The sequence below is a fragment of the Pleuronectes platessa genome, chromosome 1 (genome assembly GCF_947347685.1).
Source record: "Pleuronectes platessa chromosome 1, fPlePla1.1, whole genome shotgun sequence".
NCBI classification, from domain to species: domain Eukaryota; kingdom Metazoa; phylum Chordata; class Actinopteri; order Pleuronectiformes; family Pleuronectidae; genus Pleuronectes; species Pleuronectes platessa.
The window spans coordinates 12,193,279-12,265,367 of NC_070626.1; the positions used below are offsets into that span (position 1 = coordinate 12,193,279).

Sequence of the window (72,089 nt, forward strand, 5' to 3'; positions counted from 1 at the left end):
ACCTGCTAGCAGAAATTGCCTTGGCGGTGATTCTGCGCTCCTCTGCGTTTGCTCAGCCATGCCACGTTTTGAGTTCATATTGGGAGATATTGCAATTATCAGTCAGGTGATGTGATGAATATGTTACCCTTAGCCCGGGTATATGCTGATCAGTTCTTCCCCAGTGTACTGCGTCATGAAATTATACCCAACCGTTGGCTTATGTCTTTTTTATTGGATGTAGATATGGTATGATTTTCTTCTGTTACTCATTGACTCTTAATTGATGGCTGGACTGACAGTGGATGATGGCCAAGCAGGCCAAGCAGAATTAGTTACTACAGTTTTTAACCTGTCATAGGGGACAAAGAGGTCAACTTGGCATTCAAGTCAGTGCAGTGAAATTTGAAGCACAGGAAAGTAGTCAAACTTGTGGACTTTTTTGTGATCATTAGCTGAACTGCATTAATATCACTCTTCCCCCAACCAAGGTCCAAGTCCATGAAAATGATTTGGGATCTTTATTTGATCAATGCCTTTTGCTCGCCTTCTCTTTGACCTATCATGGAATAATTATTACCTCCTATTACCTTTCTTTGTTTTGCTTGACACGGTGTTCAATCCCAATGCCACGGTGTATGTGAAACTGACAGGGTTCTCATTAACTTTAATTACTGTGTGCTAAAGCCGTCTGAAGGCAGCGTTTTGTCCCAGGAACCGCCCAGCCCCCCACTCGCAGCCACAGGCCCTGTCCTTCATCACCTGTGAAGGTCTAATCTTATCTGCGGCCATTGCAAGACTCTTCATTAATCACTCCCTCGGCCCAATCAAATGGTGACTGATGGTTGACGTGGCCTTGTCCGGCCATACCTCAGGTGCTGGGGGCTGCTCTTGGGTTGGCCAGGTCACAATGTGCAATAGACCCCGTGGCTGATTTGCACTGGTGGCTGTGTGTGCATAAACACGATGATGTCCTCTACGTGGGACACACGGTGCCATGCAACTTTGTGGCAAATGTTCAATGCACCTGCAGCTCAACAGATTGTTTTTCTGTCTATGACCTTGTCCCATCAGGTGATATTAGCTCTAAGCTTGACTTTGTTTTGTTGAGTTCAAGCTGTGGTACAGTTTCCATTCAATTCTCTGCTCCACAACTCAATCCTTAAAATTCAGACACTACATTTTTGCCCAATCCCTTGGTGGGATCAGTAGAAGATGTGAGGTACATTACAAGCAATGTGCTGAATGGAAAGGGGTGTGTTCAGGGAAACATCCGGGAGGTAGTACAAGGTGGAGGGGAGGTGGAGAATAAATAGTTTGTTCTTGTCGCTCCAGGATACAAATGGCACAAAGATGAAACAAATAAACCTTTGGGTAGCCGCGGCCTTTAGCCAATCCATAGTAATCAGTGAGACTGCACAGAACTCTACCTTCACGGACCCTCACCAATCAGCAGAGAAAACAGAGAGCTGTCATTTCTTTCCCTCTGCTCACTGATGGAGGCAGAAGGCGGTGAGAGCGAGGTGCGGTAATTATATATGAAAGGTGGGTAAGGAAGGGGCTTGGGGCATACGTGTCTGTGTTTTAGAGAAACTTGGTTTAATCCAGTCTTATGGACAAGTCTGGACAAATTACGTTTTTATATTCATTAATTGCTGTGACAGTGAAATAGGAAAATCAACACTTGTAGAATATACCTGTGATCTCCTTGCACAGTGTGGCCGTCGACGTACAGACAAGACACACGTACGTTGCTCACTTTAACAGACACACAACATCTGTTACGCCGTGATATCACAAAACGATCTTCCCAGTAGCCGGATGACCCCCCCCCCCCCCATCAGTATGCTCACGTTTTCATAACCTTTGGATGCCTCCCATCCTTGTCCTACAGAGCACAGAGGACAAAGCCCTACCTTAGTAGATGAATAATAAGCAAGTTGGCAAAAGAGACGTTGCTAATATTTTGTCCAAATACATCAAATCTGACCCCGAGGATAATGTATCCTGCGCAGGTGCAAAACTGCGGTATATGCGAAGAGCTGATTTCATTTGCAGATGTGATTTATAAAATCTTTTGACTGGAAAACGAAGTGAGAAAAACAACCTCTCATATTGAAATGTCCGGCGGGTGTCTCGGCATCACAATAAGGGCTTAGTTTGTTTGTCTGTGCTTGATGATTTTCCTGTGTGGCAGCATAGCTTTGTTTGTTTATGTTAATGGATGTGATGACCTGCTGGTCCCCAATCTTGCAGGGAAATGGCAGCCAATGCTTTGGGGAGTGAGCCATTGATCTCTCTTCAGTGGCTCTTTCTTCACAGGTACTTGGGATTAACCGAGCCGGGCACAACACAAAGGCAAATGTTACAAAACCTGCAGAAATAACAAAAAATAAATTCACTGTATTATATTTTGTATATGCATATGTTGCACAGCAGCTCCAGGCTAATTGATGCTTGTGTGGCTTCTACCAAGCTGCCTGCTGTGGAGAAGTGCTCACTCGGCTTCCCTTACATCGGGCTCTGGAGGCTTGATGCTTCCTAAACACACAGCTGTAATTCCCTTGTTTGAATGAACACGCAAACAAAAGCTGTTAATGGATTAGCGTCTCTGGACCACCTCATAATTTGAAGAGTTGCAGTGGACAGTGATAGAGGACCTAGCACATTCCAAGACACGACTGAGGCTACGTCCATGCTACTACCTTGATATTGCGTTTTGCTTCCATATAAATTTGAATCCCTGTTGATAATAACACATCTTAAAATGCATATCGCTTGAGCACTCATGTACACTGGGAATGCGCGTGTAGGTGTTAACAGGAAGCAGGTTTTTTGTTGCAGATTGTACAAATAATTGCTCATCTCCGATGCATGTAAGCAGTTGTAGCTTTGAAAAAAAAAAAACACTGTTGGCAACACCTATAATTGATTAACCATGTTGTATTCTACATGTTCCTTCCTCAGGAGGTGATGGCATGACCATAAAGACCTAATCCCAATTTTCAGTTGTTATGTAATCTTGTAAAAAATGATAAAATTCATACTATTTTGTGTTTTTCTGTGGGATTTGAATCATCTAAAACGTGTTTACCTTTATTCCGCTTTAAGCAAATATCCACACTGCTTTACAGAAGCATGATCATTTGATTCATACTTTATAGCTGAATTTAAATGTATTGCTTTGACCTGTTGTAGATTATTTGAGAACATTAATTACTGACTGTAATCTTATCTATGTGAATTTGGTTTAAATATTTTAATGACAATTTGACTTCTCAGATATAGTGTACTGCACATAATGATTCAGACAGTAGGTTCAACCATCTTCATTACTACAAACTCTAATTCACCTAACAAATTTGACAAAAAGTGGAACAATTGATTCAAAACGAGTGTCTTTCAGTGTGACTAAATAAGATGCCTTGACTGTTTCTCCACACCACGAAAGGTTAAGCCCACATTAGGTGATCAGAGGCACAAAGGTCAGCTTCACAGGAGTCACTTCTCCTCTTTGAGACTATACTGCATTTTACTTTTCAAACTGAAAACACAACATTGGGAAAGTAGGGCTGAGTGCACCAGGGGAGAAGGCTCACAAAGCTGTCCCCCAGGGAACATTATTGCTCGGTTAAAAAAAATAAAAAGAGAAGAAAAATCTTTGAACAGAAACACTCTTTTCACTATATGCTCTCGCTCCTGGACGCACATTTATTGAAATGTCAGTTCTTTAGGGGCCCAGTTCTAATTTCTGTTCCACTCAGTGTCAGTAAATAGGTCTGACTGTGAGTTTTTGTTCGCAGATCCCAGGAGAGTGGCATGCACGCTCAGCAGAGAGACCTCTCACTGCAGCCTCCCTCTAACATATTGATCAGGAATGGCTATTGGCTTTAGCCCTGTGAATAAAATGCTGCTCTACCAAGTTCACTTCCCCGCTGGGCGATTGCACGGACAGACAAAACGTTCAACAATCTTTTAGTGGACTGCCATTTAGCTGAGATCCTAAGCCTTATGACGTCAATGGCTGGCACGGAGGAGGGAGGAGGGGAAGGAAAGAAAATGGGAAATGTCACTTTTGTGTACCGCATATCTTCAAATTACTTTATGTATCTATTTTCTCTGCTTGCCACTCGTGTGTTCCACCACCTGCTGCAAGCCAAGAAGCGATCGCATTGAGATGAATTATAAAACCAAGGGCAGGTAAATAGAGTTGTTTTCTGGCTCTTCACTCAAAGTTGTTTGTCGACATCAAAAAGAGGAACGAGGGTTGACATGTGCATCTCGATACATTTACCTGCTGAAAGCAATGATCCCCTTGACATTTGAAAAAACGTGAACATGGAAAAAAAGACATTTATACAGATTCAGAGTACAGAATGTGCAGTGTTTTGTTTCCACATTATGGGAACATGGCATATTTTTCTAATTTATTGTGACTGGAATGAGGAAGGAGAGGGACCTCTTCATACGCCAATCCCAATTTTGAACTATTAGCTATGATTGCTTTTGTAATTTCTGCCTGGAATCCAGTCTTTAAACCTATGAACGTTTGGTCCATCAATAACTGTCATCAAAATCATTTAACTTCATTTCATTGTTTTCCCTGAGCCTCAGAATGACATTAGGTAGTCGAGTGTTTTCCCATATATCATTTATTTATTTAGTAATTAATTAATTTGTGTATTAATCTATGAGCTATGAATTTAATATTAAATAATGCACAGTCCTCTTCATGAGATTTAAGATAAAATCGGGGCTCTCTCAGTGGTCCTTTGTTTTCTGTTTGGCTGGAACATAGGGCAGTACAGTTTGGGTGCTCTTGTCAGAGACAGTTTGTGTGCTGCTATTTCGTAACAGTTTTTTGCGGCAGCTGGGGTTTAAGAGACTTTTCCTGGGTAGTGTGTGAGCTCCTGTCATCCCCTTCACTGATGAGGAGACGTAGGAAGGGTCCAGAAAGTTATGGTGGAGTGAGTGCTCAGAGGAAGAACGTTTGGGGGCCATTGAGCTGGCCAGGGGACCGGGCTCAGTATCACTCTCTGGTGTCGCACAACCACTCTTGTCCTCCTCTAACCCGTCTTGCTCCTCCTCCTCCTCTTCGTCATCGTCGCAGCACAAGGCGTGGTACAGAATTTTGTCACTGAAACGCACTCGTTCTCTTGTGCCAGAGGTGCGAGAAGTCTTGTGGCTGTGCGTGGAGCTGCTGGCCTCCTCGCTGGAGGAGTCCGGAGTAATGATGCGGGGCCCGTTGGGTATGGGCAGCCCGCCATTCATCTGGGAGTACACAGAGGCAGTGGTGGGGGGTGGGGTCGGGGTCTGTGTCTGGGTGGGGATGGTCCCATGGCCCAGCTCCGGTCGTAGATCCCCTGGTTGCTCACCGGGTCTGCGTGTGGTGCCTCCAGCAGCCTCCAGGTAGCTGCAAAACTCCCAGCTATCTGAAAGCACATCTGAATTGAGGAAGTCGAGCCTGAAGGCCTCTCCCAAGCCTCGCTCACTGCTGGACGTGCTGCTGGCTGTCGCCACCGTCCAGTCATCTGGCTCCAGGTCAAAGTCAAAGTCGGACGTAAGTTTATCGATCTGACCCACCACCTGAAACAGGGAAGACAGAGAACTCATGAGAGGTTGTAGAAAAGCACATTTTTGGGAAAAAGTTAAAAAAGAAAGCTTTCTGAATTCAGATTCATATCTTTTTACATATGTTAGTGGCATCTGTCCAGACTAAAATATCTGAGCAACTACAACCCACTGTGACAGTGGGGCCGGTAATGTTTTCACCTTATTAATCGTTGTGAGTCTGTGAAGGAGTGTGTATGTATTTGCACATGTCTGTGTGTGTAAGCATGTGTACACATATACACACAAATGTGACCATTTTGAGCACATACCCCTCAGAGTGGGCCCAGAATGGTGGTCAGGGTAAGGATTAGGGTTAGGCTTTTTCTTAAAGATTAAGGATAGGGTAAGGGGCTAGGGAACACATCATAACCACGAGTTTCCTCACTAAGGGAATGTATTTGTGTTTGTGTGTGTCTGTGCTGTACTGCACTACTTTAATGGAAGCTACCACAGAGGCAGTCCTCAGCACCATTAGCCAGGTGTCAGTCTGTGTCTGTCTGTCTGTGGACAGACCTTGTCACTGCAATAAATCACAACCCCACAAAACTTTACAGGTGTGTAGTTGAGATCAAAATGAAGGTCAAGTTATAAGATATGTTTGATCTGACAAGTACTTGTGAGTATGTAGTAAAGACTGGCGAGTACTCATCATCGTCAGCATGTCAACAAGTTGACAGGCGTCATGACCGGTCTGATCCCATGATGGTCTCCACGTCTAAATGGATTTCCTATACCCTGCTCTGATCCATTTTTTTCATGTGTTGACATCATAAGAGGGCTTTTAGCACCACAACTCCATTACTTTTGTAATATAGTATAATGTACACAGGGGGTTCATAATTATATTACAAACAATAGTGCTGATCTTCATTTGAACAGATACATGACATAGACATGACACAGACATACATAGACTTAATTCAAAGAAAAAACTATAAAAGTAACTCTATGAAAAGCATTAAAACCCACTTCGATATTGATATCGCTTACAGCTTACACAATATTTTATTGCAGATTTATGTCCAGATGTTTTACATCCCACTGATTACACCCCCCGGCCCCCGAAAAGGCAGGTTTAACAAAAAGTAAGATTTATTCCCAGCTGCTAATAGATCTGTGTTTTCCTTTACAGCTTCTCATTACACTACGTTTCTACAATAAATCTTTAATTGTTTGTTCGTGTTTTTAAAATGGCCCTTGCTTCTGCCACGGCCTCCCGTGGACAGGTGTTGTAAAATACCTTTATGCTGCATTAAAGACTAAATTAAACTTGCACTGAAATGAGGTTGTATCATTGAAGACGGGTCGCAACTCATCAAAGAGGCTTCTTCAGCTCGGAGAGAGAGGGAGAAAACAGGATGAAGAAGAATTGAAGAAGCCTCTTAGATGAGCGGTGAAAGCTGCACGCACACATAGTCCAGTGGCTCATTCGCTTTGTCTTGATGTTTGACTTGTATAGCGACAGCACCAGGATGAATGAGATGAGCCCACGCAGACATATAGCTTTATGGTAAAAACACTAAACCGCAGTGCCTCTCGATGGTTCCGTGCTTATGCATTTTTTAATTCCAGTGCTATTGTAATGTCAGTATCTAACTAAATGAAGCCAAATGTTCACTCAGTCACTTCATTTATTGTTACCTCAAATATAACCTACAGTGTGGAGTGTTTGGTGAATAGAAAACACTTCAGCTGGAATCACACTAGTTTGTTGAAAACACTTAAAGCCCATGCCCTCTATACTCGACATTTTAGTATCTTCAATCAGCAGGTTCTGCTCTCAACAACAAGCTATTGTAAAATGGAAACACTCAGCACGTATGTACTGTAGCTTTTAGCTTGTAGCTTTTCCCCCAACCCATTCAACAAATAAGCCAGGTGGGTTCGAACTCCTCAAAAGTTTATATATTTATTGTATATATGGGTCTGCAATATAATTGCAGCTGAATAGCAGAGAAACTGTGGTTTTACCTTGAGATTCTTAGAAAGATGATCTTTAGTTTTTTGTTTTCTCTATAATTATATGCAGTGCTGGCTTGTTTCTGCCTTTTATGAGTACAAATGAGCGCGGTTGTATCAACAACACAATGTCTTATCCCTGCATGTAGAATTTAATTTTTTTTAATTCTTTGTCCTACTTTAAAAAAGAGAAATTATGAGCCTGAAGAGGTTGAAACTCCAAACCCGCTGATAGAGGAGGAGGGGGTACGCCGCTGCGCTCGCTGAAAAGCCCCAGTGATCTGCAATGCAAACGTTGCAGCTGACATTCATGAGCTCAATGATCTTATGCAAATATCCCGAGATTATGGTCTGAATCTAACGTAAATTTGCTCGCTAACTCCTTGAATAAAACATTACAACACTGTCTTGTATTAGGAGCAACAAACATAAGATACAATAAACCTTCACCTTAAAAAAGAGTGTGAAGGATGATTAGATGCTGCTTCTTTTCTTTCTCACTTCATTTAACGTATGCAGCCTCTCAGTCCTCAGCTTTTAACAGTGATGTTTTGTGCTGTTAAGTACAAACAATTGCATTCAAATCAGGCTTTGTACGTCGGCATGCATAGCATTGGCTCATCTGTCAATGAGCCTCTCTGCAGATCCTGTCAATTTTGGCGTCGCACGCCTCGTGAGTACTTGGACGGTGCCTCCCTATTGGCCGAATGCCCAGAGGGAATTGGGCCGTGTGAGTGCTCTAATACTGGAATTACTTAACCTGTTTGTGTTGTGATTTGCAGACTTTTAACTCACAGATTTGTTAATGTAAGATGTTTCTCAGACCCACAGGAGGCGGAATAGCTTTGTTTACATGTTTACACAACTTGGGACGAGGGACTCGATTTAATCAACGAGTTAGATGTGTTTCACGAGACGCTGAACTTTGATATGTTAAAAGAAGGGTGAAAAGAAATGCAAATATAGAGTTTTCTGATCACCCAAACATTGCTTTTTCTCTGCAGCGGTTCATCATCATCAGTGTTAACAGTAACAGCGCCCAACGTCGGCTGGTCTGACCCCTGCCTGCAGTATGTGGGGTAATTTAACTTGATAACTGTCTCAGCTCCGAGGGTCTGCTGAATCTTTCTAGGTCACAATGCAGCACATGCTCAATGAAGCAACAAGGAACACTAGCCTCTGCTTTTTCTTCCAGTCCGAGGATGTGCGATGAGGGAGCTCCGGAGTGAACTGGAGGAGCAGATTGCTTTAGCTCATAGGATGAATGAACACATCAGGACAATGTGCACGATGTGTTTGGAACAGAAAACGCATTATGAGAATTTGCAAGAATCTAAATTAAAGGGTAAAGTAATTATAACGTTTGCAATGTAACCCCACCATATATGTACATTGGTAAAGAAAATAGATCTATTAGAGTTTTCCTGTCGAAGGTGCCATGTGTGAGTTCTAAAATAAACAAACATTTTGGGAGTAAACACAATTGCTCACGCTATATGGAACAACCACCTCTAATTTACTTTGTCAGCACACAGTTATCCTGTTCCCATAAGTCACATCAGTCAGAATCCTTCTAAACACTTGAGTGGGTGGACAAAGCACATAGTTACATGTCGGATATGCAGCCCTTATTTTGACATCTCCTTAGTTTTGATTACCTCAAATGTAAAATTCAGGATATGCAGCTTGAAGCTGTGATAAACCTCTGGAGTCGGCTGTGTATCCCCCATGGACTTTATGGCGCCATCACTCTACAAAGTTTATGATGCAGTGATGGCCCATCCTTGTGACTGAAAAGACTCCATTTGCAACCCAGTTAAGCTGTAATGTATAGTGTAAGTGTGCATATAAGTGCTGGGGATTTGAGTTTGACTCAAGTCTTTAATTTGATCTCAGTGTCTCTGCTGACGACTTCACTCATTTTCTTAACTGCAAATGGAAGCTACGGGAAACTATGTTGATGGCTTCATCAATATGTTATGAGCAGCACACAATTTTTTTTTTTTTCAAAGTAATATTTTAGGATATTATTACTGTAAGGCAGAAACATTGAGGATTGTAATAGCAATAATAATACAAATAATAATAATGAACAACTTCATAGACCATGTTTCAACACAAAGGACAAATTTCTGCAAACCTAGAAAACATAAAGCTAAAACTTATAAACGAAAGTTTATACAGAATCATGGAAATAATATTAGTTTCCATTGCACTTAACTTCCAACTATTGCTTTGACAAATAAAGACTAGAATGGCACTCAGTAGAACACAAACCTCCACCAAAGCCCAACAGTCTCCTTAAATCATTTCTTTATCTAGATCCATAGGTGAAAAAGATTGGGTTCTTCCCTGACTAATAGCACATCCTTCCACCAAAGTGTAGTGGTAATCCATACAGTAGTGTTTGTGCTATCCTGCTAAATAGACAAACAATCAAACACTGATGAAACCATAACCAACTTCGGGCAGGAAATACATTTCCTATTTTTTCTATCTTATGGTGACCAGTCATTTAAAAAAAATAAAAGGTTTTCATATCCTAAATATTTGGACAAGATTTCCACTTCAATCAATCATCACATATTATTTTGTAGAGCCTATATTGACAAATGTATATTTTGTCTCATAGGGCTTAACAAGGTGCGACATCCTCTGTCCTTAAACCTCAACCTCAACCAGAGTCGGGAAAAGCTACCAACAAAAAACGTATTAACAGGGGAAAGAAGAACGTAGAAACCTCAGAGAGCCACATGTGAGGGCTCCCTCTCTCAGGACTCACAGAAGTGCAATAGATGCCACATGTAGCCAAACAAAATTAAAATATTAACAACATTGATTAGCATTGGCAGCGACAATGTGGCCCATCCGTTGTAGAAGCAGGGTTGCTGAGCACACACATCTGATTGTGTTTATATAATCCATGCAGACCAATCACTGATGAAATTACCATTTTTATCTTCTTCACTGCACACTATCAGCCGGCAGCCACGAGTCAACTGTAGGTGACAGCACCTGATCAACCTCCCGGTCCAGTCATTTCAGAGTTCTTATAGGTGCTTTAAAAGACAGGCTGCCTGGGCAGCATCAGGCGAGGGTTTATTACTGTACCTCAACACCTGTCTGAAATGATTGGGCTGGGTAATTGAGGGTCAGAGTGAAAGAGGGCACTTGGAGTCTCGTCTGTGACAGAAGGGTACAGTGATGGAAAAGACAGGCAAGGGTAATCTAGGACAGAGTGGTGGTCAGTAATGTAAAAACTCTCCGAAGAGCCTCTTCTCAGGCTGAGTGGTGATTTGGGAAATAGATTTAGTACAGTCCACTATCATTACAAGAGTCCTTCTCTCTAATATTCATCTCCACCTGGTATCATGATTTATTTATTGTGAGTGGGGGCCGTGCCAGTTTCTTTTCCCCAAAGTGAGCGCCTGTCCTCTGTTAATGCTAATTGAAAATATACTGGAGCATTAGTAGAGGAATAAGTTATTCCACTACGGATGTTTAATGTGTTGTTGAAAAATGCAGATTGAGGTCAAAATCGGGGAATGTGAAAATCTGGGTGTAAAATTGCTTCTGATGAGCAGGGGTATATTTACCACATGCTCTAATCACTGTGTTGATCTTTCAACAGATGTTTAATGTGAAAAGCTTGTTTTGATGTGCATTGATTTCTCTCTGTAAGAAAAATATTTTGTAAACTTTAGTAAACAGATGGGGATTTATAAATCATATATATATGTTTTAGAACATGACGTTTCTAATCATCCTAATGGAAAGGCTATCATGTTTTCCAAGCTGTTGTACATATTGTATTATTTATCCGAAAATGAAAACCGCTCTTCAACGTGGCATCTGTAGACATGCAGTTTGTACATGTGTAAAAAAAAATCAGGTGTTAGTTAACAAAAATAAATAAGACATAACACCCTCACTGGATTCATTTGAAATACACACTGTTTGAGTGAATTTTCAGTGGATTGCCTCATTAAGCCGTGTTCAAGTGGCCTCTCTCCATCTGTTCCTGTGCCACCCGTTCTTCCAGGAGTCATTTTCAGAGTAGACTGAGAGATGTTTGCAGAGCTGGTTTGTTAATTATGCAGCATCCAGCATCTAGCATGGCTTCTCTTTTTTTCTTCATGGTAAAGATCTGAAACGTGTTCAGCGGAGCCATTTAAACACATCTAAGGGTTATTTCTTTCTCAACATGTCACAATAGATTTCCAGCCTGCCCCTGTGCAGCACTTCTAGCACTGTGATTGTGTGTGCCAGTTACGAAGACTCAGCAATTATCAGAATGGCTTTGCATGCTGTTTCGCAAATATTGTTTTAATGCAGTTAGCTCCTGCAGCTTTATCCTCCTCACATGCTTATTTCCCCTCTGCTTAATTCTCCTCGAGATGTGAGGAGGGGATCATCCAAGTCACTCACATTGTGGTGATATGGTTTATCTTATCCCCCAGAAGCAATTGTATCATCCCCGACTTGCTCTGAAAGAACATAATTAGTGGATTCACTAGAAAATTGTCCAGTCTGCAGTTTCCTCCTGGGATCCTATTCACAATGGGATGAAACCGCAATTTGGGAACACTTTGTATTTTTGGATATGTGCGTAATATAACCCAGCTGTATGTGAACACAGTGCAGACTGTTCCATATCTGCACAGCACTGTTGCCTTGAAAGCTCGGGCCATATGATGTAAGAGCTCGGGGCAGATTTGTGGAGCAGAAGGCTGGTGCCCTGAGTGAGGCGCACAAAATCAGACACATGTTTCCCTGCAATCTTGAGAAGGTTGTGTATAAACAACGCCAAAAACATATTCAGTCTCACAAAGCATCAAATAAAAGAAAAAATTTGGCAGAATATGTGTTATCTGTAACGTGTTTAATGTATTTATAAATTCCTGGTGTGTTAGAGAAACGATTCAATGCTTGAATGAGGCAGGTTAAGTATTCATGTGTTTGCATGTTTCGATGCTTGTAGAGTTCACACTCCAACTGTATCTTTCTCTCTCTTCATTAACACTGCATGTGACATCCTGCTACATACTATGGGAATTACTTGTCAATATGTTTTTGCAGCAAAGTCAACAAGAGTAAACCTGTATGTTCATTGCACTGGTATATTGAGTGTATTCTAATGCAGATGACTCTGCAGAGAGAGGTCCAGTGAGTCTGTGGGCGGGCATTATCACAAGCCAGGAGGACTCTGGATTTAGGTCAGGCCATCTTGATTGGTGAGATGCGTTGCTCCGTGCTGGCACAGGGATGAAGTGTCTTTTTGAAGTGTTCGCTGGAGGCATTTGGTGTAATTATCCTGTCATGAGAGGGGCTATAAGCCCGAGACTTCATTAGGCACATGCCTCCTGCTTTTTCATCTTTTCTCCCCCCCCCAAAAAAAAGAAGTCTCTTTATGGAGGTCTTAAAGTGCTAAACAACGCTGTGATGTGCAGAGGGCCAAAACCCCCTGACAGCTCACTAATCAGACGCATCATTTCAAACTCCGACACATAATGGGCTTCGTATATCCCTCTGGGGCTTTGGACGAGGTGGGCTTCTGAAGTCCTTAAGGCCTACGAAATCAACCACTTCTTTAGCCAAATTGAGGTCATTAGCCTGGACAGATTCATTCTCCAACTGCAGGTTTATACTAATATCCTGGCGAGGGTTATTGGATGTTCAACCATTAAGGGGATAATATGGGAGCAGCAACAGGAAGGCAGCAGATGCAGCGTGCATTGGTGCTGGCAGAGCACACTGATCATTTATTGAGGTTCTCCTTCATTGCTTCTATCTGTGTTGAGGAGCCTAGGGCCGGTAATGAGCAGAAAAAGATGGTAGTGCCACGCTACAGGGCTCCTCAGTCTGTCTGCTTCCCTGAGATAGCACTGGGATTAGGCCCGAGTACTCCCAGGTCACGCTGTTCACATTCAAGGCAAAAAAAGGTGTGCATGTGAGCGCAGCCAGGCCACACTGACCGGTTTTAATGACTCAGTAGTAGAGTTTTCATTAACAACATGTCTTGGTGTAGCGGGCCAGTGAAGGTGTAAAGTGATTGTAGTTTGTCAGAGCGCAGCAAACGTGTGTGACCTGTGCTGAAAATAGGAGAGAATCTCTCTGGCTGGGAGAACACAACTCTACAGGAACTGGGTCAGCCCAATCCAGCAGTAAATCCCTCACTCTGACACATCACATACGCATTGCCAGTTTATCTACACAGGCTGAAACAGTAGATAGATAAGCATTAAGTCTGCCCTTCAAAAAGCAGCACACACAAAAAAAACTAAAACTTATTAAGGTTTTTACTGTCGTTAAAGTAGATTTGTCGCAGTAAAAATGGCTCACATAAATAAATGTATACTAGAAACTGCTGTGTGTTAGTACATCAAAATATAATGTGGTAACAATTTATTTTCTAAAGCATCACACCAGTTTATGTCTGTTGCTACGTGCAGTAAGGCAAACTAAAAGGTGAGTTAGACTAAAAATACGTATTGTTGCACAATGGATGTCTAATTGCAACTCTTGTTAAGTTGGGGCCTGCCCTATGGATCCTTGGTTCTCTATTGACCCTGTAGAATCCAACTACATCGTAGTACTACTTCAGTTAATGGTAAAGAGTTAGAAATCTCATTATTATCAGCCATAATCTTGTAACTATCCAATGTAGTTTTTACAACAAGTTACGAGATTGTGAAACAATGTTATATGTCCCTGTAGAGGCCACACGTTTGTGTGATATCAACTGCGTTTCAGGAAAAATGTGTTTTTTCGCTATGTTGAGGATGATTCATCTCGCTTCTTTTCGTCCTGATTTCAGGCTTAGACCTCTGTTTATAAGGAGTTTCATGGGAAATGTACTTTAAGAACCAGAGCCATTCTAAAACAGGTTGGTCACTGTTGCCCTCTATTTGGGCACATGTAACTGTTGTGACGCACGCACAAAAAGATTTACGTGTATGTCTTCATATTAGTCATGCATTGTGCAGAGCTTTATAGGGCCTCATTGTCAGCTTTGTCCCTCTCTTGTATGAATGATGAACATATTCTGTGCAGATTATAGCAACAATAAAACAATGGCCCTGATCCGACCAGATGTATCTTGTCTGATCCGATAACAAATGGACAGCTCTATAAGTACAGGTATGAATGATCCGAGACACATTGAGGACTCGTTGAGATCTGATCACTGAGAACACGTTCGGAGGTTGTCTGGGCCACATTCCTTTAAGCAGTGTCTGAATGTGTCCTGGGCCAAGCTGCCTGCTCAGCTGACGTCCTCGGTATGATAGGAGTACTATCTATTCAAACCGTGTTAGTCGGCTTTTTCCATGATGTCTTTTCAGAAAGCCCACAGAAAGATGATACGAGTGTGTCAAACGCACCAAGGAATAGACCCAGTCTGTATTGTTTTCCTTTCTTCTTCTTTTAATATCCGGCAGACCTGGCACAAGAAGTGCATTGCTACCTTCCACCAATTAAAAATCATTATGCGTTTGGTCTTTTGAAAACCCTAATGCCTGTTGTGAACTGATATACTTCCATGTGCCAACTTGCGATCAAATCCCCTATACGCCCCTACACGCCAGGTATGAATGGTAGTCCAAAATCACACTGTCACACATACACACAGCTAACAATGATTATTAAATGTAGGGATGAAACCTGAAAACGACCCACTGAACAAAATATTTTTGCGGTAGCCGTCCCCTTCAGCCAAACGATTTCTATTTAGGTTTGTGTTAGAAACGATCCATGCCTGGTTACAATGCAGAAGATGCACCTGCTCTCCTTTTCTAATTAAAAATCCCCCTGTCCAGATTTGTGTTATGGCTCCTATCACGTTCTGTCTTCCTAGGCTGGGGATAGATGCTACTGCCTAATGACAGTTTTCATGCAGCAGTACTGGATGGTATTACACAATTTAGCGTGTGTAAATCGATTTACGCTTCCCCCGTAAAAAAGCTTCAATAACACGGCAAGTTGCCAAATCTACCCCAAACCATTTTTTTGCACAAGAGAACATGCACTCACTGTTTCCTTGTCAGGTTTATCCCCTCTATTGGTTGTGAAGGAAATCTGGCAAATATACCGGTTATTTGTGGAGGATCTGATATATTGATGTGCAAAACTGGGCAACCCTTCTGTTTAGCTTTGTGTTAATAACTCAGCCTCCTGTCTTCAGGTGTTGATTAGTGTAGACTCAAGTCAACATGTCACAGTTCCTGCAACATTGAAAGCATTTTAGAACTTGAAATGTAGGGGAGATTGGGACTGGTCATTTTCCCAAACGTGCCCTTCACATATGAAGGAGAGTGTTTGGATCAGACATATTCTGAACAGGAAAAGGTTGAAAACATCCAGGCAAGGGGTGGTGTCTGGGTAGAGCTTGCAGGAGGAGGGACATGACGTATTTGCTACCTAAATTACATGGTTTTGTTCCCATATCTTCAAAAGTTCTCGAAACTAATTTTTCTAAATTGACGCTTATTCAATGTCTTCCATGTGCGTGGCCTCCTTAAATACTTCAATGCAATTTTCTTCTTGCGAGTTTTGCCACCGTCACATGTTAGAAAGTCATAAACACGTCCACTCGCTGTGAATTTTCTTACTCAATTCTCATATGGGCTCCCTCTGATATTTTGCTGACATTTAACCAGGGCGCTAGCAGGAAAAGTTCTAGAAAAATGTCTGAGGCAACTGAGTGAGTGCATATTTGAAAGCAGCTTTCGACACAAGCAAATTCAGATGATGTTTTTTGCTTTGTTTATAACATTACAGATTTCCTTATTGACACAAGTTTAGTCAAGGTCAGTTTCAGCTTGACACTATAATTACTACTAATAATGTTTTTCTTGAGCAAGCAGCAACTGCAATTTCTACATATAGTGCAGGATGTACTTTAAGGCTTTAAGGCCCCTGAGCGGCAAGTTGTTAACTGCAAGAAAACTCTGGCTTTTCTGAACACAAGAGTAAAACCCAGAAGTCAGTAGAAGTGAGTTAAATCTTCTTTTCCTTAAGAATTTAGTTTCTCAAAAGGCCCCAACGGGGCTGGGTTTTGCATTAAAGTCCCCCTTTCTAAGCAACAAAATAGGTAATTTGTCTGTGGCACCTACAAGTAATATGGCGATTCAAAAAATGTATTATACTGTTTCTTGTTCTAACACCCTCATGGCTTAATCTGGCAAAAACGTAGGACCTTAAAAGTTACAAATATTCTGTTGTGTGTGTATGAACAACTACAGCTCAGTGCTGTTGCACCAACGGTAGTGTGGCACAGTGGATTCATAGCATTGGAATCTGAGGCGGGACATGCTTGCGTAATTCATAATACTGATATGTTATGCATTATGACATATGGAGCAGAGCTGCATATCTCACAGTCATAGTATCAGAGTCATATACTTTGTCAACTCTCCATCCCCAACTGCTTCCTTAGACCTTTTGTAATGGTATAACTCGGCTTTAAGCTTTGCACCTTTTACCTTCACACAACCTCAAAAGGTCACTTGTCAGGAAAACATAGACTGAGGATTTTTTCGGTGTTTTGAACAACTAGGGCTTTTCGGTTTCAGTGTTTATGTTTTGTATTTTGTTTTAAAATCTTATGTATATACATAGTGTGGATTACAGTTTTATAGTTATTACTCCAGTTGACCTTCCATGACAATTTACCAAAATTATGAACTATTCAAGCAACATCTGCATCTCTGCTCTATTTACCACATCAGCATTATGAATTATTTGAGCACATCCCCTTTTTCATTCAAGCTTCAGCTTGTGTGCCTGACTGTAACACTTTTCTTCAGGAGCGCTGGGCTGACTGTGCAGCATCTGTACATGTTCGCAACCAGATGTCATACACCCTGATGAAGTAAAACATATCCGCCATCAAGGTGACAACAGCAGAAACATTTAATCCTGCACTCAAATGTAAATGAACGAAAACAAGAGAGAATTCCTGTTCTGACTTATACTAGAAACGGACAGTAACAACGGGCTGCTGTTTTTATAGTTATTGATGCTAGTTGGTTTCCTATTCAGGGCTACGATTCCATGTTAAAATGATTATGCATCTAGATGCATCAAATAATATTATTTCTGTGCATGATTAATTTTTTGTACAAATAAAAAATATTACATACTGTTAAAATGAACATAGCTTAAAACATTGATTGATTATGTTTTGTCTTTGCATCGATGCAGAGTTGTCCACGTCCAAATCACGATTAGGGATGCACCGATATGGAAATTCTTGGCCGATACCGATATTTAAAATAACAATCTGGCCGATAGCCGATACCGATACCGATATTTGTTTATTTTCTTTTTGTTGTTATTTATTCACCCTTTTGTGCCAGAAAAATAATTAAATAATTATTTAGAAAGCACTATTTAAAAAAATGTCAGCCCTTCATCACTCTTATCTTTTAATGAGCACAGATTGAATCAAATTTATGAAACAATCTTTGATTTAACTAAACTTTATTTAACAGAGACATATTATGCCCATTTTACCGCAAGTTGAAATGGTTCCTTGGGATCTTAATGAAATGTCTGTAACATATTTTGGTCAAAATACCACAAGGGTAATTTAAAACAGCACCTTTTTACCCTGTCTAAAACAGCCCTGTTAAAGTGTCATTATAGAGAACGCTCTTCTCATTGATTTACGGTAGCAGTATTGCCCGTTTATTAGATGTGTTACGGCTTCTGTGTGTATGACGTATGTTGTCAATTCCCTTGTTACCTGTGCATGAGACGGATGAATAGAGCCGATGCACATGAGAATAAAGTACTTAAACAGACGCTACGCTCATACTTTTTACGCCAAGTTACACTGCGTGAGTCAAGATAACTTAACAAGCCCTCCTCAGTTTGACCTGTTTTGAGTGTCGGGCAGAAATCACATCGCGTCAACACCCACCGTGGCCCTTCGCGATGCTTGTTTTAATTAAACAGTCGGATTCCCCTGGTCCGCACCAGTTCTCAGTCAGCTGCTAGGCATCAGCCGGAGGGTTCCCCCAGCGGTCGCCGTAGCTGAGGTGATCCTTGAGAAGGGCCCGACACGCGTCCAGAGTGGCCGCCGCTGACCGCGTACCTGGTCCCCTCCAACGGCCCGCCTTCCGTGCCGGCGATGGACACCGCCCCGCGGTACAAGAGAAAGAAAGCACCCCCACCAGTGACGCCGTGAGGTGCCACCGGATGAGGACCTCCCGGTGCCGCACACTGAGCCTCCGGCGGCGCGGAGAGGTGCACAGCGGTTTTACCACAAATATGAACATCGGCCAATGATATCGGTGAAAGTCAAGTTTATTACCAATAAGCCGATATCAGTAAACGAGGCGAATATCGGCCGCTACCGATGTTCGGCCGATAAATCGGTGCATCCCTAATCACGATGCATCGAAAGAACAATCAATTTCCCTCTATTATTAATCATCTATCTTTACCAACGAGTTTGAACTTAGTCATTGGAAATAATCATCTCATAATATCATAACACCCTCCCTCATATAACAGTCTCTTTATTAGAAACAGTCATTATTGTTTTTCCTTTATCAGACAACGATAGCCACATAGCTTTTTTAAGGAATTCAACAGGCACTGACTTACACCATTAGACCTTGAACATTGGCTGAAATAGCTTAAAACAAAAAATTGCACTGTCGACTTTGCTGTGCTTTGCATTCCACTGCACTACACTTGTCTTATTCAGCTTCACAGCAGTTTTTTTCTTTTTTCATTATGGTTAAACTCAGGGTTACTTTTCATCGCTGCTCATTGTTCTCAGGCCACGGATTCGGATGAAATGTCCGGGCGCAGAGAGCAGAGGCTAACCCCACTATTAATACAGGGCATGCAATCAATATGCCACTGGCATTTCTAGGTTTCCTTGGCCTGCAGTGCTTATCTTAATGGGAGTGTGCTCCCATTTTCTTTTATTGTGTGAACCCATATATCATTACCCACCAAATATAGCTGGATCTACCATGAAGCAAAAACATTCAGGCTCAGTGGAGGTAAAAACATAAATGCAACTTGTTTTTTCTGCTGATTTATGGTGGTGGCAGTAAATCTAAGGAATTCATTTACAGATACTTAATTTCTGCTCCGTCGTCTTTGTCTTTGGGTCTCTGTTGTGATTATCAGCCTGCCAAATGTTTAAAGCAGCATTATTCCTCATTGGCTAAGAAACCACGTCAGTACAGGATGATGTGCTGTAAGTCAAGGACTTGATATATGGACAGAAATAGACTTGTGTGGACATATACAGTCAGTCCCCCTCCATTTTGCTCACCTGGAATAAACTGGAAATGATGCATGCTTAGTCACATGGTGTATAATTACTCTATTATTCCGCAGAAATTGGTGTATTGAAGAGACCTTGAGATCTCTGTTGTTCCACTATTTAACAGTTTGCAGCCTGTTCATACGGTTACGTATTATGAGTTGGACTTGGCATGATTTACTAATACCATTGTACTTCCACGGCTCGATGAGGTGTTTATTCTTAGAAGCCTCTTTTCACACTGTTGTTGCACTAAGCTCTTCCTTGTGGCGACTGTGTTATCTCCAACAGGTTTCCTCTGACCTCTCTTCAACAAAGCTTTTTCGCCCTCAGGCCTGTGACGATGACTCACTGTCTGGAGGTGTGTGCTGTTTAAAATAAGCTCTCTTATTTTACCTTGACGTGGTAATGGGTGCACTGTGATAGGGTCTTATTTGCAATGACGCATTATATACCGAGGTGTTATCAACTTTTTAACGCGTACTTGACAATTCCAGAAATACAACAAAAAACAAAGATAGTGCCTCATGAAGACGCCCCTCTTCAGGAAATATAAACTACATAAGTTGTGATCCATATATCTTTGTGCTGTGGTAGAGGGAGAACAAAAGAACTGTTGTAGTGAAGACTTCAAGAGATAAAAAAAAAACTTTAGCTGCTCTATTAAAAGATAATTGGAGATTGAATTTGTGTACTCATAAAATGTTTGTTTGAGTTTTTACACCCAAATGAGCTTTATCTGGTGCAGTGCTAGCAGTTACGAACCAGAAAATGTGCCCATATCTCCGTGAAATCACCCTGGCTTCTGTTACTGTGTTCACAGTGTTGTTTTTGCGCTCGTTCAGCGGAGCAGATCAAGGATTGTTCTCTTAATGACATAGCAAGAGTCTTGACATCTTTTTTTTTTTTATAGTACAATTGTTCTTGTGCACGTAAATCAAACTGTAACTATCTAAGATAATCAAATCATCAGGAGGGAAGATTATCCACTTCTGTGTGAGTATTTAGCAACAGAAAATGCATCCTACAATATGTAATGTACTGTACAGGTAGTTAAGTTTAAGTCACATCTGTCTCCAGGGAGAATCCCATTTACGAAAGGGTCACGACACCCACATGTACGACAATTGGAAGTGAAAACAGATATCTGGAGTGATGGCTCTCTCCCCTCTTTCCCCACCACTGCGCTGAAGTAGGTCACAGATATTGGCATGACTCGCTCTCCTGCTTCTTTCTCTCAAAACAATTTGTCATTGCTTCCAGGGTTCTGCCATTTCTATCTGTGACAATCTGTAGGGCGGTCGCCTCAGAGAGTGACAAAACCTGTCGGAGTGCGTCACTTTCACTCTCTCTCCGCCAAGCGGCAGGACACCTTTGAGTCTGCGGCACCTTTATCAGATGTGGCAGTTCCTAAAGCTCCGCCGCAGCAGGCAAGTTGGAGGAGAGGAGCCGGCGACTTTACAGAGACCTATTTGCAAACAAAATCACTGGGAGACATTCCCCCACGAGGCACCATCTGGCTGCCGCACATACCTGCCTCCATCACTCCCTCACCAGCCTCTCTATTTATAGACGTTCTCCTGTCCACCCACCCACACTTTGCAGCTCGTAAAAACAGCAACCAAAATCTAGCAAATTGAAGATTTGCCTCCGGGCGATCAATCATCAGGGTGACAGATGTCAACACATTTCACTGTAATGTGTGGATAACATCTTCCTAACAGTCTGCAGCTGCTAACAATAGAAATGAACAATCAGCCGGCTCCTTGCCAGACCTTGCGGAGATAGCGAGGCCGACAATGACCTTCTTTGTCATCATCTAAACTCTTCTCCTATTTTTAGCTCGGCTGTGTTCAGGTAAATAGTGAGATGAGCTATGAGGTAGAAAGACTCACCTAGGTGTGAGGTTAAAAACTTACCCCGGCGGCGTCTGGCGGGGGCAGATAGTGAGAGGACTGCCCGTGATCTAATCTTTGTATTCCAGGTTGAATAGAGCAGAATTTGTGATGATGTGATATGTCAGATGTCAACCAGCAGTGCGCTATCAGTTATCAATAAAGCAATTAGTGTGTCATCTCTGAAGAGAGGAGGCTGAATTCTCATCATCGGTATTATGTTATCGAACAAGCGTTCCCCAGCGAGTGAATGATACTGAGAGACCCGACACGGAGCACAGATGTGCACTTGTAAGCTAGTCAGGCATTTGCTGAATTTTTATAAAGTCCACAGTGAATATATTTTTACAGCTATAAAAAACATTTCTCTAGCAACACACATATTGTTCTAACCTATATTTTTTAACACTATAAGAACCATAGTAAAATGACATTAAACTGAAGCAAGGACTGCAAAACTCGGCGTCAGTAAAACATGCTCTCTCAACCCAAATTCTCCTGTAGGGGAGAGCGGGGTAATGTTGGACATCGGGTGATGTGAAACACCCCCTGTATCTAGGCAAAGGAACACATTTGTGGTCATGTGACTATTATGTTTAAAAGCCCCTCCCATTCCCCCCTCGCCATGAAGGTGAAGTTGGTGAACTTCCAACATATAAAACCATGTGATTGATGCTAGCTGAAGATTAGCCTGAATTGATAAAAGATGTTGTTTTTCTAAAATTGTGGCTTCGAGGTAAAGTGGGACAAATGCTGTGGGGTAAAGTGGGAGAGTGTCTCACTTTACCCCACCATGAAGCACAAGTTAAGTTTAGTCTTAAATATATTTTAGTGTTATAATACATTATATATGTTTTATTTTTAATGTCATAAACATTGTAGAATAGCCATCATGCCAATAAACTAAACCAGGAAGACAACCTGGGGCCAAACACCCCTCGCAGAGATGGAGAGTGCAGCCGCTGAGGTCATGCAAGGAAAGAAATCCTTAAGAAAAGCTGGAAGGGATAGAAATATTGACAAGACAACCCTCAAAAGATTCATAAAGAAAAAAGAGAAAGGGAAAGTAAAATCAGTAGCCTGGGGTGCAGTAGCTGAGGCAAAGAGAATATTCACAGATGAGATGGAGGAGGAGCTTGCCAAACACTTGAAACAACTAGCTGACCAGTTCCATGGCCTTGCTCCAGTTAAGTGCCGTGAACTGGCATTTGAATACGCAGAGAAAAACAATATCCCTGTCCCTGCCAATTGGACAGAGAAACAATGTGCAGGTAAGCTAGGGTGTGCAAGAGATTACATGAATCATAATAATCATAAATGTGCTTAATTGACCCATCCCCATGATTCTGTTACTAGTCCGATATTAGTGGTTGTCAATCTAGCTGTCAGGATTTTAACTATTACAACATGTGTTGTTATAGTAGTTTTAAAGTGGAAAAAGTAAGTGTCCCACTTTACCCCGTAGCTGGGGTAAAGTGAGACACAAGACCACTTTTTTTAAAACAATCATATTTTCACTATCCTTTGTCCTGAAGACATTCTGATCATTTCCATTGCTAGAAAACATCCTGAATTAATGGGAAATGTGTCAATTTTACTGATGTATCAGTTTAACTCGCCTAGAGGGGAGCAAATGTAAAAAATGTTACACATTACCCCGCTCTCCCCTATTTATTTGTGCATCAATCCAAGGTTGTATCCGCTCAGATAGAGACTGAACTTTTCATATAAAATCAAGCCAGTGAAAGCAGCAGTAGCCTCATCAAAATCCAGATGCGCACATTTGGCTCTCCATTAAGAAACTGCAACAAACCCTTTCTCTCTCTCTCTCGCTCTCTCTCATCTTGCTTTTGCCAGCCCTTTCATTGTGAGACCAATCAGCCAATGTGCATGGATCAGCTCCTTTAATAACATATTCAAATATTACTCATAAAATCCAAAACATATTGATTATGTGCCTGGAATGTGCAGAGAATACATATATGTTCCCCTCAGAGCGATACCACAGCATAATCTCCTCCCAAACAATTCTCTTGATTTGTGTTGTAATGTGTGTGTTCGTGTGTGTGTGAGTGTCTCTTGATAATTATAGGTCGCAGAGTTGGCAGGGAAGCATGGTGGTGCGTGGAGAAGCACTAGCTCACTCACACAAGCCCTCCCGGCAAAACAAAACTCACCAAATTGAGGGGAAAAAATGGTTTAGCAAGGGCAGAATTTTCTTGTACTATTAATATTCTCTTGCTTTTTACTGGTCGTCATTTTTGATCATTCTTCCTCCACTGTAGAAAAAGGGGTTGTGACTGTCCAGATGAATAAGAAATGGAGGCATGCCGTCTCCTGTCTCCTCTTCAATGCGCATTCAAAAAATTAAGCAGCTCACTCAGGTCACTTGCATTTTCAAATGTCCACACAATGACAAGAGAATAAGCTCAATTTTTCAGAATGGATGAATCTGGATCGTGAGGTTCTCATACGGTTTAGCTAATGTAAATAAGAAATCCATCGTAATATGCATCATCCATCCATCAGCTTTTCTCCCATCTGCCAATGTTTGCACTGCTAACTTGTGAGAGAAAAACACATAAAGCACTGGGGTTTATTACCTGCATTCTCAGGGAACATTAAAATGCCCAATTACCACAGACAAATAAGCGATGTACAGTGAAGGTGAAGGACAGGTGAGACAATTTCCCATCCTTTTCGCTTCTCTCGTCATCTTTTGCTTTCATGCTTTTAAATTGCCCGTCCATAAATAGTGGGCCCATTGTACTGTGCTGTTGACACAAATTGGAAGGCGTGAAGAATGGAGATGTATTGTTCCACGTAAGGCATATTCATCTTTTCCATAAAGTTGGCATCGGTCGGAGAGAGAAAGTGTGAAGTCAGGCGCGGTGTGTAATTAGCAGGTAGTGGTAGCGTGCGGACGCTCCTTCGAGCCATCTGTGGGGAACATTAGTGAGAATCCTGCAATGGTCTTCCCTCGCTTCTTTCTCTTCCCTCTGCGTTTCTCTGTGACCTCGCCTCTATATGCTGAGCCTGCCTGCCAACCACCTCCTCCAGGCGTACTATAGCGCCTGTTTGCAAGTCTGCATGATGCAATAACCAGTGGGTTCGCCGAGGCACCTTCTGATGCAAACTCCTTGCTTTTCACACACCCTTCTACAATGTTCCTGGAAACATTTGAAAAAAGGGGTCTATTAATAAGCCATGGAATAGGCGTACCCGAGTAAATGCCGCACCATTCTGCGATTGCAAGTCCTCATTTGGCCACTGTTTTGACAACTTTCAGGGTTTCTCCCTCTCTGTCGCTGTGGCACCCGAGCCTTATATGATGATACCAATCTGAGTGGTGAAATCTGAGGGCTGGATGGAGAGATAACGGCTAGTTGAGAGTGACTCACTTCTGTAGCAGAGAGTCCGTCTGCTGCAGGGAGAAGAGAGTGAGAGGGAGTGGGGAAGGGAGAACCTATCACAGGGTAATTTAGGCCTCGCAGTTTGGTAGCGCACACTGCTTCATCATCCACGGCTCTTGTTTGGGAGGCAAACATGATTAGGTAAATTTTACTTTATTTAAGGGGAGAAGCATCGCTGACAGTCGGAGTGAGGTGACTCAACACACAGCAGGGCCTTGCCAACAGCTTTCAGTCTAATCAATCTACTGTGGGAGGACAGAAAACTCACTGGAGTCTAGCAAGAACACACATCCAGAATAGGTACCCCAAAACTACAGTATGTGCACACACACACACACACACTCCCATGCACACAGCCAATCTCGTTCCTTTTGGCAGATACTCATACACCCACGCAAACACATGCATCAATCACTAGCTCTTTTTTCCCCCTCTCGAATAAAAACAGATTCCCATACAAACACTTAAGTGATACGAATACGCCACAAGCCACATCAGCCTGACTGCCGGGCTGGCTCATGCTACTTTGATCCAAATGGGAAAACGGTGATTATTGTGATGGCAGCTTGTGGAGTTTAATTCGTGGGCCGACAATAACCCTTTAAGATGTGTACCGCGGCTCTGACTGCATCTCTGACGTCATCAGGCAAATTCCCTCCTGGGTGACCTTGGCTTTTACGGGACGAATCTGCACAGATGCAGAGAACGTGCAACGTGATCGAGTCAGTCACGGCAGAGGATAAAAAGCCCCGGCCTCCCCACCCTCTTTGTGTGCCATCAATTAATGCTTCATATTTTTTTGTCACGACGTGATGGCTGCCAATGATGCGAATGTGGTGGTGGATGCAGTGTGGACACTGGCGTCGGGGGCTTTGGCGTGCTCTCCCTCTTTAAATAGCCCCAGATCTAATCTGCAGACAGCAGAAGAGTTCTGACAGATCCTGCCTTGGTGCCTCCTCCCACTAGGTGACACATTCTTTATTTATTTTTCCTCTCCTCCGCTCTGGTATTCACTCCATGGAGCACTGGCCCCTCAAGCTATTGTCAGTTCCGTTCTCCTTCCATGTCTGAAAAACCAAATGGATTTACAGGGTTTACTGTCAACCCCTCCCTTTTTCTGAGCTTATGAATGTGGCAGTCTTCTAGCTCCAGTGTTTTATCTTCACACTCTCCATCCCCTATATAATGACTTGACCTCTCCTTACATAATGGCACCCTGCTGTTGTGGCCCTAGCAACATTTTATGAATGTCTTTCACAGGTGATGTCAACATACATCTTGACCTGTGCACACACAGTTGGTCTTCTATTCTGCAAGTTTATGAAGAGGTCCCAACCGTTTCAAAGAAAAGCTGTATTGTTTGAACCTTTAACCCACACTGCTGTTCCAATACAGAGAGCATATTATAGCATGAGACTGCCGTCGCAAGAAAAACGACTTGGTTTCACTTACCCAAGTGTCACATAATGAAATATGTTTACGTTCAAGCACACAAGCAACTATAGTAATATAGCAAAGGATGAAGTCAGGCGACAATGGTATTGACTTCAAAGCCTTCATAGGGTCAAGATCAAGGTTGGTGGGGGAGGGACAACTGATGTTTCCTGTATACTGCTTGAGCAGGTTTTTGTAGCCCACAGGGGCTGAATCGCCGATGGACTCCGAGATAGTAGTGAACTCATAGTAACAGGACTTTTGACCAGCACCTAATGCTTTTTTCAACCTAAGCCCGTGGCTTTCCTTAACCCTACCCAAATCCTTAAGTACCTAAGCCTGACCGAACCTAAAACATGGCCTTGTACGATCACAAATCTATTTATCTCTTTGGAGAGGAGGTACAAACTATGACATCCGGTTGACAGGGGCATCGAAACAGAAAACACTTGTACGTGTTGTTCTGAAGGGGGATGCGTTTCTCATCATGCTTGGAGGACTTGCATGGTTGAAAGCAATCTAGAGGTTCTGCTACCTCAAGCTTTAACACCAAAAGTGCTGTACAACATTAAACATTGTCGTTCTTATAAAACTGCTTCTTTGACATCTCACTAAGGTCCTCAAAGACATCACTGGCCAACAAGACATACTGACACATCATACTGCACACAGCTGCTAATATGTGAATACCATACATGCTTATGAGAATTGCATCTTCCCGCTAAGGTTACAAAGCTGTATTATTTCAAAGCAATATGTTATTTGTCTTATAAACTGTGTTAAGCCATAGTTCATGTCAGCTTTAGTACCATAATCATGTCCCGGAGATGCACTACATCTCTGCTGGCTCCATCACACTGGACCTTACTCTTTCATTGAAGACGTGAAGCTTTAATTATGTGACACTAAATGAGGTTAACTAAAAGAATTAGGCAATTTATCAAAATAGGGTGATAATAATTATTCACACTGAGACACTGAGGAGTATTTCAAAGAATTTGTTGAAGGAGTCAGACTAGAATGATGAATCCAGGGAAGAGGTTCTTTATGCTATAGAAACATATGAGATGGCATTGAGGACCAGCTTATTTTCCGGCCTAATCTGGCATTCATCACAAAAAGCTTTGTAACATCTCCTCCGAAACCTACACGAGTAACATCCCAGACTCCATATCCAAATGTTTTCACAAAGCTTTCACCTTGATTCTGTTTGTGAGAATGTGGAGTATTCACTTTTCACAATCCATTAAAAACCGTTAGACCTCCACTTTTAATTCCTGTCAAGTTTCACCTTGTGACTTAAGTGTTTAGGCACAAGTAACCAGTGTGCGAACAGAGAACTTCAAAGCCACGGGATAATCCTCAGGCGTTAGTCTCATCATATGTTGGCTCGCTGAGCTATTTCAACGTAAATGCCAGACAAATACTCCACTCTGCACGCCATGCTGACGGACCAGCTAATACGTGACGCCGCGCTGTATCTCTGCATGGTTAAGCAGCTGCTGTGTGGAGTTAGCTGGGATGAAGGAGAAGAGTACAAGGAATGCATTTTTCCTTTAATGCAATTGCACGATGGACATGGTGAAATCCAATTCTATGAGATGCTCTCCCGACCCTCCTCACTCCATGTGCAATTAATCCTGATACAAGCTTGAAGCATAAATCCTAGATGATTATGCTGTGTTCAGGACAACAGCAATTTCATCTTCTCAGGAGACAGGTTCATTAGTTTTGTTGTACTATCGTGGAGATGCTGGTGCATTCTCTGTGTAGGTGTGTTTTAGGTGGGTCAAGGATATTAAAGTTTAAAAAGGCTATTTTTACACGTATTTGTTTAAAAAATGTGTTTATGTTTCTTCTGACATCCTGACGACAGCAGCTTTAAGCCGCGCGGTGGCCGTCATACTTTTAAACAACGATCCCGAGAGGCAGGGATGTAATGATCAAAATGTATATGCAGAGGAAATGAACGCACCCAACCCCCCAGGACGCAATTAAAAGCACAGTCGTTCAAGCTGGAAAGTGGCCAGCTGTTCTGGGTTAATAGATGGTCTTGGCCAGACGTCTGCGAGGTGACCGCGAGCTGGCAGCCGGCTGGATAAAGCTGCAGATTGTAAGTGGACATGTACTCTGCTTCCCTCTGTGTGCAGTTGTCAGTGGAGATGATGAAGCACCCTGAATCTCCGTCTTTAGTTCCCTCGTCTCGCCCTAATTCTAACCTTCACAACCCTTCTCTCTCTCTCTCTCTCTCTCTCTCTCTCTCTCTCTCTCTCTCTCTCTCTCTCTCTCACAAGGCCAAAGCGATTCTACTGCTGACACGTGGGTACTGTCTCCCTGGCCCCATGACTTTAGATCCCCCGAGCGGAGTGTCTCTATTCACTCAGGGGAGTTCAAGGAGAGAGCATGATAAAGAGAAAGAAAGATGCAGGGAGCTCATTCCCTGTCTCTGAGAAACAACACACGTTCATCATCACGAGTGCTTACTTGGCACTCCACTACTGTACTTTTACATTAGCTTGCCCTCCAACCAGCAGTGAAATCCGTGCAGCGACAGACGTGATCCGCTTTGACCTGGAATGACATTAAACGGCATGCTAAAATATGTATATTGCTCTAAATATTCACCCACTGTGTCCTGGTTACAGCTATTTCTTATTTCAGTGCTGCTCTGCTTAGTGGTTTCATTTGGCATCTGCTCTCATTTCTACTGAAGAAAAATAGCAAGAAGGAGAGAGAGCGAGAGAGAGAGCGAGAGAGAGAGAGAGCAAGGTGGTGGTCGGTCGCAGCCACAAATGTTGGTCAGAAACGAGCAGTAAAAGGCCCACGGACAAGTTGCCCCATAAAAAGCCAGGAAAGCTTCCTGTGCCAGCACTTGCGGTTGCATGAATTATCCATGTGCAAATGTACGTTATTAAAAATAAAAAAGATTGCAACATGTAATATTTGACTGACGAGTTGTTTTAATGCCACGGCAACCATTAGACCACAAGGAAAGTTTGTTTTACGATGTAGTGAAATTGTGTACATCAGCAGTGTTGTCGTAGCACAACCTCTCATCTGAAATATGATCGATTGAAAAACATAAAACGCTGATTTTTCCCTTCTACAACTCAAACTCCTAAATTATGTATGCGAATATATACTGTACCTACTCAATAATTTATACCGTCAAACAAATGACAAAAAGTATTCATTTTCTCCAATGCAAAATGGAGGATGGATCAGAGGATGTGAGCAGGGGCAATAAATTACAGGTCATATTTGCGGAGTCTCTGACAGCTCCCATCAAACCGCACATGAAATATTCATTTAATGGATCACACTTTATTTGGATGGTCCAGCGGTGAAAATAAGCGCTAAGTGACTTCAATGTGTTCCTGTAATGCATTGAGTGTTTCATATAACAGTGTGAGAGGTAGTTGGTATATATCTCTGGTTTACAGTCTCGTCATTGGGCTTACTTCAGGAGTACGGTGTCCTCAAAGCCTGAAAGCTTTAATGCAGTAGAAACAGAGGAGGGATACAGAAGTGGAGTCTCTTGCAGCTCCGTCTTTCGCACTGGCCTGATTAGTATTCTATCTGCAGCTAAGGACACTGTTCTAAATTTAACCCAAAAAGAAGGAGCTGGACTCACCCCTCCAGCTCAGAGAGAACACACCTGACCAGACCTGAACTGCTCCTGTTTGCTGCTGGAGGGCCGATGTTCGTGTGGGTTGTCTTTCTCCTTTTTTTGCTTCTGGCCACAGCACTTGAGTAACACACATGCTTTTGGCCATGATAGGTTGCTTCTAATGACATGGCATTTTGCTGCAGACAGGGTGCTTTAGGCACACACTTAAACCAGCACTGCCCTGCCACTGTAATGATGGGATCCACCTCAGAGAAATAATAAATACTTATTCTCTTAAGTTGCATCACATGGAAATGGAGGGACAATGGGTCAAAACCAGCTTTTCAGACGTATTGTTATATCCGTTTATTTGACAATTAGTGCTGATCGGAAAATTTGTTTTACAGAATAAAAAAGGCTTCCGTGCAGTGGTTTGCTCTGTTGCCTCAAAGCCAGACGGTTCTTGGTTCGGATTCTGTTTCTGCCAGGGCCTTACTTGCATCATCTGCCTGTGACTCTAAATCGATGTGAATGCTTGTTTGTCTCTGTGATACGCTGGTGACCTGTCCAGGGTGTACTCCGTCTCTCGCCCAGTGTCAGCTGGGATTGGCTCCAGCTCCCAGTCAGTGTCAGATGACCGTCAAAGCATCAGCAGTGAAGATGGATATTTGGTTTTAGTTGTCTTTTCTTTTTATTGAAGGAGCTCATGGTTTAACTGTAAAATGATAAGCCTCAATTACATTTCTTTTTACCGAAGTTTCATTGCCGTTTTGTTTTAAAACATATTTCAGCCGATATATCTGAAATCTATTTCTTCCTTATATCTGCCTCGGTCCCTAAAATCCATATTGCCTTAAAGTATTAAGAATAAATATGTTAACCAGCAAAATCTTCAAGACAGCTCATATGTAGAGTTGGCCGGTAGTGAAGGAATAAATGGGGAATAAAAAAGACTAATGTGGCCTGTATGTAATATGTAAATGTGGCTGTGGCTTTTAGTCCCTTGTATCTCCTTCGTCACTCTGAACACACCACATCAGGGTCCTCAGATAGCAAAGGCTGATGCACAGGCAATCAGTGAGGTCCACCCAATTCATTAGCCGCCAGATACCCGGCACTGATGTCAAAAACTCACCGTTCTGCTCCGAGTAATGAAAGTGGCAATAAATGAATAGCTTTGTGGGGAGCAGGAGAGAGGGGGAAAAGAAAGAGTGCGCATCTATTAATGAAATGACAGGGGCAGAGTGTGTGCTGTGAATTAAGAGAATCCGATGGCCTATTTCTTTCCCTCTCTCATTGGAAATCATCAACACTAAATACTGCAATAGCGGATAAAGGAAGTAAATCCAATAGGGTATAAAATGGAAGGAAAATACAGCCACTGGCTGTCAGAGAAGTTTACTGCGGGTTCGTCGTCAGAATTCTCCGCTGCTCTAAAATGAAGTGTACAGTTAAGAGCTTGCTGTGGCTCACCTTTCATCAAATACATTAAACTGCTATGACAGATTGCTTTTTCTCTATATTGTCCTCAACATTGTGAGCGTACAGCACCTCCCCCAAGTCCAACATTTTCTCCAGCAGTTCAGAGGCATGAAACTCTTGTGACAGTTATTCTGACCCTGTGGTGTGAAAGGAGGATAAGAAGTGTGTGTGTGCTGAGTGACAATGTTGTGCCGGCGTTTTCCTTTTTCCTGTCTTCATTGTTGCTTGTGTTCGCATTTAATGGCTCAGTGCCCCTCAAATAAATGATACCCGAGGCAACCTGCAATTGTTTGTTTTCTGTCTGTCACTTTTCTTTTTTTTTAATGATCAGGCTGTAATTATCTTACATTGGTTTACTCGCCACTCCTAGATGAAGGACGTGCATATTGAGAGATGTACACGAGTTGAAAATAAAATCCAAATGAAGCACTTCATGGATCAGAGGTTTTAGTATCGGGGGCATTTGAAGGCAGTCTCTCTGAAATAATGTGCTGGTATGCTCTGCACACCTCATTGTAATGCTAAACTGTTGACATAGCAGCGCTCAAGCATTATTTATTTCTTTTTTTGTTGTTTGTTCTGGGATTTAAGGCTTGGTTGCATCAGATCTCGATGTGCAAAACCAGAGGTACAACAGTGTTTGTTCATACACTTCATGTTCACCAAAGTTTCAACAAACTGCAACAAAGTGTGTTATTCCTCAGGGATATTTACTTGTGTCCTCAAGTCAGAGATCAATAATCCTCTGCCTTCACTAGGCTCAATGCTGTAAACACAAAAGAAGAAAAAACATATTTGTGAAGTTATATTTATTGATCATTGTTATTCCCTTTTTCTGGGTTTAAGTGCATTGAAAGTCATCATTCATTATTTAGACTGCAGACTATTGGCCTCAGGATCTAAAGGTTTGTGCAAAAAAATGGTAAGAGAACCAGGTAATTCAACCATAAGGACAAAAAACTCCCAATAATAACTATTGATATGATACAATATAGTAATAAAACACATCTGTAACATGAAACACGAGGTGTATCCATGAAGACAGCCTGCATTTAAAAATAAACGTAGTCATAGCTTATGTGTGGTTTGCTCCTGCTGCCGTCTCCCTGAGCTTACGCTCATACATATAGTGCTGAGGCAGACAGGCAGGAGTAGGTTTAGAACAGCATGAGGCTGTGCTTTTGCTCTGTGTTTATCTAATTGCCTGACCACCGACAGTTAAAGCCAGATTCAAATCCAGCAACTAAAGGTTTCCTGAGCTGTTCTCACCGCTTCCTAACCTCCTCTGAGCCCTGTGCGGCAAGCAGGGGCCACAGTCAACACTTATCAATCTGTCATTCAGGCAGGGACTGTCCAAATGAGTTTCAGGGCATCAAGCCCCCGCCACCTCTCTGCAGAGTTTGGCTTATGGACAGTTACATAACTGCCCATGTTATGTATCTGTAATTAGACTAGGGGAGTGTAATGGGGCCCTGCTTAATTATCAATAAGCACATGGTGCTAGTGCATCAGGTGTGTCCAAATCCATTTCTGCCAGTTAAACAGCAACAGTTTTAAAGAAATATACCATCTTTTAAAGCTAGGGTTGGTAATTCAGGAAAAAAATTTGCAAGAGTAGGTCACAATAACCAACCAGAACATCCCACCCCCTCCCCTCAGCCGTGATGGGAGGGGCTGAAGACGTGAACAGTCACTCGCTATCTTCTGGCTATTGTCTCTGCTTCAGCGGTCTATGTCTCCCGGCCTCTACGGCTTATGGACTCTCTGGTCATGCACAGCCTAAGCACGAACAGGGATTGTGCTGGCAGGCTAGGTTAGTGACAGAGAGTCGCGTCAGCCAATCATTTCATTTGGTCTAGGACAGTCCTGCGAGGGACCCGGTTTTTCCACACATCTTTATATATACTGATGACTTTCTGGACGCGAAGAGAATTTGAAGAAATAAGTGTTTCAGAAGCATCTTAACAACTCTGCTCATCAACCAATCAGGGTGCCACCTCCAATTCACTCCGTGCCGATTGCACTTTGGTGTTTTGCAAATGGCGGATTTTCCAAGAAAGATAGAGAGCACTTTCCTGCTGAGGAGATAGTGTCACTCTTCACATTGCGCCTGACCACACCTCATTTTAAGACCAACACGCCCACGGGCACTCAAATGGGTGCAGGTGCATTCAGGTCTGACAGTAGCAAAGGCACTTGTGTCAGGCTAGGTGTAAAATAGGGCACATGATGTCACTCTCCTCCGGGTGTCCAGATGGGCTGCATCTGGTCAAGCTGAGGAGCGGGGGTAGTCAGAGGCCGTGTTCAGACCTGACATCAGCGTCTGTCATGGGTGATCCGATCAAAGGTGGACAGCTCCAAGTACGTCTGTTCACACCTTGTAATATATTGTGTCTCCAGTGACCAGTACTGTTCGTCATATCTGTTCATTTGTTAATGTCAGTCCGACTATACCGATCAGTCCATTGTGTTTGAGTGTTTGTGTGTGTGTGTGTGTATGTGTGTCTGTGAGAAACAGTATGAAAGAACAGGAGGGGCTGAAAGATTTGATGTGTTGTGTGTAGTCGTACTATGAAATAATTTATTATTATATCGTGAAAAATAAATAAATAGTAAATCAATATGTGCAAGGTCATATTGTGGTGGTGCCCCCCTAGTAATCATTATATAGGTAATAGTGTAAACATATTTTCTGTTGCAGATCAGAGAATGTCTACTGAGGAGGTGGTGGTCCATATATGGGCCCGGACATATTTGTGTTCACAGCTAGTCAATGAGACCACAAGTGTCCCAGACCACCTCCGAATGTGCTCAGACTGATCGCCTGTCAAAGACTCCTGAGAGCCTCTTGGGTGCGTTCACACCTGTGCTTATATACATCTAGAGTTTTGAACTGAAGATCAGCTCACCAGAGACGGATGTTTACATGTGTGAGTCTTCACATGTAGGCCTCAAAGCACCTTGTTGTGTTGCTACAGGCAGGAGTTTGAGAGCTTTGTGTGGGATTTACATTTGCTCTATTTTCTGCAACGGTCACAACGTCAGCGCCCTGTGTCAGAGTAGAAGACTAAGAAAAGGTTTTCAAACTAGAATTCTTTGCACTGCTCTGTAGCTCATTTATTTCCATTCCTTTTGAGATGCACAACTGATGAGGACACTATTTTCCTGTGCTTCAATGACTAAAAAGTAGCACTAGATGTGAAATGAGTTTTATCTTAACTTATTGAGTTTCTATTCATCACATTGTGTGAACTTATAAAAGAAAAGTCAATAGGGACAGCATTGACTAACAACAAAGCTCTGAAAAGTCTTGATTTCTTTTTTGGAAGAATCAAATTGGGGCATCATAACTGCAACTTAGCTGCAGATACAAAGAATTGTGGGACTTTCTCCCAAGTTGAAAGAAACAATACTGATCTGAGTAAAGACGTGTGATAAGTAGAAAGATGAGGTTTTCATAAACATAGAAAATTGAGGAGATATTTTTCTTTTACTCACAAAAATGCCAAAGGTTCCCTTTAATCAGCTGGACTGCTACATGGTCAAGTTGTCCTGCGAATCCATTTTTCTTTAATTAAGTTATTTTAAAGGTATGTGTTTTCATTAGTAAGGAATTTGACTTAAAAAAAACTACTGTCAGTGATAATAATCTCATTCCAACCTCTGTATTCAAAGACGTTTTAAGTTGGTTTCTGTCATTGCTTTGATTTACTTTCTAACATGCTATGGATTCAACAACATACACCATGCGTTAATAGGTATTTAGTTATGTTTAGACACTCAAAAATATGATGATGTTTTTGTCACAAAACAGACACAACATGATCTGATTCAAAGTCTTTCCTTTCTTTTTTTATTTATAAATATATATACGGCAACTATGTGTTTTTTTATGCTTTAATCCAATTTCTCAGTGGATGTTCTTAATTCAGCACTCCTGGAAAAATTATTTTATTTCCCCATGTAAAAACATTATCATTGGATTAAATGACCCACCTCCCAAAATGTGCCCTTTAAAAATAGTCTTGTAGTTTTAAATCAAAATCCAATTTGAATACTAATTTAGTTCTTTTACTTTCTGGAAAAATCGGGTCCTCATCCTGTGCTGCACCTTTAGCCCTCCATCACATAAAAATCAGTTTCTCCTCCGAACTGATGTTACATTAGATTACATTTCTGAATGATTTCTCCACAGTATGCTCCGTTATATAATATTCTCTATAAACTGAAAATACATGATACCATCTGAAGGAAGCAGGAGGCTTTTGGTGTTTCTGACTTTAAAGGCACTTTCTCTTTCCTTGTTCTATGATTTGCCCTTGTTTTTCTTGCCTGTCTTTATAATTTATAATTAAAGCTGCACTAAAAACATACACTCATTTTAAAAAGGTGTGCGCCACAACAAATTTAGCTTCTCGCAGCCGATTTATTATCACCTACATTTAGATTATAGCACTTGTCATTGACTAAATGGAGACCAAAGCCGTGTTTGGTTGTCACAAAAGACTCTGCAAAACAAAGGAGCTGATGTTTGTTCAGAGCAAAGGACTTGGGAAATTCTAACATCACTTAAAACTAAATTAGTTCTGAGAAAGAAAAAAAAAATAAAACATAAGGGCACAGATGGATGAAATATTTCCATTTCAAATATGCTTCAGCTAACAATCGCACTCGTCAGCTCCCAGTAAAGACGCAGGATTGACAGGGTTTGAATAGCTGGATCCGTTTTTTGTTTCCTTTTCATTGTTGTGTATCTCCAACAGACTTTCATTCGTGGAATTATGGGGTGAACTGTTGACCCTCTGGCTCATGCACCGCGAAGAGGAACAACACTCCCCCTCCCGGCCCTGGGCGCGCTGCTCCAGCTCTGAAAAAGAACTGTTGTCTGCAGGCCAAGAGATAAGCCTTCTCTCTCTTTTCTTTCTCTGGCTCCTCCTTTCTCACAATGCCTCCATCTTCTCTTTCTCTCCATCATCTCTTGATTCCCGGCCTCGAAATATTTCCCCCACACACACGCAGACACCTACACAGGCTGCGACATGGCATCAGATGCCCTCCTGTGCTTATACCCTTGTCCTACTTGTTTTGTGCTGACAAAAATCTCCCCACTCAAAACCCAACAATGGATGACCTGTGTGTCTTCACCCTCACCTGACTGAAAGTCCTGAGTGTGCACGGGCAACCCACTCCATCACGCTGCCCTCTTTGCCACCACGAACAGCTGATTCTAGGAGTTATAATTCCAGCTATGACCTTAAAACGTGGAGGTCGTCATCATCCTCGCAGCCTCGCGATATTTCAACTCTCGTCCCCTCCTTCGTCTGAATCAATGTCAGTGGCTGTTAAGCCCGACAAGGACACACTCTAAACATTGGGTCAATTAGTTAAATAGTTTGGCTTTTTGGCAAGTCACCCATGCACACAGCAATGGTGATAAACTTCGAGCTGCACACTTGGCTGGTATGATTGATGTGGTCGTGCCAGAGAGTTTAGCTTGTTGGGAGTCGTTGCAGTCACAGTTTACCTCATGGTCTTCGTCACACATAAATTGGATCACTTATTTCTTCACAGTTTAAAACACAGTGTGTTATTCACCACACTGTATTCATTGACCTTTAAAACCATAAATATTATGATACACAGATGATTAAACATTGTAAACACTGTTCTGTATAGCTTGTTTTAGTAACTGATTAAAAGATCTGTCCATTTCTTTTCCCTTCACAAATAAAAAGTCATTCTTAGTATCTCTACCAACAATCTCATGCCACTGAACAAGCTGTGCTCACTCACTGTGAGACACACAACTGTGAGTCATAGTTGAATTGAGGACAGAAGAGAGGCTTCACTTCTCTGACTCTTTATCTTTTTCATTCTTTTCTTACCACACACGGCATGCACATCAACTGTTTGCATGTGTAATATTTTCTGCAGTGAATGTGAGTCAGTATGGACCAACACGAGGACGTCGTGTGTAATAGATTCAGCAGAAACGACCATGGTTGGCGATTAGGAATGCGGAGTGTATTGAATATACTGCATAGTGTATTTTTGTATGCGAGCCAAGTAGCGTAATGGAAGCACAACTTACATTAAGTCAGTCAATCAAAGGACATTAACTCCAGTCGACCTTAATGCATGACCACACGGAGCGGCAAGCTTCAGTGGACAGGGTCGAGGTGTCCACTGCTAAAATCAATGGGATCTGTCACTGAAATAGCTTTTTTTCTGTTGATCTTTATCTTCAAATTAATAAAATTAATCAAGCAGTTGACCTCATAGTATTGTCATAATTAGAGGTTGAATTATTGCCCCTTTGATTACCCTTTGTTCCGTTATTTCTGATTTAAACCACAAGTCCTTTTGTTTTATGATTTATTTAAAGATTAATCTGTGGCTTCTTGTTATTTTGTGGACCATATCGTTTCAAATAAAACACCACATCAACACAATCAGTTTTGGGTACATCAGTCAAACATCAGTTCATTTTATTGTAAGACAAGAAAAAATGTATTGGACCCATTACATTTTTGATACTTTTGCTTGGATTAAAAATGTAAACTGTTAACTGATCATTAACATCATTTCAGTTGATTGAAATAACAACAATCTGTTCCCACTGTAATTGAGGAAAATTCACATATTAACTAATATCATTTTGCTTTACTTTATAAGGCCCAGCTTGTATTTATGAATTCCTTTAAAGTAAATGTTTTGTACATTGACTTTATATTAAGTAGTCTCAGTCAGATATCTATAGATCAGATGTGCTGTTGACACTTCTAACCATCACATATTTTTGTGATCATGTGCCCATATGTAACTCACAGTATCTTTACTTTACTCATGGATTTAAGTTTCTCTAAATCAAACAGCTGCAACATCGTACAGAATCTGGTTATATGAAGCTGCTAAAGATGCTAATGATACTTCGGGGCCTGTCAGAATTTTGAGACCCTCGATCAGCTCATTCTTTCAATGATCATTCTTTCAATGATCATTCCACCATGTGACGGCAGAGACAGCCTCTCAAGGGCCTGACACCTGTGATCCCTGACATTTGTGCTCACTGGAGCTCAACAAACTAAGCAGCCCTGAGTTAGTGTGTCTGCGTGACACTACAAACAGCAGCCTCTAAAGAAGAGTATCATATTTAAGACAAGCTGAAAGCAATATCATGTGCACCCAGCTCCGGATGGCAGGGGGATATTAAAACTGGAAATATTATCTTAAAATGTGAATGTGCACTGTTTATACGGATATGCTTGGTGCAGCGCAATGTTGGAAACAGAGAAAACATTCCAGAAGGTTATTAACCTTGGGATTTTGCTAATGCACGTTCATCAGTGAAATCATCAGTAAATTAATTCATTTTTTTTCCAAACTGCTTTTTGCATAATCACAATCAGGATTTTCCTCTCTAATCTGCACCTGCAGCACAAAACCGGCCGCAGCCCACTATACCTGCAGTCCCATCCCGTCTTAATATCCTTGAGAATAACAGAAGACCAAAAAGTCTATTTATACTTTTCACCCTCACAGAACTCTCTGGTTCGTCTACTTTGCATAAGTGTCCCGACCTCAGGCTTCATCTCTTTGCCCATGAACTGGCAACTGCACAGGTGACTGCGCTGATGAGGAAAAATATTAATCACTTAAGCAGTTTGTTGACATGTTCTGTCCCCGTCTGCTCTTAGCTGTGCGAATAATTACCCCTTCTCTCCGCTGTGCCTCTTTCATCTTGCCTTGCCCCGCGTTAGATGCTGCGTTGTCACGTTATTGACAGTGATAGTGGCGGCAGCCATCCATGCCGTGCCACTGGCAGAGTGAGAGCTGCCAGTGTGAGCTTCCATTGTGAGGCGACGACAGTAAAGCGAGAGAGAGAGATTCCAGATTCATGGAGGGCCGTCTTTGAAGGCACTCAGCACGGTTTAATTTTGCGGTTTAACATGTAAAACGACCAAGATATAAGAGCTGCTGCCCTTACTGGAAAATCACAAAGACTGCGGTGAAAGATGAATAAACATATCATCATGACAAAGGCCACTTGTTATAAGCGGAACAAAAGGGATTCTTTTTTCAGAAACGAGCTGAATTCATACTTGATATATTACTCGTTTTTAATCATAGCCAGCTTATTCACCTGCAGCCCCAGTACCTGCTCCACCAGCACATCCTGGCACACACCTTATCCATGACACCTTTTCCTTGGAAACCATCCCCAACAAAATTTAACACCATTAGTCCAGTTATAAAGAAAAAGCCTGTAGCCACTGAGCTGAAGTGATGGAACAAAAAAGTACACTTGATAGAAACGATTGCAAAGCAAAGAAAACCACAGAAATATTGGAACGTACAATGTTTGGCCAAAATCTCCTCGTTGTTGTTTAGTCACCCAACTCCCAGCATGCAAAGAGGCTAAGTGAACAGGAGGCTTTTCTGATTCATCGATTTAGTGCAGTTATCTGATACTTATCTCTAAAATGTCTTTGTCCCTTTTTTATGGTTAATACTGTCTCCCATACTAGTTCTACAATACACATTGAGTCACATTACTGCGAGGATATCTATACCAAAACAATCTAAATGGCTTAATGTTGGTAGATTTATTCTCGTCTCACCCATTGTGAAATTAAAATGTTAATTTGTGCGATAAGTGAAAAAACCATAAAAAAGGAATCAAATCTGACTCATCTATTAAGACAGGTCCCACTCAGGTCGACAATGCAGATTAGTTATGACACCCTGGGCCAAGCTCAGACACCCTGCTAAGATATTCAGACAGACAGGCTCCTCACAAAGTGAAGTAATTAATGACATTTAAATGTTAAATGGATCTCTGTCTCGTTGGCATTAATTAGGCGGATTAGAAACAAATCCCAGTAAGGGAATCTTACGTTTTGGCATTTTTGGCGCACTGTTGCTCAAATGCCGAGATGTATTACCTCTGCATTAGCCCATTACCTGCCAGATATATTAATGCAATATATGCAATATTTTTGGCGGATGTGTCTATTCTTCCAAGTATTTCAAATGTCATTTATAGTTTCATTCAGAAATGCTGTTATGCTCCTCAGCCACACAAGTACAACTTCAACCTCACCATTTGACCAACTTACATGCAAATAATTTATTCCATATCGGTCATGGTTCTGCACACTCCCAGGCTGTGCAGTACAACCCCAAAGTTAGTCTAGGTTACATCAAAGCATTTTGACCATTTCACAAACCAAAGTCTAAACCAACCATTTTATTCATGAGCTTTGTGGGAACCTCTGCACAATCCGAGAGTAAGCACGAGCTTAATTCAGGACAAAATATCCCTCAAGATCAGCAATGTGCTGTTGCCTTGGCAGAACAGTTTTCCTGGGTCAAATTCAGCCATACAAAACAAAGTGAGATAGTTTTCTTTGTGTTCAACTGTCAGAGCACGAGAGAAATTCTTTTGTGAAAGTCCAACTCTGTTCATTGCCATGAAAGGTTGTAAAAAATATGAAGATGTAATTATCCAAATCCTAGCTCTATCAATAAATACACCCCAAATCTCCAAAGACACTACGTTGACGTGTCTGATCGTACATTGCTTAAACACACAGCTGAGATCTTTAGAAAAGGTTTTACCATTTGGAGATTTTTAATTTGCAGTTTTGCACTCTGCACTCTGAAGATAAGTCAATAAAGCAACCAAATGTTATAGACCCTAAGAAATTAGTTTTCCATAGAGTGCCGTGTCCTAAATCTGTCCTCTGTGCGTGTTGTTTTGCCACCACACAAACATATGATGCCGAGAGAATAAACTTGGTGATAAACGACCAGAATCTATGCTAATGTTAAGATCTAACAACTTCCCTTATAGAATCGTTTTGAGATAATACAATCGTGCTTTGGAACAGGAGGCGTCATTCAGTGTTTTTTATAAAACACATCAACAACATGGAAATACTTCAGTGACACTTCCCTCTCGTACGAATTTAACACTAGAATCTAAATGAATGATACAGACTTTAAATGTTTCAAACTGCAAGCGCCAATTAATTCTGCAAGTTGTCAGGCTGAATGTTACTCAAAGCGTCTATAAGCGCCTTTCTCCCATGATAGTTTATGACATATTTTGGCATCTTCTTTATTACAGTTCATTTGACTGCAACAATTTAGCCAGTAAGTCTGAATATCCCATGTAAAGAGCGTTTCCTGATTAAGATCATACTATGAATACGTTATAATGGAATTAAGATATGTTGAGTATTCCGCAGTATGTAAACTTGGATACGTCCTAATTACATTGTAACGTCCTATTGGAGTTTTCGCACCATTTTTCCACCTACACAGCATCTGCTAAATGACTCATGCCTTGAAAAATGTAAATCTATAAAGGAGTTGTAGTCATAATCAGGTTTTGCTCCATTATGAATGAAATATTATATCATCCGCATCATAATCTAAAAAGGTCTGTTGTCTCTGAATAGGGTCAATAGTTTGAATTGTGGTTTCTATGTAGTCATAACCATTAAAGTGGCCAGGGACACACAGTGCATTCTACAATAAAGAACTTAGAATATGCATTTCCACTATAAGAAATACCACAAACTGATTTTGATATCCTTTCAGGTCCTAATACGAGTTACTGAGCCAAACCTCAGTCTGTTATTCATTAACATGATAAAATCAAGTGAGAGCATGAAACTGAGCTGACAATACAACTCTGAAATCACATCCTCACAAAGGCACTGTGGATTCATACATAATCTATACTTGTTTTGACATTCAACTCATTTTTAATTAGGCTTCTTTTGTCTCGTCTCTTTTCTACGTTCCCCTGCGATATTCAACATCACGGACGCCATGCCTTTATTAGACCCGGAGAAGTGAGTCACACTGTTATAAATGTACTCGTCACACTCGCACAGAACAAACAACCAGCTGCATCATCATTTTTACACGGTTCAAATATCACAGATACTCAAGAAACCACTTGCTGATGCTCGTGTGCTATCTCACCTTCTTCGTGTTCCATATAAGGATGGACATGTGACATGTGCAGTGTTTTGGCTAGAGTTAGTGCAGTTGAGCGGCTTCTGCTGGTTAAGACTGAACAATCACATTGGAGACTGGGATGATTTACGATGCATCACAGACTACTGCTAAAAATAAAAGGAGGGACAAAAAAAGAGAAAAAAAGCTTGTGATGATCCCTCCGTATAACACAGTTCCTGGGATGTAGCCGGGTTGAGCTGCTACGCTGCTAAGTGGGTTGGCCCATGCTGATCTGACAACTTTCACACGCTAAAAAAATATAGCATCTCTTCAGATTCTGATGACTTCATCCGCAGGTATTTTTCGGTATGCCATACATGCAGCTGCACGCTTGGCAAAAGAAGTAGTGTCCCCACGTGGTAAAGGAGACAGTCGATCGGACGGCCTTATGGAGAGCAAGCTGTCCCTCTGCGTACAGTATGCTTTGACACAATGAGATGATGTAGCTATTCTTGGAGGCGGTTTGGTGCACTTCCTTTGATGCCATTTTTTCACACCATTAACTACAGCCTACTGGTTTTATTCACAGCCCACAGACAGGCCAAAACAATCCTGAACACGCCCACGAACCAGCACAATGGCAACAATTGATCTATAAGCTGTTCCACCCAGTCTGTCGCAACTCTATGCACCAGAAGAAACCATTATCTCCATCCACCTTTCATCTCTCTCTTACTCCCAGTCTGTCTTTCTTTGCTCTGCCTTTAAGATCCTTTTTCATCCTATTCAGCTCTATCATTGCCGAGGGACACGCAAAAGGGTTAGTGGCTGAATCACAAAGTACAAACATGCATTGTGGAAGAAAAAAAAAACAACCCCTGCTTTATCTGTAACTAGCCCACAGTAGGAGTATTAGTTGATAAAAATCAATGGGCATGACGAGCGCAATTCTTGGAGTGTTTACCTCAGCACAGGTCTAACCTAAAGCCCTCATTACAGTCTATGCTGAGTGCAGGGTTCGCAGAGGGAGGCGCAACTCAAAGGGCCAGCTAATCCAGTGGGTTTTACAGGCATGATGGGCCAGTCAATATGCTGGGCCTGCATCTTAAAGAAGCTGGAGCTCCACAGCAGAGCTAGGTAAAAGAGACTCAGGGGAATGCTTTCCATGGTGCAGTTTTATTCTCTGCACAGCTCTCAAGGTTAGATGTAGCTCACTCTTAACCCGTTGTTTACCGCAACTCCCTCCATCCTTGATTCTGCTCTCCTTTCAGTCTGTCCTCAATTCTGCTTTCTCTTTCACGTGGGCATTGAGGAATTAAATTCTATCTGCAGTTGCAAGGTAGTCTAGTCAAGCAATGAACAGGGTGTTTGATATCCCCGCCCTTCATCAAAGCAGTGCCATTTGTATCAGGGTATCTGTTGTGTGCTCTAATCAGTGGGGTCACTATGATGGATTGTGTGCCTCAAACATGAGCTTGGCTGTAGCTGGGTCCATTTAAAATCAGTTCAAGCTGAAGATGTTGTGACATTGGGCTTCGAATCTAGCAGCAGTGTCTCATCAGTCCCGAGAGAAAGTGAGACCCTGATTCGTTCCGAGAACACATTTACGTGGAGCTCAGCTCAAGGCAGCAGCACAGGTGTGTAGATGGCCGGGTGTTTGGTATTCAGTGAGGAATAGACAAGGCTTCAGGTGCCTTGTTCTGGTTGTTTTCCTGAGCAAAGAGAGCTCTGCTAGGGGCACGTCACCAAGTTTAATTTAGGAAATTCATTTCCACACAAAAAAGAGGTCAGGCAAGGAGGAGCAAATTGACACACACAATAGGCGGGTTCTTGTCGTTTCCTCCAAATGACTCATAATGACAAGAAACCCTTTGGCCCAGGTACGTCAGGTTTGAAGAGTACCTGACTTCAGCTTTGCCCATTGAGGCTTTGCTGCTCTGCAAGGACAGCAGGTTTGCATTTTCACGTGGAGGCTGGGCTAAAGCCAATGCCTTAATCTGAAGAAAGTGAATGCTCCGGTTAAGACGACTGGGCCGTGGTCAACTGGGCAGTGAACACACCACACCTGCCGCCAAACTGGTTGCTCTGTGGTAAATTATCCACCAGGATCAGCTTTGTTGCTGAAATTGAAAATGTCTCCGCTCATTTGGACAAACAGAAACTACCACAAATAGTAAGATTGAAATGGATTTTAATTTATGAATGCATTTTTCCAACTTTTTGCACGTCCACTACTTGTCAATGGTATCCACATCGTTATCCAAACTTTTAATGTGTGATGAAAATTTGATCCATATTATAAATTTGGATATATTATGAAGTTTGAAATTACTCAAATATTGTGACGTGCCTCTGCACTGACCCATTTTCCTTACCGGAATCAGCAAATGTTCAAATATTATTGTAATGTACTTAAACACTCACCTACTTATAATTTCCCATATTAATAGGATCAACTATTGCATGTGTTTATCAGTGTTCATATTTTCCGGCTTCCTGAGAGAAAGTGATAGCGATAGCACCCTTTCTTGCTTGGCACTTCTCCGCTCCGTGTCCTGCTCAGCAGCAGCAGCAGCAGGAGGGAAAACGGAGTGAGGACAGGATGCAGGAGAAAAATAGCCTTTTGATTTTGGTTTCAGTCTCCCATGGGCTGCCTCTGGGTTTGGAACCCGATTTGGTTCAGTGCTGAGCTGGGTAGCTTCAGAGCCGACCGTGGTCCCCCCCCCCCCCCCTCGTTCTATGTGGATTTGTCACAACTGATTTCAGCCTCGATCATGAGACACCACTGGCTGATATGGGGCAAGAGGTTTGGACACGTCAACTTACACACCAGGCTTTAACAATGCAGTACTAAGGAGAGCCTCAGATATGAAAGAACAGCGCGTGATGGCATTTCTGATCAGATCATTAACAGCACAGTTTTTCTTTGACAGACTCCATTTTAGCACAAATGCCTTGATTTGAGATCCAGGCCAATGGAATAATGTGGCCGCATTACTGGGAGATGAATAGATCCTGAATAGAACACCCAGTTGGGCCACATCGGACTCGTTTCCAATAAACAAGCAGAGCTTGAGGGTGAGAGATGATACGGTAGTTGTGCTGCTCCTACTCACAGGTGAAAACCTCATGACTGAGATTTTCCGTAGATCAAAAGCATTCATGACGCACTTTCAAAAACCTATTATATAACACTAAAACTGCACGCTGGCCAGTGTCATTAATAAAGCTATTACTCAGTACTTCATTCCTAAAAAGCTGACATGTGGAGGACGCGCTTTTCACCTGACACCAGTGTTTTCCTGCTGCCTCTCATCTGCTGGCCTCGGGCTGAGTAGAAAACAGTAAGCAAGTCTCCGGCATATGCAGGAGGATGTGCAGACAACTGTGACAAGGCTGACTGATGGAGGCCGAGGTCCTGGACGAGCTGCACTCCGTTATTGATAATTGCTCTTTGTCCAGCTTATATTCACTCCTCTCATTTGGAGGTTTAAGTCTACAAGTCCTGATTGCCTCCCTGTGTTCATTTGTCCTGAGGCGAGTGCAGACACACAGCATTCTCTGCTCATTGTATGATTCTGCATAATAACTACATTCACATAATAACAGTCCATCATTCCTGTTTGGTTCCATATAAGGATGTGTGGCTCACTGCCAAGCCCCTTCCCCCCCCAAGCCCATGTTTCTGCCTCCTCTCCCCCGTCTCATTTTTTATCTTCGGCACTTCATTAAATTCTTTCAATTTACCAGTCTGTATGTCTCTAATATTCAACATGGGTGCACTCCCACACTTTCATTTCCTTAGTTGCCCTTTTTTTTCCAGTGTAATTCAGTTTAAAGGAAAAAACTCTGCATCAGAAAATGTCTTGTTATTCTTATTGCGGTGTCATTTTTGTCTCCCTCTGCTTATCCTCCAAAGTCCAAGGTTGACATGATACCAAAATGAATTATTTCCTCCAGAGTTGCCACTCCTGCCAGTGTTATTATTACAAATGGAAGTGGTTTATCAGAATATTACCGTCCGATGTCCTTCCTTGAGATCCTTTTCATTTTACCTTCCGTGACGCCCGTAATGGGATTCGCAAGTAAGACAAGCTGCGTTTGACTGTAATGGGATTTTGAAAGGGAACGATCTACATGTGTTCTCTGTGACATTTTTCTTTGACATGTGAAAGACTGTTACTGCTTTACGACTGCGCTACAACATGGGCTGAAAACACGGTTACAGTACATGATTCACTTTAACGATCTCCACAAATCCGGTTTTATGAAAGACTAAGACGTTTTATGTGGCAGCTTGGATGTAGGTGCCCACTTGACACAAGTTGCCAAGTTTGTACTGAGTGCAAATGCAGAAACAGCTGATGATAGACATCAACTCATCTTAAACCAAATAGTATTAACATATATTTTCCGGCATGATTATGGCTCCCCAACTGGGGACTACTACATTATGTGATTGGCCAGTGATGTTTGCTGTTACCTGTGTCTCAGGTAAAATCAAAAACTGACATTACAAAACTCAGGGACTAGAGGGTTTGAAGGATTAAAACTGCAGTGTTTGATTGAAAAAAGCACAGGCATAACATCCTTAAGTGCAAATTTACTTTATAATTCAACATTTATTACTGCTTCTTCAGTCAGTTGGCCTCGAAATGGCGGACTGTATAATTTGCATTTGCTAAATTTCAATAGAAGTACAATTAAGAGCATGTTTTTATTTAACATTGTTGAGTCATTGGCTTTAACAATCTAGAAACCATGTGCCAGGAAACGATCTCCATTTACATGTGGTTAAAGTTTAATTGTAGGTTCACCGCAGTCTTGGATTAACTGCACTCAGTGTTGCTTGCAGTGATTCAAACTCTCTGGTGAAAAGGGTGAACCTATTTGTTTTGCCATTATTTAACAGAGAGTCGAGGCGCTCCTCTAGGGAAGGAATATTCAGCAATGAGGATGATGAATTCTGGCAGGAAAGGAAGTAAGAGACATGGATGACCCTTTGCTTTTTTTTGCTTTTCTTAGACTATGCATTTATGAGGATAAGGGTGGAATCAGTGGAGATGAAGGTCTTCTTAAAAGGATATGTTCCATTTTAATACCCAACTTTTAATCTCCATGTTTATCATTCGTGTTGAAGTGCGTGTTGATATCAATTAAGAAGTATAACATTGTGCTGAAGAAACTCGTCCCATTTGGACTTGTTTAATATTTACTCCTTAAGAAATGATAAAAAAAAAAAACGACTTTGTGAATCCTCATTGAAAATATAAAGGCATCAGCCCTTGCACTAATGGCCTGAAAAAAAAAAATCCAGAGAACAGGCTTTTTTTTAATGGCTGCTGCATAACACAGCGAAGATCACACAGCTAAAATTTGATTAGAAAACCTCCTGAAACGTCACATTTCAACTCATGCGGAGGAATCAATTAGTCCAAATGAACACTGCGGTGTACGCACGTTTGATGCCATGAGGCGTTGGATTCTCTCTTTGGATCCGGCTTTTGACTCAACTGGCTCTGTGCAAGTGCTGAACAAGGACACTGTAGGTGTGTGTGATCTTGAGCTGTGAGCGCAGCACTGTGAAGTAAGAATAGTAACACACCGGCAACGTCTTAATTTCTGTCCAGCTACGGGCTCCGTGGTGTCAGCTTTAACACCTCGGAGCACTGCAGCGTCTCCAGCTCCCCCAAGACCTTGTGGGTGATAATCAGTCATTACTGCTCCACAACTGAGATATGTATTTCACCACTTGCACATGGCAATTCATCATTTATTTATGTGACAGTTGTTATCTATTACGACGCTCCTTTCATGTGGCCAAGAATGAGAGATTTTATGGAACATTAGGCTCCCATGCATCTGATGGCGCAACACTGATTCTGTTTCTTCAGCCCCCCTTGATACAGTCTGCAGTCTCACAGGTCACCTAATTGCAGGATATTGATACCAGCATTATTGCTGCCACTGCAGCTAATGTGATTCCTTAGCCATTTCAATATGTGGGATTGTGCTTTCCCAATAAAAAAAACGACATTTGAGCCACTGTGCAGCTGGCAGAGGCACCGGCCGTGCTTTTGTTTATAAATAGCCCTAGCCAACATTATTCCACTTGCAGTTGTCCCATAATCATCAATCACTCCCACACGCAGGCCGACTTGTCCTGCTCACCAGAGGGAAGGTGCGCCGTTAGCTGTGGCCTTGCACCTCCAACTGTGCAAGTACATAAAGTAGAGCAGGGTGACTGGGACTGAGCTGGGATTCAGGGAGACGAGAGGGGAGGGAAAGGTCCCTGTGCAGTGATGGACTGAGTTATGGCAGCTTTGCCGTGGCCATTCCAAACCCTCCCTCTTGCTTCCAGTCATTACACGCACCAGCATCAGTGTTTTTCACTTCCTCAACACATTCGTGAACATTCGAATATTCGCACCCCCCCTCTGCATCCCTGATCGGAGGCAGGTGGGAGCCTAATAATGTGATGCGCTTGGAAGATGTGGGATGGGTCGGACACACCTGTTTGCTCAGGTTTCATTTGTCTCTGTCGCCCTATCGGCTCTTTCTTTGGAGGAGCTCACGGCTTTGAAGACGCTGCAGAGGGAGGATCTCAGTGAGAGATGATGAAGGCCATTTTGTCTTAACACACATACACACACGTGAACAGATGTGCTCTGAATGTCAGCCATCACACTCATAATTAATTTGTGCATATACTTGCAGATGCATGTAAGAGCCCATGCACACATGCAATATCTGTCTTTGCTGATCATTGTTTAAACTGAATACACATGCACACACAAACACACACACACACTCACTCACACACTCACTCTAACATACACACAAACCAGTGTAACCATGGCAGTTACAAAAAATTCAGTGGGAATCCAGCTGATCCTTAACAAAATGGTTATATAACTACCGCAGCACTAAGTCTTGTATCTTATCTAAGCATGCCTCTGTTTCCTTTCAACCCGGCTTTGCTGCTTTTGAGCTGCTCTTCAAATCTACTGTACCTCCCTGAAGACAGCAGGGAACACATGAAGGACATTTGTAATTGCCTGATCAGCAAATGTTTTCTCAGGAAAAGGTTGACGGCCACACTGCGGTTGTAAGAAACAATATCCTCCTGTTACCCAAAAAACTGAAAAATTTAGATCTCATCACTTTCAAATCTTAATCAGAATCTTCATGCTGCGAAAAAAGGAATTTCACACCTAGTTAAATGCAGCCTACTTGAGAAGCACACCCACCTGGCACCCACATTGTCTCCCTCCTTCTCCCCCTGCTCCTCGCTAAATCCCCCCCGTAAGCCTGATCTGTGTGAGCCGAGTTTTGAACCTCACCTCCCGGAGTTCCTTGGCCACATCCTTGAGCTCTTTGAGAATGCCGTCCAGCTGGTCGATCACCATCTTCATGTGGCTGCGGATGCGTTCTCTCGGGCTGGGGGTCTCAGAGGTGTCCCGGGCCGGAGCTCTGCTGAGGGACATCCTTTACAGGGCGACGTGGGGCCAGTGGCCAACAGGCTGAGGGCGTGGGGGAGCCGAGTCGGGGTCCATGTCTTTGGCTACGGGGAGCCTCAGTGCTACTGATCCGAACAGGGGCCCCGGACGCGCAGGGAGACCTCAACATCTTAAAAGCACCTGGGCAGCCAAAGTACCTTGCCTCGCCCGCACACTCGGCGCAGGGTCACCCTCTGACATCCATGCCCTCTGGTCGACGCTTCCAGAAAAGAGGAGAAAAAAAGCATGGGAAAAGTCCAACGCTGTAAATCCATGGGAAAAGGAAGAGGCAAAATACATGGGCTAAAGCTGGTATGAAACTCTTACATAATCACATTGAGCCAACTCATCTCATGTGTCATTGTGTACGTTTTGAAATTGTTCTCGAGGAGGAGCTATTTAAAAAGGTCTATACCGAGAGGAGACTTCTTCCCTCTGCCACTTGTCCTGCACAATCTTTTTTACTCATGAAACGCAGTAACATAATGGCAGGCTAACAAGCTATCCAGCACAGATAGAAAAAAAATGGAACTCCCAGCAGTGGCTCAATTTTCCAAATTATCCTGTTCTACATTATTGGTGGCCAGCGGGGACACGATTTGCCGTCTTAATATAGTCCCTCAGTGAGGGCTACTGTCTTTAAAGAGAGAAGGGACCGAACCTTTTTTGGGGGAAAAGGAGATATATCCCTCTGTGCAGATTGATGTTTCCTCCTTGGGAAAAATTGTAAAATGATTCTCAGTAGAAACTCACTTCAAAATAAACTTTGCTTCACATCCATTTTTCTTTGCAAATAATGACTTAATCAGTTTGTCCTTCATTTCCTCGCCCGTGAAAGCGAGAAAGGTAGGTGTGGACTTTTTTTTCTTGCACCGAGCGTCCAATATCTCCCCAAAGCAGGGCTTATTCCAGGTGGCGTGGGATCAGAATGAATTGATTTCTAAGCCAGCGGAACGTGACTTGTGATGAGAATTTGTGGAGGGATAACAAAACAATCATGGTGTCGAAGAGACACAGTTACAAAAAGGGGGGGCTGGAAGGCGAACAAGCACCTTCCTCTGGAATTCGGGTGGCAGCTCGTCTTATGCAACAGCACGTGCCAAGTCCTCTCGCAAAAACACTGACCCCCGGCAGTCCACAGGGGTGTGCCCGAAAGCCAAGGGAGCAGAAAGAGGGGAAAAAAGGATTCTCTTCTCTCCTTCAGTTGTTGCTAAGGGAACCCGCTCTGCCTCCTTGTGCTGTGATTGGATAATTATTTTACTTCTTATCCGTGTAGTGTGTGTTTTCTCCCTGGACTCTTTTCAGAGAGGCAGCGAGCTCCGTGCCATCCAGCAGGACCAAATAAATCCCATGAAAGCTTCCCAGAGGAGCCCCAGAGAACAAGCGGGGGGGAGATCTTCTCGCCAAATCCAGGGCGATGCCACTGCCACGGGGCGCGCTGGCCAATCACACATGGCACCTGGACAGATGGGAAGGAAAGCAATCACTTATTCTGTCATGTCTCATCCTCCTCTCTTTTTGCTCATTCCTCCCTCTTTCTCGACTTCATAGCTGCATGAAGAGAGTGAGGGAGACTCGGAGATGGACAGGAACGAGCTGCGTTGACACATCCACACATACGGATTCACACTTACACACACCTACTCACCTTTCCTGTGCATCATTTGGCTGTTGCTATGCCCAGAGCTCACTGTCCACGCACAGCGGGATCATCCATGCTGCACACACAACCTGCTGGTTCTTTAGCAGTCCCTCACACACACACAAACACACACACACACACTGACATCTTCGCTTCTCGCCACCTTGCTGTCCTCTCTTTCTCTCTCTCTTGTCTCTATTTCTCTCTCACAGTTTCTCTCTTTGACACATACACACACATACACACACACACACACACACACACACACACACACACACACACACACACACACTCTCTCTTCCTTTCTCTCACTGTCACCCACACACTCACACACAAGCTTCTGTCTGTCCCTCCCCTACTTACTGTCTTGACAGAGGGAGAAGCTTCTATCAGCAGGGTGATTTCACTCTGAGGCTGTGGCTCATCAGAGGAGGAGGAGAATTAGGAGGAGGAGGAAGAGGAGAAGGCAGGAGGCATGAGATGGGAGCGATGAATGGCCCTGATGGCACTCTGAGAAGGCAGAGAGGAGGCTGAGGATGACTAAGAGCCAGAGCGGTGAGGAGAGCTCCTGCCTCGGACTGTGATGCCGACGCGGCCGCTACCATCACTCAGATCACTGTGCTGCCGAAAAGGAGCCACCCGTCATCCCAGTCAGCCTTCGCCTGCATCAGGAGGCAACAGACAGGGCTGCTGTTGCTGCTGGGAGGAAGGAGCAGTGGGATTCCAATGACAGCCTCTCTCTCTCTGCCTATCTGCCTCTTTTTGTCCCTCTCTCTACCCCCCCTTCTCTGTCACGCTCTCTGTTTCTCTCTTCCTCCGTCCCTGTCTCCCTGCCCCTGCGCCCCTCGCTGTGTCCTCGCTGACTGCCGGATGAAGGGAAGCTGATGCCAGAGTTTATCGTGGGGCTCAGGTTCCTGCCAGCACCACTCGACTGCTCTGCTCGGCTCTGCGAAGGAGGGGCTTGGCGCTTTAAAGGCACAGTGAATCGCACAGTCCCTCCTCTGCCTTGCTCCCCTCCCCGTCTCCTCACTGCCGGCGCCTACACTCCCTCACTATCTCCCCTCACACTGCCTATCTCGCCTTTGTCACAGTTCTATCGAGGGTGTTTATCGCTGTCTTAAATCAGGATGAAGTCTTCCTCCGCCGCCAGGCAAGCGGTCTCTCAGGAAGAGGTGTCCAAAATGTCCTCGGCTGTTACATCATTAAAATACAAAGCAGGTTGGTGCTTGATGACCTCATCTGACTGAGAGACAGAAATAGGGAGGGAGGGCCGGCATGACTTTTTCTCTCCTCGGTCCTCTTCATCAGGGTTTTATTTTTTTTTCACTACAAGAAACAGCCCTGCAGAAGCCCACCATCAGAGGCGATTACCCTCATATGAAATAAGTTTTCTGAAGGAGATAATCAAACAGTAAAGCAAATTCATAATGACAACTTCTTGAGCGATGTACTCCAGTTTCCAGAGGGTTCTTGGCTGATAAGTGGAGTGAGCAGCCAAAGGCTCCATGCATTCCTTAGCATAATTGTAAAGAAAAATGCAGAGTGGATTCCAGTTAGGAAACTTGAGTTGGTTGTGGGGTCCTCTGTGGTTTCTGCTACCAGGATCACAGATGTTATGCTGATGCTGTAAGGCTAATTGGGAAAATATTCTGCTGTATAATAAATTCTCTTTTGCATGTTTTCTTTGATTAATAAATGAACGAGTTTGGCTTCTTAAAAAGAAAAAAATAAGAAAGAGATGCCTCATATTCCATGTTATCCGTCTCTAAGTACACAGTCACAGTGAGTTATCGTAGTGCTGCATCAATTTCTTGATGTGTCACATCCTGAACTACTCGGTGGCTCTTTATGTAGGTTGACAACTGCAATGGGATCCTGTGCCTCTTGCCTGCATTTCCACACGGCTGCTGCAGCACTGCACAGACAAGTTGCCTCGCACACTGCTCGCTGAAACAGGTGTCCTTGAGCATGTTTCCTTTGTAGCTTCCCTTACCTTCAGTCTCTGTGCAGTCTCTCTCTCCCATCTTAGAACAAAGCAACAGTTTGCAGCACTCCCCCCCCCCCCTTCTATCGTTTTCTATTTTTTCTTGACATTGCAAAATACCCTTTTTCGCTTGGATATTCATGGCACATTTAATAGAGCTGTCCCTAAAAGAGAGAAGGTGTACTAAATGACCTCTCAGAGAAAAGGGCCCAGGTGCTCCGCACAGATAGCTCCATGTCAGTGATGCCTTCATTGGTAGGGAATTGGATTATTTCCCCCTGTAAAATATATTTTTTTAACGCTAAGGTCATCTCGACTCGTGAGTTTTACTAGGCGTCTGGAGTGGGTCCAGCTAAATATTGGTTCCACTTAATATTTCTGCCTTGGATTTATTGTGCCATGCCATTTATGGAGACATTTTATAGAACGTAATGTTTTTTTTTTCCACCTAGTTGGGCACAGGCTCACAAACAAGCCCATAGATGCATAAACACACACACACACACAAAAGACACAAGTACACATGCATAAACAGCAGGCAGGGCATTTCGATCCAGAGTAAATATATCGGTAATTTGGTACCATAAGAATAAACCCTGGGAGAGATTTCATTCGGCTTGCATTGTTTACCTCCCAATAAGCTATCATACTCCCGCTTATCTGATACAGCGAGGATCAGGAGTCTCTTTTTATTATTGTTCATTTTTGGCTACGTTCCCCACAGTTTCTGGGTTCATACAGGATGTACTCAGGATTTATTTTTTATAATAAAGTGAGGAGAGGAGAGCAACAGCGATCAATACGCAGTCCCCGTGTCCATACAGCTTCCATACAGTATGTATGATTACATCAGTGCTGAGCTGCGGAGCATGTTGACTTATTTATGAGCTGGCTCACCCATGTGCCAATTTAAAGAATAGAAAAGCCTGAGCTGTAGATAGTAACAATATATCAAAGTATATGATATAACATATATAAAATACATTATCTCTTATATCCAGAAGGGAGATCTATATGGTTTGTTTAGACTTTTATAAAGGTGAAGATCTTTCTTACATGACCAGAGTTGCCAAACTTATAGAATTGATTGAAATCAATCTACAATGTCTTGGTAAACTTATTCTTGTAATATAATTTCTTAATAATTTTTTTTTAGATGCATCTCATTTTCAAGGGGATCCCAAAACAACATTTAACATATAAATGCTTAAAAACAGTTAGCTTAAATTTGAAAAGTCTGGCATTTTGGGAAAGGAGGTTTAAATTGGGTCTCGACAATAGTTGGACAATAAGATTGATACCTGTTACGATACGAGACCGGAGTTCTCGATCCGGGAGTTCTTCAGCGCAGCGGAGAAGCAGGAGGGCAGGGCGAGGGGGTGCTGATGTCTCCGGGAGTTCTTCAGCGTAGAGGAGAAGCAGGTGAGCAGGATGACGGGGTAGCTGGAGGACAGGAGAGCAGACACGAGGATTAACGGAGAGAATAACCACAGGAGAATCTGACTAAGAGCCGAGAATGAGAAACTACCACTGTAGTGACAAGGACGAACTAGCGATGACTCCGCGCCCAGCCAGGGCAGATATAGTGAGCAGTTGATGAGTGCAGGTGCGCCTATCTAACGAGACGAGCTGCACCTGCGGGAAAAGGAGAGGAGAGAGGAGGAAGGGCACTGGAGGCACACTGGAGCCCCCCCCCCCCCCCCCCCCGCAACGGACGCCTCCGGGCGTCCCACCAGGACGATCTGGATTGGCCCGATAGAAGTCTCGGAGGAGGGTAGGGCCAAGGATGAGTCGCCGGGAGATCCAAGATCTCTCCTCTGGGCCGTATCCCTCCCAGTCTACCAAATACTGGTACCCCCTGCCCCGTCGTCTGACATCCAGGATTCTGGAGACAGTGTAGGCCGGATGATCGTCGATGAGCCGGGTGGGTGGCGGGAGCTCGGCCGGAGGGCTCAGAGGACAGGTGGAGACAGGTTTGATGAGGGAGGTGTGGAAGGTTGGATGCACCTTGAGAGCGGCGGGAAGCTTAAGGCGTACAGTCACCGGATTTATTACCTTCACCACCTCGTACGGACCGATGTAACAGGGAGCCAACTTCTTAGACTCCACCTGGAGTGGAATGTCTCGGGAGGAAAGCCACACCTTCTGCCCAGGTGTGTAGGTAGGAGCAGCAGTACGACGGCGGTTGGCCGTCCTTTCGTTCCTGGCTGCCGTACGGACCAATGCTGCCCGAGCATCCCTCCAGATTCTCCGGCAGCGGCGCAGATGGAGCTGAACAGAGGGGACGGCCACGTCCTCCTCCTGCGACGGGAACAAGGGGGGTTGAAAGCCGTTCATTATTGTGAAAGGGGTCATACCTGTGGCTAAGCTAGTCAAGGAGTTGTGGGCGTACTCGACCCAGGCCAGGTGTGAACTCCAGGACGAGGGATGTCGGGCAGAAACGCAGCGGAGGGCTGTCTCCAAGTCCTGGTTAGCTGGCTCGGTCTGTCCTTTGGTCTGGGGGTGATAACCCGAGGACAGGCTGGCCGAGGCCCCCAGAGCCCAGCAGAATGCCCTCCACTCCTGTGAGGTGACCTGTGGCCCGCAGTCGGAGACAATATCCAGGGGCAGACCGTGCAGCCGGAACACGTGCTGGTTGAGGAGGTCAGCTGTCTCTAGGGCCGAGGGGAGTTTGGGAAGAGGGACAAAATGCACGCCTTTAGAAAATCGGTCCACTATGGCGAGTATGGTGGTGTTACCTGCCGAGGGAGGGAGCCCCGGTACAAAATCCACTGCGATGTAGGACCCTGGGCGGCTTGGGATGAGAAGTGGTCGGAGTAGCCCCGAGGAAGGTTGGTGAGAGGCCTTCCAACGGGCGCAGACCGGGCACGCAGCGATGGAGGCCTGGATATCTTGCATCGTGCCGGTCCACCAAAAACGCCGGCGGATGAACTCTAGCGTCCGCTGGTTCCCAGAATGGCAGGCAAGCTTGGATGCATGCCCCCAAACTAGCACTTGGGATCTAAGGGGAGCCGGAACATAAAGGCAGTTAGGAGGACCGTTACCTGGACCGGGATCCGTGAGCTGGGCCTCCTTGACCCGAGACTCCACCTCCCAGAAGGCTGCCGCCACAATGCATGATGGAGGAAGGATGGTCTCAGGTGCCTGACTGGGGATCGCAGGAGCCATCTGCCGGGAGAGAGCGTCGGGCTTGAGGTTGCGGGAACCAGGTCTGTAAGTCAAGGAGAAGTTGAATCGGCCCAAGAATAGAGCCCATCTAGCCTGTCGAGGGTTAAGTCGTTTGGCTGACTGGAGGTACAACAAGTTCTTATGATCCGTCCAGACGAGGAATGGGTGCTCCGATCCTTCCAGCCAGTGGCACCACTCTTCCAGCGCCAGGACCACGGCCAGCAACTCCCGATTACCGACATCATAGTTCTGCTCAGCGGGGGGAAAACGGTGTGAAAAAAAAGCACAAGGGTGCATCTTAATGTCCCCAGGGGAGCGTTGGGAGAGGACCGCCCCGGCCCCTGTGTCGGAGGCATCCACCTCCACAACGAACTGCAGAGCCAGATCAGGGTACACCAGTACTGGGGCGGTGGAAAACAACCTCTTGAGCTCCACAAATGCTCTTTCTGCACTAGGAGACCAGTAAAACAAGATTTTAGGTGAGGTGAGTCTGGTGAGTGGTGTAACGACCTTACTGAAGTTCTGTTTGAACCGGCGGTAGAAGTTAGCGAAGCCACGAAAGCACTGCAGCTGTTTCCTGGTCCCGGGGGTTGGCCACTCGCTCACTGCTCGAACCTTAGCTGGTTCTGCCTGAAGCTGACCCTTCTCCACGATATAACCCAGGAATGGAACTGATTGTGAATGGAACACGCACTTCTCAGCCTTAACAAACAGCTTGTTCTCCAACAGTCTCTGTAGCACTAGCCTGACATGTTGCTGATGTTCCTGCATGTTCCGGGAGAATATTAGTATGTCGTCCAAATAAACGAAAACCATGCGGTTGAGCATGTCCCGCAACACGTCGTTGACTAGACTTTGGAAGACCGCTGGAGCATTGGTGAGTCCGAATGGCATTACTCGATATTCAAAGTGACCAAGAGGGTTTGAAGCCCGTCTTCAACTCATCTCCCTCCTTGATCCGAACCAGGTGATAGGCGTTGCGGAGATCCAGGTTGGCGAATATAGAGGCCTCGTGTAAGGGGCCGAAAGCAGCATCGATCAGGGGGAGTGGGTACTTGTTTTTTACCGTAATTTAGTTAAGCCCGCGGAAGTCAATGCAAGGCCGTAGTGAGCCATCCTTCTTTACAAAGAAGAAACCGGCACCCACCGGGGAGGAAGAGGGCCTGATGAGTCCCCCTGCAAGGGTATCCTGGATGTACTTCTCCATCACCTCCCTCTCAGGCTTGGAAAGATTATATAGACGGCTGGAGGGAAACGTGTGTCCCGGAATTAAATTGATTGCACAATCAAAGGGTTGGTTAGGGGGTAGGATAAGGGCCTTGTCCTTACTAAACACCTCCTGGAGGTCGTGGTATTCTGGGGGAACCTGAGATAGATCTGGAGGGGAAGGAGGAGGTGACGGTGGGACAGAAGCTGATGGGCTGGCTGAACGGAGGCAGTTGGCGTGGCAACCCAATTACCGTGCCTCTCCTCCAGTCGACGTGGGGGTTGTGGAGCTGTAACCAGGGCTGTCCCAGAACCAGGGGGGAGTGAGGTGAGGAGATGACTCACCTCAGGAATTGGATGGTCTCTCGGTGATTCCCTGATGCCACTAGGGTGAGGGGTTGAGTCTGGTGGCTTATTTCAGCCAGGTGTCGACCATCCAAGGCACTAACCTCTCTCGGTCTTGGGAGGGGAGTGAGAGGAATGTTGCTCTGAGAAACTAGATTTGTGTCTATGAAGTTCTCATCCGACCCGGAATCCACCAGAGCCTTGAGGGGGAGAGAGAATGTGTTGGTGACTAGTCTTGCCTCTAATAATGTTCTGGAGGGGGAGAGGGACGTGGATGACTGAGTGTGGCTCACCAGGATTCCTCCTTTACCTAATGAGCCCCCTCTTTTGGCCGGTGGGAACAGATGGAGAGAGTGTGACCGGGTTGACCACAGTAAAGGCACAGCCGTTCCCGGAAACGCCGCTCCCTCTCAATGGCCGTGAGCCGGGCCCTCCCGACCTGCAGGGGCTCCTCAGTGGAATCCCGGGAGGTGGAGCTGAGTGCAGGATATGTCGGAGGTGGATTGACTAGGGTACGGAGAAGTGAAGCTGGGGCCTGCTGGCGTCCTGCTCGCTCACGCTTTCTCTCCCTAAGGCGGTTATCTAACCTAATGGCTAGAGAAATCAAATCGTCAAGGGATTCTGAGTCATTTTTAGCTGCCAACTCATCTTTGATGTTATCCCCTAAGCCGTGAGAAAATATGCTCTGTAGCGCGAGCGAATCCCATCCGCTCTCCGCAGCGAGAATGCGGAACTCATTGGCGTAATCCGCCACTGAGCGTGTCCCCTGTCGGACCGAAAGCAAGCGATTGGCTGCCTCCTTGCCCCCAACTGGGTGGTCAAAAACCTTTCATTTCAGCTTGAAACTGGTCAAATGAAAAATTAAATCGTGAGTCTCATTCCCAAAGCGCCGTGGCCCACTCCGCAGCCCGGCCCGAGAGGAGACTCACAACAAAAGCTATTTTAACACGGTCACTATCATAACTGCGGGGCTGATGATCAAAAACAAGTGAGCAATGGAGCAGGAAACGCCGACAAGACCCCCACTCACCGGAGTAGCGTTCAGGTGTGGGCATGTGGGGATCACGGGTGGGAGCCACAGGAAGGCGTCGGGGTGAACGATTCCTGCGAGGAAGATGCGGAGGAGAAGTTCTGGTCTGGTCGTGTTGTCCTATCAGGTTCCCTTGCCTCGCAATGGCGTGGCGGAGTTAGTTTGTCTCCGCGGGGTCCATTGTTTAATGGACAGTTTGTTCTGTTACGATACGAGACGGGTGGACCCCAGAGTGGAGGCAAAACACAGAGCACGGAGGTGGTGCGTTCAATAACATTTATTTAACGTGGGACAAGGTAGATAAACGGGGTGCTGATGGCTCCGGGAGTTCTTCAGCGCAGCGGAGAAGCAGGAGGGCAGGGCGAGGGGGTGCTGATGGCTCCGGGAGTTCTTCAGCGTAGAGGAGAAGCAGGTGAGCAGGATGACGGGGTAGCTGGAGGACAGGAGAGCAGACACGAGGATTAACAGAGAGAATAACCACAGGAGAATCTGACTAAGAGAAGAGAACGAGAAACTACCACTGTAGTGACAAGGACGAACTAGCGATGACTCCGCGCCCAGCCAGGGCAGATATAGTGAGCAGTTGATGAGTTCAGGTGCGCCTGGTGAGCCGGGTCATCTAACGAGACGAGCTGCACCTGCGGGAAAAGGAGAGGAGAGAGGAGGAGGGGCACTGGAGGCACAAAGAACTGTGACAGATACCGTTCTGTTTTATGTGTATATAAATTAATATTTTCTCATCATCTCCAAAATTACAAAATTAGAGAGATGGAAAGATACAGAAGAGTAAATACGATGCAGGGAAAGATTGTGGTTACAGCTACTGTGCACAAAACATCAAAAATGCTGTTGAGCCATAAAAAAGCTATTTAAAATTTGAATTATTTCACCTGCTGTAATCACACACAGACACACATGCACAGAAATATCCTGTCTTCTACTTTTGTTCCTTCATGCTTAAAACAAAACCATGTCCATCAGCTGACCATCAATCCAAATGCCTTTTTCACTGTAGTGAAGAGTCGCACCCAAAGTTATGCAGGCAGCCAATAAAATATAATAGTTGAAATTCCACTTTGACTTTCTTCAAAATGTGAAACTAATTTATTTTTAATATTTTGATATATTTCTCAATTAAACAGATAGATGAGCCTTAATTTGTGGTTTTAAGCTTTTAGATAATCTGCATCCATTATGCTCTTCCTCTCCTGGCCATTGTGTGGCACTGTGGTGTAGTTGTGACATATAGCTTTTAGCTCTGCTCTGCCTCAGATTTAAAAGGGTGGATGGACAGACGGAGAAAAGTTACACGGTGCTGCTGTTTGACTGAGACACTGAAATATTTAGTGTTACAAGGGAAGGCTACTGTGTGAAGAAATCACATGGTAACATGGTGCAGCATCAAAGGGGGATTAATTGCACTTTTAAATGCACACTCAACACATCACCATGAATAAATAATAGGAGATACTTGGCAGTCAGTTCGTGTCGGGCATCACTTATTTAAAAGTAAGTATAGTCAAATTATTTCCACTGATGAAATAAACACTCACAAAGATGCGTTCATTTTGTTTTCCTCATATAAACCCTGGCTTCATTTTTTCTGTAGCTGAATTATTGGCTTCATGACGACTGAGACTGAATGACGATTTGTGAATCAGAGGAATTTGAGGGCACATCTGGCATCGACAAACATGCACAGCCAGACACTGTGCCCGTGTTTACGATTTCCAGTTGTGCCCTTGATTTCACACACAGACAAACAGCAAGGGACAGAGACCTCAGAGACCACAGTCTGTCTTACAGCAACACAGGTCTCTCCTCCTGCCTGTCGACTGACCTTTTGATATTTCAGTCTGTGCCCTGTGTGTGTGAGTGTGTTTTTTTTTTCCCGGCAGTCGTGCAGCATGCAGAAGAGCAGAGGCTGTCTCAGACCATAACACTCTGTGATGGATCAGTGCTCTTACACAATGAAATGACGCTCAAGTGTTTGATTGATTTCTCATTTACTTTCCTCACCAGTGGTGGAAATATGCACCGTGCACTGTGCCAGTGCCCTGGTGAGTGAGAGAGAGGGCCGGTGGCCTCATTTTGAAGAGTGGCCCTGTATCATATTTAGAACATGGTTTCGGTTGAAATCACTCAACAGTCAGTTCTCTGTTCTCTGCTTATTTGGGATCAATGCAAAACCTCTGTATTTTAGGGTGTGACGTGATGGGAGAGCAGAGAAAATGAGGGAGAGAGAGGCTGTGTGTGTGTGTGTGTGTGCGCGCCTGCATGTGTGTGAGCCAAGAGTTAATGCTACAATATATATATGTATGAATATATGAATATGAATCTAAGACCCCATTCAGACCTTCTATTAACTTCTGTCCTGACTGAACTGATCAGAAGTGGTCAGCTCTAAGTGCAGGTCTGAACAAACCCAAATGTTTCCTGAGATCCTAACATGCAGAGGTGATCACCAAAGCAATATCAACCCCGATCAATATCGACACTGATCGATATCAACACTGATCGATATCAACACTGGTCAACACATAACGAATAATGTTTTTTCTTAAACTGCTAGAAATCCTTCATATCTTCATATCATTCCTTTATCCATTCAGTCCCTCTTGGGTCCACTTGCTTCGCTTGTGCCACCACACACACACACACACACACACACACACACATACACACACACACAAACAAACAAAAGAAGTATGTGTTTATTTGAATACAAAGCCCAAAGTGAAATACAATCACAAGTTGTAACAGGAGACACATGCAGGACACATTGTGAACACACAAACTCAACCCAGACCACTTGGGATCTGATCTCTCTGGACTTATTTTTATTACCAGGTCTGATCAGTGCCACAGGTTAATGTCTCTCGGCTACTGCTCCATTGCAGGTTGTGAAAAGTGCGTTTGCAGCATCTCCTGCCCAGAACATTAAAAACTTCTCTGACAGTGTAGAAAATCTAGAGCAGATGTTAATTAAACAATGAGTCAGGAGTGTGCTAATAACCTGAATGACTAAGTCAGCGCTGACAGCTTGAAAACACACGTCGAAGTAAACATGATGTTGACACAGCACAGTCGAGGATGTGGCCCGTCGTGGTTTGACCCGGTTTACTGTGGGTCAGAGTGGTTATCTCCTGCTGTGGGGATGCGGTTTCCATGGAAATGAGCCCAGCCAAGACATGATGCAGCTTTCATTATGGATGACTTTTTCACTGCCTTAAGGATAGAACTCCATGTGGAGTGAGAACCCTGAATGCATAAACGTTATTCCATCAATAACAGCCACCGGTTGATGTATTACCTGTTCATTTATTAATCACTGTTTCTGTGATGCAGATTGCGTCCGTGCATTTTGCTTCTTGTGAGTCATGTTAAAACAACAATTTAGGAAACAGACACCTCCCCTTACCATAATAAAAACTGTCAACCATAGGGGGGCCAGAGGATTAGGTTTCATAGCGCATTTGCCCTGATTATAGTTCTGCATGAGCTGCGAGGAAATGTGGGATTCATAGCGGCGGTGGAAAGTGGCTTGATCTTGCAGCGTGAAAGAAGCTGCAAGAAAAATATACATCATCAAATGTACATCATGTCAAAGCATAACCCAGGCTTTGATCAGGCAGATAAAGGGATGAGCCTATAGCAATGGAATTCAAAGCTCTGGGTCAAACAAAATATCCTCAACATAAGGTTATGCAACCTATATTTGTGTAAATAATTCAGCAACTGAATGAAACATTAGACCGTGCGAGCTTTGTTGAAGCTTCGCGGTGAGCAACATGCTTTTTTCTCCATTGCAGATTTGCAGGTTACAGTATTGGCAGAAATCACAATGTATTTATTTGTTCATTCGTACTGCAAGAAAACCTGTAAACATACATGTAGGTCAGTGACAATGTGCGGAGGGGGGGGGGAGCTGAATTGGTCCTGTCGTTTTAAAAAAACAATCGTGTAAGAGTGCTGAGCGGCTCGGGTTACATCATCATGAGTGTCTCTTTCCCTCACACACACACACACACAAAGATAAATGCTCTTCATGTGTGTGTTGGTTTGAGACGCGTTGTTCATTTTCAGGTGCAACTTTCATCCCACACGCCGCTGAGCAAAAAGCAGAATAACCGACTTCCTTGTACGTGAGCTGTGACAGCTGGCGTCTCTCAAACTGGTGCAGCGTTTGAAACGTGATGACGGGCCGTCACTCATCAGTATTCACGCGGACTCTGGAGATTTTTATACAAATCCTCTCAAATTGTGCGAGGGATCGGACAGAAAGGTTCAAATTCACAGAAAGATTAGAAAAGAAAGCTAATCCACAACAGCATTTTAATCCCATAGTGTTTTTTAGTCGTATTACCATATAACAGGGCTTTAACAGTCAGGGCCCGGTTTTATCTGCATCTGTTCCGTCCGCACTTCCCTCGTATGTCCATGTTGCTCAGGGTGCCCTCTCCGTCTCCTTGTGAAATGCTAAGTAGCCGTCCCCCTTTAACCCTGCCCTTCTCTCTGAAGCTGAAGTATCTTTGGTATGCTGTTTGCCAAGAGCTATAAACAAGTGTAATAGAATTGCAGAGGGGTTAGCTGAGATAGCCAATTGTGCATCTCCCATCACCCCTGGCTCCCCGGCCGTGTGCTAACAACCCCGGCAGCATCATTGCAAATTCATAGCGAGTCGCATCAATGTGGGTCATCTCCCCCATTGCCCCTCCTTATCCCCCCCTTTTTCTCAACATACTTTATTTTGCATCTGTTTGCCTGTTTGACAAATTTGACTATTTGTTTCAACTGTCTTCAAGACTTGAGTAGATAATTTTGTCTCCTTCCTGCAGGACTACCTCTCTTAAAGCAGAGGGAAATCATCACTAATGTGTTTGTCACCTGGACAAGCCAGTGCTTAATTAAAGCAGCAGTATAAAGAGGGATATTTAAGCAATTTAAAAGCATGGGTTTTCAGAGCTGCTGCCATCTTACTTGTGTCAAAATCAGTTTGATTTGTATTTCCTCTTGGAATCTAGTGTGTTCACTTCAGAACAGCACTGCTGACAAACAAACTCTTGTCTCAGGGTTGACAACATCAAGCAAGCTGAGATGAAATGGCTTGGACAGTAGGTCTCCTGCATGTCATGATTTTTTTATTGATTAGTCTTAAGATGAAGTCTGGCAGTTTTGACTTGTACAGAGCGACTGTACAGAGTGCATGATGTAAATGTCAGTTAAGAGCAGCAGCTAATGGACTTTGCTAAGGGTCAGTGTAAAAGCTGCCACTCACTAGACATTAACATGTAAAAAGTCTTTGCATCTGCGGTCTGTTTACGAGGACTATGAGCATGATGAAGAAAGAAAGTCTGAGGTTTCAAGAATAAAGCTTTATTCTGGCAATATTTCGACTTCATTCTCAACATCTCAGAAAAGTCCGAAAGATTTTTAATAAGAGAAGTTGTAATATTCCAAGAATAAAGTCATAATTTTAGGCTATGTGTTATTTTTACAGGTTTATATCAGGATATGACCTGGTTGCCTGCATTAATGATGAATATTGAGTCTCTTCTTAAGTTAAGGACTTTGCAAAGATTTTAAGAAGAGCCTATTCAGAAGAGACAACCACAAGGAAATTATCTCTTTTGTGGGGGATGAAAAGTTTGCTACTGGTCAACTATATATCGTTGGTTACATCTGTGTGATTTTCAAGGGGGTTTCATAGTTTGACGGTTTCATGATGAGATGGGTTCGAGATTTTTCATCCAAACCAAGTGAGCCATAACCCCTAACCCTTAAGCGTGTGTTGTTCTTGCTGCTTATTTCAAAACAAAATATTTTTTCTCTGCAAAATTACGACTTTATTCTTGTCAAATTAAAAGTTTTCGCTCAGTTATTGTTTTATTTATATAATAGAGTTTTGGAATTCCATTTTTAGTCTCTTGAGACAAAAACTCTTTTCTTGTAAATTAAGACTTTTACGAGAACAGCCTTTAAGTTTGTTTGTCCGGCATGACTCTATCACTCCATCTTAGTCTGTTGGATTGTCTAGAGACTAATTACTTTGTTCCATGTTTTGTTTAGGTTTACATTTTATGCCAACATGAACTTGATTGGCGTTAATCAACAAGCGATAGCTCATCTTTAATCCTCCTGTCGCTGTAGGGAAAAATGAAACGATGTACATTAAATATACGCCTGGTATCCTCATTACATGTGACTTTGCTGTGATTCAGATCAACCCTCAAGACTGTTTTCCTAATCAGCATCGACAAAGTCTTCACAGTACATCAGACCCAACCTTCAGGTGCTGGCTAATGATGCCTTTTTAATTCCTCAAGAGGAGTCATTAGTTAATTCAGATATTTATGGGGTCTGAGGAGGAAGACACATTCAGACAGGGGATAGGAGGATTGCTCAGATAAATGTGCCAGGGAAAAATATGAATATGAAAATGTACTGTGATCCAGGGGCTGAATTATTCAGCTCGGCCCTGATGCCTACTGCCATTCTTGTTTCATTGCCTAAGGCAGCCCAAGTTTCCCCTCTCAGTGCCATGGTGTGGAATCTGGCAGGAGACACCCGAGCAAGACTTGCAGCCCCTACTTACCATTTGTACAGTAGGAATCAGGATGTGGTGTAAGGTTGCAGGCAGCTACAAATTCTATTAATCAGCAGTGGAGCAGTGCAGTATGATCTCCAACATGTCATCCAAAGGCTCTACCAAGCTGCTGTGAATTGAGAGATTGGTTTTTAAGGGCGTTTGTATGATATTCAAATGTATGGGCTGTGTTGTAAACATAATCCATTCACCATCTATGTAAATGTATTTATTTTTGGTTTCCTGGATGTAGAGAATGAAATACTGTGTAAACGAAGATTTGCTGAAAAACATGAGAAAAGATTGAACTATGTAAAACTGAATTACAAAATTTGACCATTTAAAAGCTTTTCATTATTTTAGCTTTTAGGGTTTTGGGTTGGCACAGGTTGCTCAGTAGCTACAGCTTCTTCGCTCAAACACCTCTTTCCTTGATGCCAAATTTGGCAGAACTCTCCATATTCAAATTTCATGAGAATGATCATTTTAGAAGAGGTACATTTTTCCACTTTGATTAAGAGATCAACATCACCAACACCCACTGTGAACATTACACACTGGGTAACAGTGTAATCACAAACTTCCTTCGAAAACATGGGATTCCTGGTGTATGGGGCTGAAGCCATCAGCATCAGGTAAACAAGCCAATTACTCTGATTTACAAATAACAGTGAGTCTGAAAGATTGACACAATATATTGTTACACAAATAAAGTAGCTCTTTAAAGAAATTTTGCAAAGGTATGGCTGCAGTCAGTGGACAAAAGAGAGAGAGAGTGTGTGAGTGTGTCTGACTGGCGACTGAAGCAGAACTTAGTGGTAAAACTGTGAGCCAGCATTGTATTCTTTGTGCACTTTAGATTGTTTGGTCCAATAACAGAAGGGTAGGTTTAGTGTAATTAACTAATTTACTCTCCACTCCTACGTTTAACCTGCTGGACTCTAACGTTGCACTGTCACACTATCACTCACTGTCATGAGATACACCTGTGAGTAACACTGCTGTCAGATGCTGTGGTGATGCTGTGCTCTGGTCCAAATCGAAATTATAAGAAAACCTTAGGATATATTTAATCTGACATAATTGTAGTGGGTTACGTAGACTCAAGTTCAGTGACAGAGACAAACCAGCGGCAGATGATGAACACAGAAATACTGTACGTTCATACAATATCTACAACACATGTAAAGCATACATGTCTTTATCCAACAACTGGAGTACGAGGGTGTTTTCACACCTGAAATTTAGGACCAAGGTCCCATTGTTTACATTTTAAGTGGTTAATTTTGGTTCTGAATTGCGGTTTAGGGAACTGACGGAAGACTTTGGTACATCCTTGCTTCCTGTCTTCACCACCTACATGGTCTGCCTGTCCTTATGCTTGACGTTGATTGGTTTGCAGACGGTTGAGCGTTTAATGTCACTGTGTTGCAGTAGTCTTTCCTTCTGAGTGGAGAAAATCCCTGAAATTCAGAAGGTAGACGGTTAATGCCTCCTTAGAAGGATTTCAAATTTGGTGCAAACATTCAAGATCCACAGGATCAATTCTAAAGTCACTGTCATCAGCTCAACCTTTCAATCCCTGCAGTCCTTTGTTATCTCACCAAACTAATGACATTCCCACCAGCCTCTGCTGTACTTTGTAAGCAAATAGTCTTTGCTGTCATGCTTAACCAACAAATAAACCTGGTAAACATTTAGCTCAAAACACTCTGAGTAGCTTCACGGAGCAGAGAAGCATGGCCGTAGTTTTTTTGTCTTGTTTACTTACATCTTAAAAGAGAATCACCATATTTATGCTTTCATAAAAAAACTGTATTAAAAGTGTTCATGTTATTTGAGCAAACCAGTAATAATAAGAAAGAGCTTACAGGTTAGAGCTGCATGCCTGGTACAGCAGAGTTCAGGTCCCCGCCCTCAAATTCTCCCCGCTCTCATCAACACATCACATATACGGAGTGCTGTGCCCCCCTGTCCCGCCCCCCCCTCGTCACTGACTCATCACAGCCTCTCAACATGTGTCAGGCCGGCCAGCGGCCTCCATCTGTCTCCCCTCGAGCCAGCCAGCCATGTCCATCCCGGAGAGCCACACGGGCAGAGAAAAAGTAATTCCCAAGACAAAGTGCGTTATGCCATGCAGCCGTTCCCCTTGAAAATGAGAACTCCATTTGGGGAGCAAGGGTAGTTTAGCAGGCAGGCCGCCTGCGTGTGTGTCAGAGAGGCTGAGAAACATGGCCCTGGCCACCCGATGGAGAGCTGCATGGCTGTAGATAGTGAAAGGAGATTTGTCATCCTGAGCCACATGGTGACATGTTGGGCTTCTTTAATATAGAACAAACACACACACACACACAGGCTCAAAGAATGGACACCTGGACACCACAGACACAGACATATTTGTGCGCATACAGTGTAAACAGCACATGCATATAATATACATATTTATTCATGGCATTGTATTTCTTACCTCTGTGAAGTTTGTATGTTTGTTAGTAAGAAGCAATAGGAAAGAAAACTACTGGACAGATTACTATGAAAGTTGGTGGAAGGATGTGGTGTGTGTCCGGGACGCATCCATTACATTTAGGGGCAGATCGAGATGAGTGTTTCTTTAACCTTGCAATGGGCGTTTTCTGGCGTTTTCACCAATTTCCTCAGTAATTTATGGATCTTAATGAAAAATAATAAAGGGGACTGATATATAGTGTGTACAATTTGGTGTGGCTTGACTGAATTTAAAGGGACTGTTGGGTTATGGCTGAGGGTTCTCTGTCTTCCGAATAGAATACACTGTCCTACCCACCAATGCTTTGGTGGTGAAACTTTATGTGCTTTAGTCTTTTCTGGACAGACCCCTGACACATTTTAGTATCCCTGTATCCCTGAAACAGCTGTTGATAGAGAATTGGTTAAAATTAATGGTTACGACTCCAGAGTGCTTTCCTCCAAAATCATTTGATCCTCTGTTGTTGTTAAATGTAAGGAGTTGTCTTCTAAAGGAGAGCAAAGTTATGACTGAAACAGGTTAACCACTATAAGCTACTGTTTGAAACATAATTATTGAAGCACAATGCCACAAACCCATGACACTGTGGTGATCTAGTGTGAGTCTGGATCCTTTCCCCACAAACGTATGTGTTAAGTTTGTGAAGGTACAATGAGGCAACGTCCATTACTCACATTTGAAAAAATTTAACAAACTCAGCAACACGTTCAATTTACTTAACCGCACTTTTCTTGAACACACGTTGAGCCAACTCACAGCTGGCAGCTCTGGAAGAGAAAGAGCTCTCATGCCATGCACGACCCAGTCGTGCATTTCTCTCTCTCTCTCTCTCTATGTCGCACGCATACAAAGTTCACACGCAGTATCTCAGCAGGTAACCAGAGCGAAGAACGACAAAAAGATTAGTACCCACTGTGTGTTGTCTTATGGGATTAGACATGTAAAATATCTAAATGCATGGAGCAGACATTAATGCCTCTATCCACGGTGCTAATGAGAGCGTGACTAACATGGACAATGATAAGGAGCAAAGGACAAGGGGGCGGCTGTGGAGACTCTGCTGATGCATACGGGCACTTCTCTTTACTCTACACACTAAAGTAATGAGTTTAACTGGCTTCTGAAATCATAGTCAAGAAAACAGTTTGGATTTTATCTCCAATAAAATGAAGCTTTGATTAGAGGCTGATGTTGAACCAGTGCCAAACCTGTCGCTGTTATCAAGTCACTTAAAGGGATAGTTAACCCAAAAATGATAATTTACTCGTTACCACTGGGGGAGGGGGGTGAAATGTGGAAGTCCACAAAACACGTCTAGAGTTTGTCTGTATGTGTAAACAGTGACGCAGCCCCATCCAATACAGCTAAAGATATCAGGGCCTTTTCGTCAGACTTTAATAAACAACAGAAAATAACATAACATGTCTTCATACTGCTTGTGTGGTGTCATTCACAAGCAGTATGAAGTCACAACATTCATATTTTACTCGAAACCATTTTTTTTTTTTTTAAACACACATGAAACTCTTATCACCCTTCTGCACAAAATTAATCTTGTAGCCATGAATTGTTTTCAAAGGAAGTTTATTTTCTCTAGAAAACTCTCAAGGCGGCTAAGCTGGCTCAGAAAAGGTGAAGTGACTTTAAAGCACTGCCAGTCTGCTCATTTACTCATAAGTCAAATTTAAAGGCAGAATCCAAAATTAGGTGACTTATTAAGACATCTGTGCAGAGCTCCCACACCATGCCAGCTTCCTCTTTTGATTTCAAATTATGTAGTGCTTTTATCGAGTAGAGGGAGAAACATTTAAATCTTGCATTCATTCTTATACTATCATTCAGCATTGCAGCGTTACCCAGAGGGTGGTGACATCATCGCCGTGGATGTAGTCATTTCCTTTTCATCGTGGTTCAGTAACATTGGGTTGCGCTGAACTTTTGACTCTCGTGTCTTCCAGTTTTAGCGATTAGTAAAAAAAACAGTACCCAGATGTGAGTAGCCCTTTTCTGTGTCTTTCAATAGTCCTGTGCCAGGATTGTCCATCACCTCGCTTCACTGAAATCCTCCCGCACATAAATGCTTACCTATCTTATCATCATTAATTTTTAAGAGGGTTGGCTTTATCTGAGATCGGATCACGCTGCGAACGTGAAAGGCTGAGTGTTCTCGCTGCCACATAGCTGTCAGTCTTCTTAACTAACGGATGAATCTCTGACGGGCACTGCTGCCTCTCCTCTCCGCCATCCTCGGTGTCTTACAGCTTCCTCAGTGATGATGCTGATGGCTTTTCCGCGGAGAGAGGGTAGTCTATTAGGGAATCTAGCTGACACACGGCTGGAAAACTGTTTTTCGGGTGTCTAATAATCCTGAAGAGGGACCATTTATTATAGCAGCCAATGCATTTCATATACTCTGAGCTTTGCATTAATCAGAGGCCTCTATGGCTAAAGGTCTGCTCAGTTTACCGATGGTTTATTGTGGTGGTGAGTCGCTAAATGCTATGGGTGTGTGTGTTTCTACCTGTATTGTGTTTATGTGTATGTAGCCGTATCACTGAATTCACATGTGCACGCATGTGTGCATTATGCATAAACTACTGCAGGCATTCACATTCTTCCCTGAGAGGAAAAAGAGAAAGTGAGAAATGAAGAGATCCAGAGTTCCATTATACATCGCCGCTTAAGGCAGCCTGTGACGACTTGGAAGTGCATGGAAGCCACAGCTGTGAGGAATATCAATAGCAAGGAAATGTGTGAGTTTGTGTGTGTCTCTTCATAGGACTTATTACAGAGTGAATACATCCAGTCTGCACATGTGTTTCTGTGTAAGTCTCTGCATGAAGCCAAACCCCATTTACATGTATGTATTCTAGCCCCTCTACTTGCAGGCATTTCTATTTGCATCTGCATGAGTGTTGAAGCATGGATGTGCACTGTGGACAGCTCCATCCTATACTTCTTGAGGGCCAGGCTACCCATGAAAAAAAGAAGGGTCCTAACAGGGCACGCTACTCAATGGCAATCTGTCACTCACCAGGAGGACTTCCTCCATCTCCTCACTGCTCATATGCTGTTCCCTGCTTGGGCTGTCTCACTGACCGGCGAGTGATGAGAAGTGACAGTAAAAGACAGCCCTGTGCTCAGACGCAGCCTCGGAATTGAGTCACCATGTAAAGTAGCTGCATAACCAAATACACACACACACACACACACACACACACACACACACACACACACACACACACACAGGATTGTGTGTCAGTGTGAAGTCCTCTTATACAGGATGTATTGTAACAGCAAATAACTACAATAGCATTTTCAGTTAAATTAAGTCACAATCATCCCCATTAGCTATTAGCCTCTGAAGGCCAATAATTTGGGGCTTCCAGTGTAGATGGCGGATATCCGGGCCAACATTTTGGCAAATCTCTGGCCAAGCCATCTGCATATATATGCAGATACATCAAAAGCTGGT

The 72,089-nt window shown here is 43.4% G+C and overlaps 1 protein-coding gene across 2 annotated transcripts; it reads right to left on the reverse strand.

Annotated features, from left to right (window-relative positions):
* Positions 1-4,363: 4,363 nt before the first annotated feature.
* insyn1 (inhibitory synaptic factor 1) lies at positions 4,364-50,078 on the reverse strand. 2 transcript variants are annotated; one of them, XM_053423062.1, is made up of 3 exons: positions 49,992-50,078; positions 5,319-5,565; positions 4,364-5,264 (listed from the first exon to the last, which is right to left on the reverse strand). In XM_053423062.1, the coding sequence occupies exons 1-3, from the start codon at positions 50,061-50,063 to the stop codon at positions 4,741-4,743; spliced, it is 843 nt and encodes a 280-aa protein (XP_053279037.1). In that variant the 5' UTR covers positions 50,064-50,078; the 3' UTR covers positions 4,364-4,740. The 2 variants fall into 2 exon arrangements, with proteins under 2 accessions (XP_053279037.1, XP_053278972.1); XM_053422997.1 differs by having other exon boundaries at positions 4,364-5,565.
* Positions 50,079-72,089: the final 22,011 nt, after the last annotated feature.

Excerpts from the sequence above, each read along its gene's own strand:
- insyn1 (XM_053422997.1), bottom strand. The coding sequence starts at position 50,063 with ATGAAGATGGTGATCGACCAGCTGGACGGCATTCTCAAAGAGCTCAAG. Across the intron at positions 5,566-49,991 it reads TGGCCAAGGAACTCCGGGAG|GTGGTGGGTCAGATCGATAA; the intron begins GTGAGGTTCAAA and ends TCCCTGTTTCAG.